Source organism: Marmota monax, unplaced genomic scaffold (assembly GCF_021218885.2).
Source record: "Marmota monax isolate L192 unplaced genomic scaffold, Marmota_monax_Labrador192_F-V1.1 WCK01_AAM20220418_F8-fsc00084, whole genome shotgun sequence".
Taxonomy (NCBI): Eukaryota; Metazoa; Chordata; class Mammalia; order Rodentia; family Sciuridae; genus Marmota; species Marmota monax.
In genome coordinates this window covers 7,023,944-7,092,669 of record NW_026694575.1, presented here as the reverse complement: position 1 = coordinate 7,092,669, position 68,726 = coordinate 7,023,944, and the positions used below count along the sequence as shown (strand labels likewise).

The window sequence follows — 68,726 nt, the reverse complement described above, 5'->3', positions numbered from 1 at the left end:
CGCCAAGGAGGGGCTCTGCTGCCCCCTGCCGTGCTCCTGGGGAAGGCACCACAGGCCCCTCCTGTGGGCTGGACATAAATGCCAGCAAGGACCGGATAGCAACAGCCGTGACCTATTCAATGGCGGCTAAATGTCAGAACGAGGCCTCTACAGACACGCTGCCTTCATCTCCAGCCACCCCAAAATGTGGCTGCCATGATGCTCACGCTTCTGGGTTGGTGGACAAGGAAGCCGAGGCTCAGAGAAAGAGTGGCGTGGCCCACGTCCCACGGCTAGGGGACTGCTAGGGGAGGCCAGGTCAGGATTCTAGCCAGTCTCTCTGGACCCAGGTGGGGCCGAGCAGTCTCCTGGGGGAAGAGAGAGGGAAGGGGAGGGTGGGAGGAGAGAGGGGAGGCCCCAGCAGACTCCAGGAAGGCCACCACAGCCACTCCAGGCGCCCCTGCGGTCCCCAGGCCTTGCCCTCCTTGGGACATCTTCTGGTCTCTCCAACACGCACACCCTCGGCCATGGTCCAAGCTGGGGAAGCTGGTCCAAGCTCCTAGCGGGGGGGACAACCTGGACCCGCCTTCCAGGGAGTGTGTGTGGAGGAGCCTAATCTAGACCTGGCTCCCAGGGGACACAGGGGACCCCTGAAGAAGGGAAGGTGGGCCTATGCCCAGGTTTCCACAGCCAGCGTCACCCTCTGCCTGAGGCAGGGGGCAGGGACCCTCTGTGGGACAGATCCCAGGAACATGCCCTGCAGTGATGGCCTGTCTAGGGCCGAGGCCCTGCCGCCAGGAGGAGCGTCCATGGAGGGCAGCCGTCAGCAGGACAGCGCTCTTGCTACTCGGCCACTCTCAGGCTCCATGGGCAACTCCTTGACCTCTGTAAACGGGACCAGTCACAGCCTGGACCTCTCCAGCTCAGCCGAGAATCCAGGGAGAGCATGGACGATGAGCCCAGAGCCCACGTGGCCCCCTGTGAAGGACCCCGCAGATAGCGGGCAGCCCCCCCCCCCCCCCCCCGCCTCCTCTAGGCCGCGAGGCAGGCGCCGCTCCGGCGCCTTGCAGAGTTGGGGAAACTGAGTCACGGGGCCAGGAAGTGCCTGGGCGCAGGCTTCAGCTGAGTCACAGCCCCTGTGCCAGGAACCTGCTCCCAGCCACCCCCAAAAAGGCTCCACACCTGTCTGCCCACCAGCCGGGGACAGGAGCCGGTCTCCCCAGGCAGGCATCAGGCGGAGGGCTTGCATCCTTCTGTCCGCGAGGAACAGCACACAGTAGGAGCTTCATGCACCTGGAGAAGGCCAGGGTTTCCTGCTCATTCCCTTTGCCACCTTAGGGACGAGGAAACTGAGGCTTGGAGGCCAGCTCTCTGCCCAGGCCACGGCTGTGCTGGAGGAGGACCTGAGCTCATCCCATGGCGTCCAGCAGGAAAGCTCGGGTTGCTGGACTGGGGGGCGCTAGCTCCCAGAACAGGCCTGGGATCAAAGGCTCAGCAGGAAGCCCCTCCCGTCCGACTTCCCCAGAACTAGGACACAGTGTGGCGTCAGCAGGCCGCATTCCGGCTCCAGCCCCAGGGCGAGGCCCGTTTCCTCCCTCCTGCCCTGGCATCCCAAACAGGAAGCTGGGTCACGTGAGCTGGCCTGGCAGAGGGCACAGGGATGGACGGGTGGACAGGCTCCCAGACGTCCTTCTCTGCAGGTGCCATGGGCAGCAGGGGAGAGGAGGGGAGGGGTCTGCTGCGCTTGCCCCTCCCCCCACACTGCTTTTGGTCTCCACAAGCCATTGCACTGCCCAGGTGGCGTGGCTCCGTTGACCACTCACTGATGGACCATCATGGCTACTGTGGACAGTCCCTCCAGCCGTGGGCTTCACTTGGATCCTCTTCGTCAACCCTCAGTAGCAATCCCCGCATCTTCCTTTGACAATGAGGACCCTGAGAGGCTGGCAGGCTGATACTAGGCTAAAGTGCCGCAGCCGTGGGTGTGGGTGTCACGGGCAGGGCAGCGGTTTGGACACAGGGAGCTTCACCAGGGGACGCAGTTCCTGTCAGCTCAGCCCCTCAGGCTCAGCATCGGAGAGGCCAAGCCTGATGGTCTCTATCCTGGGTAACCTCTTCCACGGCTGCCCTTTGCCCTAGGGACCAAGTCCACCCCCTGAGGATCCATGCCCTTGACCTGGGCTCCCCCACCTCTCCAGCCTGACTTCCCCTTTACTGTCCAGAGCCACTTCTGACTCCCAAGAGCACTCTCACTTTTCCCCTCAGTACTTCCTTCTGTTTGGGGGCAATCTCAGGGTCAAAGAGGGGACAGGTGTGTGACAAGTCACAGAATCACAAGAGGCAGGATATTTCCTGCTCAGGCCTGGCTGCTCTGAAGACTTGCATGCCCAGAGCTCTAGAGCAGAGGCCGCGGGTCTGTGCAGATGGTAGCTTCCAGGCCTATCCCTGGAGGTGTGGGGAGGGGCCTGGACATCTGCACTGTTGGTGGTCTCCCTGGGCAGGTATGAGCTCCCTCCAGGCCCCTGCTGCCTTGGGACTGTCCAACGGCTCCGAGTGGACACAGGGACTGCAAGACATCCATGGGTTTTTCTTACCCACGGGTCCCTGCCCACCAGGGATGCAGCCTCACCTCTCCCAGGGAGCAGCCTGATTTCTCATGCCGATCCCTGGGGTCTCCTACCAGCAGGTGGCTCCCTCCACCCCAGGAAAGGCTGGTACAGACTGGGGATCTCAGGCGGATTGTAACCTGAACGCCATGGAATACACTGAAAGAGGCAAATCTGGGGGCCCAGACTCGAATCTCTGAGCTGGAAGGTCTGGGTGGGACCCCAGAGCAGGCAAGCCAGAGGCCTGAGGAAGCCAGGAGCATGGGTGTCCAAGGGGGACCAGGGGGTGGAAAGGGGTCATCTAGCTCCTCTAGCTGCAGCTGCGCCGGTTCCCGTATCTGCAAACATGGAGAACAGCAGTGCCTACCCACCTCTCAGAATTTTAAGAGTTGAAGGGCAAAAGAGTGTAAGGGACCAGAATTTGTTTTTCTTTCTCATTCAGAAGTCCCTTTTCAGTCTGGCTCCTTCCACGAATGTTTATTGAACAAATAATCTGTTCCTTCCCTAGACTCTTGGGCTCCAGTTCCCATGGGGGCAGCATGGATTTTTGCCATCCCCCTGAGGGGCAAGGTGCATTGGTCATAGCTGGGAAGCCACAGGGGAGGGATCAAACCAGGGTTATGTCCCCGGCTGCCTGCAGTGTTCACTCCTGGCAGGAGAGCCCAGGCACCCAGCCCATCCCTCTATTTGGGAGCACCCCACCCCAGCTCCAGTAGTCTTATTTTCCATGATTACACTTACCCACAGTCAATCATGGTCAGAAAACATTACGTGGAAAATTCCAGAAATAAATAATTTATAAGTTTTAAATTGTGCACCCTTCTGAGTATGGCTGGGATATCATCATTTTGTCCAATGTATCCACTTTGTATATGTTACCCACCCGTTCTCCATTTAGTAGCCATTTTGATTATCAGGTCAACTATTGTGGTATCAGTGCTTGTGTTCAGTAACCCTTATCTGGCTTAATAATGGCCCCAGAGCACAAGAGCAGTGATGCTGGCAACTAGATATGCTAAAGAACAGCCATAAAGTGCTTCCTTTGGTGAAAAGTTGAATGTTCCTAATTTAATAATAAGAAAAAACCTGTATGCTGAGGTTGCTAAGATCTACAGTAATAAGATCTACCGGTGAAGTGGTGACGTTGTCCAATGGCTCCGAGTGGACACATGCTGGTTTTCCTGTTGCAACTCAGACTTTCAAAGTCATAGCCACTGTGTGCAGGGTTAAGTACTTAGTTAATATGCAAAAGGCACGACAAGTGGGGATATATGGATAGGAAAAAGGATAGTGTAGATAGGGCTTGGTGCTAGCCACATTTTCAGGCATTCGCTGGGGGGACTTAAAAGGTACCTATGCCTGGGAATGAGGGGTGGCTGCACTGAATCTGCCGCTGTCCCGGGAAATCAGTTGTGTGATTTCTCAGGTTACAGCGCCCTCTGGTGGTCAGCGCGCAAAGGTGAGGAGGGCCGGGAGCCCCATCTGTGGAAGGTAACCCTCTGTTGACCCAACCACCGGGTCCTTAAGTGCCTTCTGGGTGCCGACCTTCGGCATATGCCCTGGAGACACGTTGGGATCACGTAGGACATGCTTTGGCTACGCTTAGTCCTTTGGAGAGGGCTGAAGTTATTATTCTCAGTCTCAAGTGGATCAGAAGCTTGTGGAGGAATCTCTGGGGCAGGCCCGAGAAGACAGGCTCATTAGAAGCTACCCAGGAGAGAAGGTGCTCTGCCCAAACAACAGCTTGTCTTCACTTTTTAAGAATATTTTCACAGTGTATCAAATTCCACCTTAGGGATTTTTTTTTAATTTCACCTCTTTTAAGATCTTATTCCATCGTCTCCACCATTACCATGAGAAGTTAGCTGTAGACCTCATTGTCCTTTGAAAGTGGTAGTCTGCCCTGTCCCTGGGGCTCATACCCGATGCTCTTTGTCTTTAGTGTTCAGTTACTTTCCTGGTCTGTGCCTAGGTGAGTTTTTATTTGTCTTTATCTTGCTGGGCATTTCTTAAAACTCTAGCTTGAAGTCTTTTGTAAGGTTCATAAAATTTCATTTCATTTAATTCTCTTTAAATATTATTTCCAGTATTTTCTCTTTCTTCTTTCCTTTTTGAAACCATATCTGGTGCCTGTTTTATGGATTGAACTGTGTACACAGAAATGCACGTGCTGAAGCCCTGAGCCCCAGGACCTCGGACTGCAACTGTGTTTGGAGATGGGACTTTTAAAGGGGTGATTCAGCGAGGTCCCAGGCATGTTCCTAATCCATCACGACTGGTGTCTTTATAAGAGGAAATTTTCACACACAATGAGGGAGCCCACGGATGCACACGCATAGAAAACAGGTCACATGAGGACATAGCTAGAAGGGGGCCATTGGCAAGCCAAGCAGGGAGGTCACCAAAGAAACACACCTGCTCTCCTTGACCTTAGACTTCAGCCTCCAGAACCATGAGAAGTCAATCCCAGTTGCTTGAGCCCCAGCCTGGAGAATTTTTATGGCATCTGGAGCAATAGACCTTGGCAGGTGTCACCTGGTCGCTAACACTCCGTCCTGTGTTCACCAGCCTTCGGTCTCTCTGGGCTTTACTTTGGGGTTTTATTTTGGCTTATTTGGTAGCTTACAAATTCTCCCTTCAACTGTATTTAATCTCTTTTTAAACCCATCAGTTCTCAAGTTCACTTTTATTTTTCAGTTCTACTTTTCCGTTTAATAATAGCCTCCAAGTCCCACATGAAATTTTCTATCATAGCAATTAATTTCTTAAACATATTAATTACAGTTATCACGGTTCTATCCAGTCTGTCTTGGAATGCAATGCGGTGATCTCTTGCCAGTGTGTGTGCTAGTTTCTCTTCTTTTAATTGCTCAGTCTCGATTATTGTTTATTTGGTACCAGAGTTGGTCCCAGGGGCACTTAACCACTGAGCCATATCCTCAGTCCCTTTTTAAATTTTTTAAAATTTTGAGACAGGGTCTCATATTATTTTGCTTAAGCCCTCACTAAATTGCTGAGGCTGGCCTTGAACATCACCAAACTGCTGGGATTATAGGCAGCACCGCCACGCCTGACTCTGTGGCTATTGATTATTGAACGGTGGGCACTGAGACTCCAGTCCTATGCTTTTTCTTTTAGAGGATTTGCTTTGTTCCTGGGGGCAGACCACTTAATCTAAAGAGGACCGAGTGGTACCAGGCTGGACTTCTGGCTTCCCTTTTCTTTCAGGGAGTTGCCCTCTGGGGACTCTCAACTGAGAGTCCGGGGTATGTACAAGGTTCCTTTGGCTTCTCCTGCTTGGCAGGCCCTGAAATCCAAATTTGTTCCTCTCCATTGGTCTCTGCCTCACATTCGGGCCTCTGCTGTGGAACGGGCCCTGCCTCGCAGGGAAACCAGCGCTGAGGGTGGCCCTTTAGGTCCATGCTGCCCTGAGCTTCTTGGATGCCTGTAATCAGATCATAATGCATTTTGTCTAAGGTCACCAGTTCTTCAGGGAAGGAGGGCTGGTCTGACAGTTGGTGCACTGCCCACCGTGGCTCGAAGGGGACACATATAGATATATATTCAAGGACTTGCATAACAGTGCTGTTGATAATCGATTTTTTTTTCAGAGAACCACAATGTTTATTAATAGGGGAAAGATGGATAAATAAATTTTGGAGTATCCAATCAATGGGAACACTTGGCATGTTTTAAGACAAAAGATGAAGAAGTACAGTAGCAATCCAGAGGATGCCAGCCTACCTGAACATAAGCCCTGGTAACCAAGATGGCTTTTGAGTAACTAGAGGGTGCATAACATATACAGCATGGATACCTGGGTGAAGGGAAGAGTCACATTCAGGCAGATTCACTGTGCTAACTCAGAGGGTGCACAGCTTAAAACTTGTACATTATTATTCTGGTAATTTTCCATTTGCTGTTTTTGGATTGTAGTTGATTATGGACAACTGAATCTGGAAAGTGAAACTGTAGATGGGGGGACTACCATGTAAGTCACCTAGAGGTGATTTAGAAAATAAAGGAAGATGTGCATAGGATCCATGCAAACACTGCACTATTTGACACAGAGACTTGAGCATCCACAGGGTCCTGGATCCAATTTCCATGGATGCTGAGGCTGCCTTTATTATGCAGGTAAGTGCCTTCTGCATTGAGACATGGGGACTCAGTACTGCTCCTTGACTGAGTGCTGGCACAGGCATACCAATTAAAGGGCCGTGCATGCCAGGCAAAAGGGGCATCTCTTGCTTATCTGGATTCAGGAGGGGTGAGGAGAAAGAGGCAGGAAGTGTCTGTCATGGTTTCCTGAGGATGTGACCGTATGAAGCTGTGGTCCACATGGTCCAGTCTGAGAAAAGCCCTAGGAATCAGGAACAAGGCCAAGAACAAAATCTAGCAATGCAGCACAATGTGTCACCTGTGTTCAGTCGCCATGAAAGGATCTAACGTGCCGCCTCCCTCTCCCACCACGGAGCCGTCCAGATCCAGCAAAACCCTTCCCCTGCCCCAATCCACCTGCATCTGAGCATCGGCCCTCTGACTTTCTTCCCCAGAACCTGCCAAAGGGTGGAGAGAGAAGCAGAACGGACAAAGTCAGCGGGCAAAGAAATCAGACCGAGGCCAGAGGAGCTTGGAAAGCACTCAGGAATCACTGCTGCCCGGCCGGTGGCCGAAGCACCCTCCTCTTTGGACACCTTCCCAAGTCTCATCTTCCTCTCCCACAGAGTCCCTTGTTTAAGCCGGGGACCCTTGGTGGGTGTCTGCTAAGCGCAGGCACTTAGCTGTGAATGATGGTGTCCTTGCCCTTGAGGAGCTTACTGAAAAGGACAGTAGTTAAATGACCACAGATGAGCCCAGCCCCACAGTGGGGTGGCGCCTGCCAGGGGGTCTTTCCCAGCAACTTAATTTCAGTTTTGGGGACTCCATTCCGCTGGGTTCCCTCCCTTTCCGCCAAGGTCATGGCCAAGTTCCAGGGGCTAGTACAATACCCAGGTGTTGATGGGGAGTGGGTGTAGGACCAGGAGCCCACTCTCCATGCCCACTGCCTCCGGGGTAGTGCAGAGGGGTCCCAGAAATCAGTTCCACTAGTCCTTCCTTCCAGGGAGGGAGGGATTCCAGGTAAGGGAGGGCAATGCCAGGGGTCAAGGAGATTTAGTCAATACTTACCATACAGGAGCCTTCCACATTTGTGGAGGCAACTGCACAGGCTGCGGGGCGGGGCAGAGAGGGGCGTGGTGGTGAGGAGCAGGAGGAGAGGAGGCGGGGTGGTGAGGAGGTGGGGCAGAGAGGGGTGGGGCAGAGAGGGGTGGGGCGGTGAGGAGGCGGGGCAGAGGAGGCGGGGCAGAGGAGGCGGGGCAGAGGAGGCGGGGCAGAGGAGGCGGGGCAGAGGAGGCGGGGCAGAGGGGGCGGGGCAGAGGGGGCGGGGCAGAGGGGGCGGGGCAGAGGGGCGGGGCAGAGGGGCGGGGCAGAGGGGCGGGGCAGAGGGGCGGGGCAGAGGGGGCGGGGCAGAGGGGGCGGGGCAGGGGGCGGGGCAGGGGCGGGGCGGGGGCGGGGCGGGGGCGGGGCGGGGGGCGGGGCGGGGCAGAGAGGAGCAAGAGGTGAGGGGCGGGGGGCGTGAGGAGACATGGCGTGAGGAGACGCGGCGTGAGGTGATGGGCGGGGGTGGGAATCAAGGAGGACTAAGAGGAGAGGAGGGAGCTGGGGGAACTGAAGGATGAAGCTACAGAGTTTAAGGGTCCTGTGCTGGAGTCTGGCCTTGACCTTGACTCTCCAGGATGCTGTGACCACCAAGCAACATGTCCAAGGCATGCTGTTCTGCAGGGTAGGGGAAGGTCCCTTGCACCCTGTCCTCTTTTCACCCATGAAGTCGGGGTGGGTTGTTCTCTCCAGCAGAGGTGGGGTCTTCCCTGTAGCCAGAGCAGTCGGTGAGAGCGCTCAGGTTGGCTGTTGTTTGCTTGAGAATCCAAGGCGAGGCCTCTGGCTGCTGGGGTCAGGGAGCTCACAGAGCCTGCCTCTTATTCACAACCTCGGACAAGTTGGGGATGATGAATGGCCCTCGGAGACTCTCCCTTGTGGTTTAATTTGACCTAAATTCTCAGCATTAGCTGGTCAGTTTCACATTTTAAGAAGGCAAGCCACGGTTGTGGGGAGAGGCTTAGCAGGTGGATCAGGGCTGAAGTGTTTTCGACTGTACAGGTAAGAGGAAGGGAAGTTAAAAGGAACTACTTAAAAGAAATATTCATATTTAAGGTGAATTTCAACATCCTCTCCGAATTAGCCCCTTCTTAGACTTCTTTGGTATTGGTCTGATGGGTCAGCCAAGCTGGAGGACACTACCTCAGGGCCTTTGTATGTGCTGCTCCATCTCTCTTTCAAGCCCTTCTTCCTCACCCCTTCAAGATGTTCTTGAAGGCAGAGGCTGAATTGTGAAGATTGGGAATTTGCCAGTTCATTGAGCCAGCCCCCCCCCTCCACCCTGCCACTAGGGATAGATACCAAGGGCTTGTACACACTTAGCAAGGTGCTCCACCCCTGAGCCCTCTAAGACCACTCTTAATTCACTTCCACAATCCTCCATCGAGACCATCTTTGTCAACATTTGGATCTATTCCTTCAGCTTTTCCCCCTATGATTCACTATTCATGGATTTTTATGAGTATATTTATTCATTTCTTAGTGTGTTTTCCAAGGTGCTAGGGATCAGACCAGGGCCTGGAGCATGCTAGGTAGCCATTCTTTTTTTTTTTTTTTTTAGAGAGAACTTTTTAATATTTATTTTTTAGTTCTCGGCGGACACAACATCTTTGTTTGTATGTGGTGCTGAGGATCGAACCTGGGCCGCACGCATGCCAGGCGAACGTGCTACTGCTTGAGCCACATCCCCAGCCCTAGGTAGTCATTCTTTACGCCCTTAGCCCCACGTTTCTTCGTTATTTTGTCGTTTATGAGTTCAATGTTTGCTTGATGGAACAGCATGGGCAATCCGTCCTCTGTGTTCCCCTCAGGCTGACGTCAGTCCAGAGGGACTTCATCCCAGGTTGCTAAGGAGGGAAGGAAGAGCTCGGAGCTGGGGCTGGGAGGGTGCGACCCTGGCCACACCAGGCCACGTGTGCAGGGGCCCTGTCCTCCAGCCACACGCCAGCAGGGAGCACCCTCCACCGCGGCTGCAGAGCTTGTCCTACACCGGGGCGGGTGTCCCAAGCCAGCTGAGTCACGGATGCCTCAGGTATCGGGAGGCACTCTCTGTTTTGAAGGCCAGAGGTGCTGTTTGGCAGCAGGGTGCCACTTCTACCTGCATTTGAGGGTTTATCCTTTTTCAGTCATATTTCCCCTCTGGGCTTCTTCCTGATGTGCCTGACACCGGGTCAGATGTGTGGGTTCAACAGAACCACTGAGGTCAGCAGCAGAGGCAAGGACCCAACTTAGGGGCAGGCTGCACCTTAGTGTGCCCCTGCCCAGCGCTGCAGGGGCCGGGAAAGGGTCACCCACTTGGGCCCCAGCCAGCCCAGACAGTCCCCAACACAGGTGACCCACATTTCCCTCGAGCTCACTCACTTCACAGGGCCACATGCAGCACCCGGCTTCCCAGATTGTCTGGTGGCATCTGAAGGATGCACTGTGTGCACTGCACCCTGGACCTGGTGCTGGCTGGGTCCCATCGTTGGTCACTTTCCACCATGGCCACTAGAGGGCGATGATGCTCCACCTTCTAGGAAAAAACTCGGCAAACCTCCTCCGCCTGCAGAGGGTCTAGACAGCCTCCTCCCTGACCTGCAGGAGTCCAGCCTCCCTGCTCCATGGCTGCAGAGTGGGGTCCTTGCCCCCCGCCCAGTTACTCAGCCCTGCTGGGGAGGAAGCCCGTCAGTAGCTGCCAATCAGCAGTCCTGGGAGCCCCTTGGAGGAACTGGTTGTCCCCTGGAACCACTGTCCATGCTCCCCCAAGATTCTGCCCTTGAGCTTCATGGCCTGGGCAGCTACCCAGGCCTGGCTACTCGGCTGGCCAGCAGCTGTCCAGGCTGCAAGCCCATCTCCGTGTAGCCCCTGGAAGGCTCCCTTAGTTCCAGGACCCCTGCTAGTGCCCCCCAGTGCAGAAGGGCAGCAAGGGCAGGCTGGGAGGAGGGCCGGAGTCGGACGCCGACAGCCTGGGGACCCCCCATCAGAGACAGGCAGAGAGAGACTGGGGTCCGCAGCATTGTGGAGAGGACCCTCCTGTGGAGGGGAGGTGACACCAGGGGAAGAGAGGTGTCAACAGACACAGGTGGGGTCTGAGGCATCCCCTGGGGGTTCCTGGGGGTCCTGTCCTGCTGTCCCCTGGGCCTGTCTCCATCCCTCCGCAGTGGGGCGGGGTTCCTGGGGACAGCAGGCTGCAGTGGCGCCCTGTGGGCTGGGAGACCTGGCCCTTCCCACGCCACTCCTGGAATGCAGGCGGCTGTGGCGTGGAGGGAGCGAGGCTGTCCCTCTGGAGTGGGGGTCAGGCGGCCCCCCGGGCCCAGGGCCAAACAAACAAGGGGCCAGGGCAGGCCCTGCCCTGTGATGACGCTTCCGTGGGCTCTGTGGACAGCGGCACACTGACACAGGAATGCCACCTGGGGGTGTAGTGGGGGGCACGGGCGGGGGCAGGAGGCTCTCTAGACCCGCCATTTGGTAGGTCCTGCTGCTGGGGATGTCATGGGGCAGTCCTGAGGCAGGACAGATGCCCTCAGGGCTCAGATAAGGGAGGCACTGGGGGCTCTGGGAGGACAGGGGCAGCCCCTGGCTGAGCTGGGAGGGATGGGGTGGGAGAAGGAGAGGAGGGGGGGAGGTGGAGTTTCAGGGCCAAAATCATGGTGAAAGCAATAACTGCCACCTCAAAAGTCCCCTTTCCCTGTGGGGATGTGTTCCACAACCCTCTGAGCGAGGATAGCACTGGACTCATATGTTTTGTCTTTTCCTAATTGACCTGTGGTGTTGCCACAGGCACCAGGGTTAACCTGGCCCTCCGTGGCTTGTGCCCCATGCCATCACTAATCTTGCAATTTGGGGCCACTGTTAAATCAAACAAGGGCCCCCTGAACACAAGCCCTGTGATGCTGTGACAGTTGATCAGATAATTGAGATGGCTACTAAGTGACTTCCAGGCAGGTTACATATACAGTGTGGATACACTGGGCAAAGTCTGATCCACATTCCAAGTGGGCTGGACCAGGACATTGTGAGATTTTATCAGGCTGGGGCAGACGTGCAGTTTAAAACTTAGGAATTATTTATTTCTGGAATTTTCCACTTCATATTCAGATCAGTGTTGACCATGGATAACTAAAATAAATCACAGAAAGTGAAGCTGAGGGTAAGGAGAGACTGCTGTGCTCAGCTCCTACTGAATAACAGCAGTGTAATGACGGGGATCATCTCTATGAAATCCACAAGGGACTGACACTCCTCTTCCCTCACAGATGCAGAAACTGAGGTTCAGAGAAAGCAAACAAGTCGTCCGGGGTCACTCAGCAGAGGCGGCTTGGGCCTGGGTTGTCCGTCTCAGCTGGGGAGAAGTCTCATCAACTGCGTAGACTTGGTGCGGGACTTTGGAGGCAGCTTCTCCTGCTGAGAGGGCAATGCGGCCTGGGGAGGGGGTGGTCTTACAGGACCCCTGACAGGCCAGGCAGTGAGGATCAGAGCGGGTCCTCCCTGTGGCCACACAGCCCCAGGGGCCCAGGCACAGGGTTGGTGCCAGGCGCTCTGGGGGTCCTGGGGAGGCTGAGCATGCTTGCTGGGCCACGTGACCTGGGCACCTGACGCCCCATCCCTCCCGTCCCCAGGTCTTTCCAGGTGGCTGGGAGGGCAGGGGGCGTCTGGATCCGGAGTCTGGGGAGCAGGTTTTACACCTGGGTGGGCCTGGGGGGTGGGGGGGGCTGAGCTGAGGCCCCCAGGCACCTGGTGGTGACCAGTCTCCCACAGGCTTCTGGAGGCTTCTCCCTGGGCATGCCCCGGCCAAGGCCAGCTTCTGTTCCCACAGCAGATGCCGGGGACATCTGGTTTTCCATGTCTCTGTGCAGGAGCCAAAGCCGGCTTCCAGGGGTGGTAGCTGGACGGGCTGTCGCCAAGGCCAGGGCCCAGCGATGGCTCTTCTGGGCCCTTCTGGATGCTGGCTCTGCCCCGACTGCCTTCTGCCTTCTTTGGTTCCCCTCCCTGCCCTCCCCTGGACGCTGTGCTCAGAGGAGCCCGACCCCAGCCCTCAGCTCACCAGCAGAGTGGTGGGTCGGCTGCTGCCCTCCCGTCCCCTTCCCTCACCTGTGACGTAGGACGGCGACACCCACTGGGGGGTGACATGGGGTCAGTGAGATCACAGTTGTGAACATCCCCGGCCCATTCACCCTGGGGACCATGGGTCTGGACCCTGGGCGACGATGACAGACAGACGGTCTCTTCGGTGTCCGGGAGGCCCCACAGAGTGGGACGAAGCGGCTGATTTGTCCAAGTCCCTGCCTTGCCCACAAACGGCAGTGACAGTGGGACGTGCCTCACAGAGGCACGGAGCGGGCAGGAGGTGCTGTCCTTCATGGGCAGTAGGGCCACCTGCCCCTTGTCCTGTGGAGGAGAGCTGGTCCTGCGGGACCCTGACCAGGCAGCGGGAAGTCCCACAGCCAACTTCCCGGAGGCCGGGGCGCGAGGACCAATGCGCTGACTCTGTGCGCCCGACACTGGGGGAGAAGCAGGCCAGGTCAGGTGGCCAGCTGGGCCGTGGGGAGCACCTCCGGCCAGGAGAGAGATGGCTGCGGAGTCCCCCACTGAAGAGCCAGAGCTGCTGCCCGGAGTGGATGTGTCCCAGCAGCCCCCTGCTCTGGTCCCCCTCGTCTGTTTTGGGGTCAGCCTTCCCTTCTAGACGGTGTGGCTCCTGAGGGCAAGGGCCACTCCTACCCGTGTGGGCAGGTCAAAGAGACTGGTGCAGGGACTGGGTTTTGGATCCAGGAGGTCAAAGGAAAGACAGCCCGGGGACTTTCCCGGGACCTTGTTCTGGTTGGGGTGCGAGTTGTTCCCTGAAGTCCCTGTCACCACAGCAATGTTCAGAGGTGACACGCCTGGGTTCAGTCCAGCCCAGCTTGCATGGACTGACCAGTGGTCACTGTAGGCAGGTGGGGCGAGGCTGGAGGAGGGCCACTGGGGTCATTCCTTGGAAGGGGGATCTTCCCTGCCCCCCCCTGCCAGGCCCCACCATGAGCTAAGCACCCCCCCTCCACTGGGCCCTTCCACCATGACGGCAGCCTTATGCGGGGGCCCAGGGCAGTGGGACTGGCCACCTGCACCAGGACCTCTGTTTTGTAAGCCCCCAATAGACTTTTCCTCCTCTAAGCAGTTCTTGTCAAGTATTTGGTCACATGACACCGAAGTTGACTAAAACACTTTTTTTTAAAGGGTTGTAAAGCTGGCATGGTGTAAGTTCAGAGTCACTGGGGCCATCTGAGTCACCACAAAGGGAGAGCCTGCCTAAGAGCCATGTCAACCTAGAGGAAAGCAGAACTGAGAGACCAGGCAGATGCATGATGACCTCATGTGAACACCTGGATGCAGCCATTCCTGAAGCATCCAGGGTGTGTGAGTAAATTCTGCCCCCTCTTTTTTTCCCTCCTTAAGTTGGGCTTTTCTTGAGTCGTTTCAGTTGTTTATCAATCATAAGGCCTAGATTAATATGGCCATTTTTTTTTCTTTATTTAAAAAAAGCCCTGATTATTAAATGTCATCCATTACGCATGTCCCTTGGCCTAATTAAGAAGCAGGTGACAGGAGGGAAGAACACCTAGGATGGGAGAAAGGAGCCTGGCTTCGAGACAGACCCCGCCCTAGTGGAGGTCTTGTGGGGGAGGGCAAGCTTTTCCCCTGCGACTGGGCTTTGCCCTAGAGCAGCCCCCGGCCCAGGCCCAGTTCCACCTTGGAGGACCCTGATCCCTGAGCACCCCCAGAGTGTGGGGTCCCGGCTCCTTTCCCTTGTGCACTGTTCCTAACATTCGCTGTCACCAGGCTGGGCTCTCCTAGCAGGCCAGGAGGACAGGCCGGGGGCTCATTCACCTTCTCCCTCCCTCCCCACTCCTGATACGGCCATGAGCCTCCACGCAAAGCCCGCCCCCAAGCCCAGCTTGCTCCAGGCAGGGCCAAGCTGGTCAGCCCCGCCTGCCCCACGATGTCCCTGAGCAGGGCCCTTATCTCCCTCCGCCAGGCTAAATTTGGATCTGAACTCCCAGGCCACGGGGCCTGGGAAAGCTGACGGACTCCAGCCCCGGGCTCTTCCCTGTACTTTTTGTGGAGTGGGAGACCCCCCCCTCCCCGCCAGGAACAAGTGGAAAAGTCATTTGCAAAGCACAGGGACGTCACTCACCTGCCACCCTCAGGCGCAGCCCTGGGGACACCTGGCTGCTTTTCGGCTGGGCTTTCTAAAGCAGTCAGGTCTGGGGCTGCTGCTGGTTTCCACGGCGGTGAGATCAGACCTCCTGTGCAGCTTGCCTTCCGATTCCCCATGTGGACGTGCACACAAGCCCAAGGCAGACCCCAGCTGGCTGGTGCCCCGCCCAACAAGGCTCACGCCAACCGTGAGGCCAGGGTTCCCCTGCAGGTGAGGAACTGGGGCACAGCAGGTGGAGTGCCACTCAGGTCGCGCTCAGGCCACCCGAGCTAGGCAATGCTGCCTGGTGGCTGTGTTTTCCTCCGTCTTCTTGAGCACGTGCCGGCTGTGGTCACCTGCTGGGGGGTACCCTGTGTGGCTCCAGCTTTCCCTGGAGAAGGACTGTCCCCTTTCAGGTCTCAGAACTGGGACTGGGACAGCTATTGGATGTGGGTGAGTGAACGTCCTGATGCCTATATCCCTGGCATCAGGAATTGGTTCAGGAAGGGACCTGTGATCCCCATTGGTCTCTGGAGCAATGATCAATGGCAGGATGTGGGCTAGGCCTGCAGGCCACCATCTTGGGAACCTGTGGGAATGGGGCCAGAGCAGAGGGCAGAGAGCTGGTCCCGAGACAGCATTTCAAATGCTTGATCCACCTGCACCTGAAGTGGGATCCGCTGCTAGATTTTTAAGTTATGTCTGTTATCACCTTTATCCTTGCTGTTGGCTTTCTGTCACTGTGACCAAGAGTTTCAGGAGGGGTGGGGATTTGCCATGCTTTGTTGAACATGAGTTTCTTAGTTTTCTACGTTATAAATAATGCTGCAATGAACATCTTTACACATAGAACTTATCCCCGATTAGACTTATTTCCTTGCAGCACAAGTGATTTACTTGGCAAAGGGGTTAAAGGCTGCACAGTTTAAGGCTGGTGGTGATCTGGGTCCCCCCCGCAACACCACATGTGAGCGCAGTTTTTAGAATTGAGTTCTGAAGACCCTTCTTTTTTTCTTAAGCCAAAGTTGTATTTGTTTTTCAAACAAGAAAATTATGTTAATATAAAACATAAAAACACACAAAAATCAGAACACACAACACACAAAAACACAAAGACCAGTGCAAACCCTTCCCAACCCACTCCCCCAAGTTTTAAAACTTTATTTCAGTTCCCCAAAGTGTAGACCGTATGGAGAGGTCACAGTATTGAATCAGAAAGAGACAGAGACGCTTAAAAAGGTCTGTACACAGGTTGGGGAGTGGGCGGGTGGAGGCGCTCTCCCTCCGATATCAAAGACTACATAAACGGGTCTCGGTGACCAAACCCAGGTTTCTGGACCCTGTCATGTCTGCTGGGCCCCCGTCCACTGTTAAAAGTTGCTTTACAAAAGGATCAAAAGTGCACAGACGCTTTCATAAGGCACAGACAGATTGTTGCACGAGTCATGTTGTCAGGGACTTGGAGGAGACAGGGAGACAACTTCCAAGAAGTGCTGAGAGGTGGCGTGTTCCTGAGCCGGAAACCCCAGGCCAGAGCTGGAACAGGGCTGGGCAGTGGGGGGTCAGTGCCGCTCCCTCACCGCAGCCTCGCACAACCCCATTCTCGTCTGGAATGACCTACTCAGGGTTCTCCGGGGCCTTGGGACAGTTTCTGGGGCCAGAAAGCAGCAGTGAGCAGCTCCCAGGTCTCCCTGGCAGGACCTCAAGGTGGCCATTGGTGGGTGGGGCCTTTGGGGCTCTGCCTAAGGCCATTTTGGCAGCAGCTCAATGAACACAGGTGCCCCATGTTTCTAAAGACGCAGCTCTGGTCCAAGGGGATTGCTGGGGGTTCCCTTAAGTGGACCTGAGGCAGCAGGACAGCCAAGAAAGCCCAGGGGTTCCCTGATGCCTCATCGCCCTGGGCTCTACTCTGGTGTCAGGTGGGCATCTCCCCTGCCTGGTTCCCCCAGCACCCCGCATCCCACACCTGTGAGCACTCGGCAGACGTTTGCTGAGTGACTGTGTGAGCACAAGCTGAGGAACCATCATCACCAGGCTTCTGCCCGTTCTGCACCCTTCGGTGAGCACCTAGTACAGCCAGCAGAGGACCCAACACCAGAGCCACTGAACACAAGCTGGGCTCTGGCCCGTCCTCCTCCAGAGCTCCTTACAGGCTCTCTCTGGTCCCGTTCTCAGCCCCACGTCCACAACAGCCTGTGCTGGGGAGCAGGGTGGAATGCTGGGAACTGGGTGGTGGCTGGCGCAGGGAGCAGACACCCCTAGTGGCTGAGGCCCAGGAACCCCCTCCAGGATGCACTGGAGAATGGGGGGCTGCTTTGCTCAGGAGCAGCCCCACTGTGCAGGGGCTCCAAGCAGGCAGGGGCAAGGTCACAACAAACAGGCATCTGCTGGCCTCCCCCGCTGCCCCCAGAACCCTGGATGCTACAGTCCGGAAGGGTACACAGGGGGCGGTGAGCCTGGAGAACAGGAGGCTGGGGCGGCTGGGGTGGGGTCACACAGCCCAGGAAGCTGATGGGACAAGGCCCCGCCCTGGGCCTCTCCCAGAGTTGCCCCCTGGGGCACCTAGGTAACCCAAGACCTAGGGCTGGAGCCCCCGCCCGGGTAGCTCAGTCCCCCTGGGAGGGGGGCAGGCGGTGAGCACAGGAGCCTGAGGAGAGGACATGGGTCCCTTCTGAGCATGGGCACAGAGGGGCTGTGGATGTCCAGCCTCTGCAGACGGTGTCCAGGACACTCCTGGGCCAGAAGCCCAGCCCTGCCCCCTCTGTCATGTGGGCCCCTTTCCCCAGGATGCCAGTTCTCGCCTGCCAGGCAGGGACGCAGGACCATGGCCCCCCGCACGCTTCCCCCGGCCTGCTGGACGGGCAGGAGCGGGCTGTGCGCTCACAGCACCTTGCGTGAAGATTGGCAGTGTTTTCTTAGTGGCGTGCCCACCAGGGGCTCAGATGTGACACCACAGGGCTCATGTTTCCCAGGGTGACCACGTGCAGGTGCCTCTCTGGCCCAGTGCCAAGGCACATAGTGGGTGTGAATAAAGAAAAGTGGTTCTTCTTCCTCCCGCCCCCTTCCCAAGACACCCCGGCGGGGCCACGTGTGTCCCTTGGAAGCACCAGAGCCAGCCCTCTAGCGCACATCCGGAAGCGTCTGCCTCCCAGAGCATGAACACTCTCTGCTGCCCTTGGAAACCGAGGCTATTTATAGTGGCTGCAGAGCAGGTTCAGCAGGCCACTCTCACTTCCTCCCAGGTAACAGGTCACCAGGAGCACACCTGGCCCATCCTGGGGCCCAGGATCCCTGTCACTGGGTTCCTGGTGGCAGGTGTATGTGACCCCTGCTGGGACACCAGGGGGCAGCGGGGAAGGGCAAGGGCTGGTCCCCCAGCTTCTCAGACCACTGGGATATGTGACTGAGTCTCAAATCTGGTCAGGGGGACGATGCCTGCAGAGCACTGTCCCTGGTGACGAGACCACAGGGCCTGCACAAGGCTCGGCCCACTCCCAGCACAGGGGAAGCGCAAGGTGCCTGCCACGCCATGGGCCGGGCCCCAGGGCTGCCTGGATCCTCAAACTCTTACTGGGGCTCCCCTGGGCTTCCAGAGCTGTCAAAGATGCTGCTGCAGAATCCAGACGTGGGTGCTTCCCAGACTCACCAGGCAGAGCCAGCGCCCGGGGCCTGGCCGGGGAGGGGGGCGGGATCAGGTCAGAAACCCACGGCCACGCCCACTCGGAGGCAGCAGCTGACCCAGACCTCGAGCACCCAGGCCATGGACTGGTCTTGGGGAACCTGACCTCCCGCGCTGGCCGGCCCGGCTCCCGGGAACCGCGGCTTCGTGAGCTCGCAAGCTCCCTGCACGTTCTCTCTTCCCCTCTCGACAGGTCCAGAACAGATCAGGAGTTGAGAGGAAGACACACACTGCTCTTTGCAAGGGTCTCAGCTTTCTAGAACCTGTGCGAGCTTCCCTAGAGTGTCCAGTGCTGCACTTCCAGTTAGGGACACAGAAACGGGCCGAGCAGAGTGGCCCAGGGACAAGAAGACAGGGGTGGCCTGGGCCAGCCCTGAGCCCCAGTGAGGTCTGGGTGTCTGCAGAGCTGGGCCTGGGCGAGGGGTGGGCAGGGCCAGGCCCCAGGAACCGCCAGCAGGCTGGCCTGAGGGTGGAGGGTCCCAGAGCCTGGGATTCCAGCTGATATCTCCGTTATTAGTGGACACGGCCCGCGACACCTGGCAACCAGCAGGGGAAGATCAGCTGGGAATCGGGATAAGCACCGGCCACAAAGCCCCAGTTCCTCCTGCTCCTGCCCCCTGGGAATGCCCACGGCCCCGTAAACGTCAGCCCAGGGAATATGGAGGGTGACATTTCCAAGGCCAAGTGAGTGGCCCGCCTCAGAGGCCCTCCTCTCCCCTCCCCTCCCACACAGAGCCGCCCTGTCTCCCTGGAGAAGGGAGGGCCCTCGAAAGGCTGAAACATCTTGCCAGGGAGTCAGGTGCCAGCGTGAGAGGATGCCACAGCCCGAGCACCCTGCCGCAACCCCCCAGATGTGCCTCCAAGAGGAGCCCCGGGAACGCCACCCACCAGTGGAGAAGCTGCTTCGGCTTCTGCTGTAAACAATGAGTTATTTTTGCCTCCCAGGCAAACGGCTCTCTCCTCAGCCCGTCCTTGCAGTTCTCTGTTCAAGCCTCTTACATTCAAAGGTGGCTGCGTCACATCCCCAGAGAGCAGAAGGTGTCAGCCTTGCTAAAATCTGAGCTCCAGATTGCACATCCCTTAGCGTTAAATAAGCTCCCCAGCCGGCCCTGCCCGGGACACCGCCTGCTCCCATCCCCACCGCCATCTCCCTCCCTCCCTCCCCCTCGCACAGCCGTCCATCCACCCCCAGAAAGAAGCACTGCACAGTCAGAGGGCGCGTGTCCCAGCTGAAAGGTCCAGGGAACTGGGGACCTGCCAGGCAGTTCCTGAGCTTGCTCTTGGACAGCCTTTGGGGGCAAAGACCTTCTGAGCTAGAAGCTGGGCTCGGACCCCAGGACTCCGCATCCTGCCCACCACTGGAGAGTGCAGGTGAGGGAGGGCTGCTGCCCTCAGACTCCCCGGTGGCCCAGGTGGCTGCCCAGCCCAGTGGGGCTGCAGGATGGTGACTGCTCTGGCCAGGGCTCGCTGGCCACTACGGCCTGTAGATCTTGATGACGTCTTTGATGGGCCTCCGGCAGATGGGGCAGCAGGCCCGGGGCTGCCTCTTGAGCCGCAGGCCACAGCCATGGCACAGGCACATGTGTCCGCATGTGTAGATGACTGTGTCCACCTCGCCATCGAAGCACACGGTGCACTCGCCGTTCCTGCTGCCTGCCAGCTCGGGCGGGGAGAGCCCTGGGGACACTGGGGGACTCAGTGGGGAGCTGGGGGCGGTCACTGCCAAGGGGAGAAGAGGACTCGTCAGCCATATGGCTCTTAGGCCGGCTCTGCCAGGCAAGCCGCAGAGCCGCGGGAGCCCCTGGAAACCCACCTTGGTGGGCAGGGGGGTTGGGCACCTTTCCTCCCCTTCCACCCCCCAAGCCTCAAGAGGAGGTGCAGCCGGCAGCACCCTAGGGTGCTGCATCTGTGCAGCCTGACCCTCCCCGGGAAGCGTAGCCAGGGTGAGAGTGGGTGGGGGAGGCCCAGGGAGCCAGGCGGACCCCCGCCCAGCCCTGCTGGGGTCTGCACATCCTTACCCAGGGAGGACTCTGATGAGGATGACTGGTTGACACTGAAGGTCACGTCTGAATCACTGTCATCCTGGGAGCCGCTGAAGGACCCTGAGGGCGTCGTGGTGGCAGGGCTGGACTGCAGGGTACCTGAGACCCAAAGAGACTGCATGAGGGGCCCCAGGACACACCCGACACTTCTCCTCTGCCCCGTCTCACAGGATGAGGACTACTCCCAGGGCCCTGCTGAGGTCCAGGGGCCACAGGTGTGGGGGCACCTGACTCCCTGCCTTCTGTTTCAGAAACAGCCCTGGGTGTCCTCTGGGCACTGACACCCTGGCACACATCCAGGTCAGGGCAAAAGGAGCTTCTGCCCTTGATCCGAGTGGTGCTTCAGGGAAGGACTTGGAAATCAAGGCAGGCTCTGGGGCCCACCTGATAGGAAAGAAGAGCTTGTTCCATGGAGAGGTAAGTGGCAAGGACCGGACACTAGGAGGGGATTCTGCTGACATCGCTTCAACACCTAGATCCAGCTGTTCCTGAATCTACTTAACATACTCCCTGACTTCTGAGCTATGTGTGCCCACAAATTTCCCTTTTTGCTTAGGATACTTGTAATGGGGTTTGTCACTTGCAGTTACAAGATCCCTGACTGCTAGTGTGGTCAACATGGAAGCGTTTTCCCCCTATACCTGCTGCTGATTTAGATAATAGGCCATTTCTTAGGATGCAGAGAGCTGCCCCTTCCCTCTCTTGAAGAGGGGAGTTTAGATAATGCAGTGCTAGAGTTGCACTAAGGTAGGGATGAGGGACAAGTCCCTGGCTGCTAGGAGTCCCTTCCCTTCTATTCTCTCTGCCTGACCCTCAGGGCTCCTGCTGATTGCTTGGGAGGTCCTGGAGTGGGTGAAGGTTCAAGGCTCAGCTTTTGCAAGTCTAAGCAGGAACTTGGGCAACACATCTCAGCCTGGGACGATGTCTGATGCTCCTCAAACAATAAACAAAAGACCTAATAATCACCCGAACAAACAGCCTACCCCCACCCTCATCCCGATGCCAGCGTTACTACTGCAAGAGCTAAGGGTCTGTGTGGACCCCTGCTGGCACTGCCTCCCACCGCATGGCAACCTGCCACAGGCACAGCTCCCCACACAGAAGGAAAGGAGGCTCAGGAGAGTTGGAAATTGGCCCACCATCTTCATGGCTGACCAGCTCTGGGCCTGTCATTTAATTTCCCTGGGCTCCAACTCTCTTGTCTGTAGATGGGGACCGTGATACCAATTTCACAGGGTCACTGGGAGAATAGGGAGCTGTCCACTGCTTCTGCCAAGCTTGGACCTGAGAGTGGAGCTCTGCTCTCTGGGCAGCCTTCCCTGACTACCTCCTCACTCTGCCAAGCTGGCAGGTGCCCCCTGCTGCAGCACACTAATGTGGGTGGCTGTCTCCGTGTCTGGGAGCCCCTCCCGGGTGTGGTGTGCCTCCTGTGTTCTGTGGGTGCTGTTCTGCAGCCAGGGGCCTGCCCCGGCGTGATGGTTCTTCGTGTCTATGCACTGCATGAGCAATGCAAGACCCACCTGGAAACAAGGTCGGTCAAGCCTCCACCCACTCTCTGTGGACAGTGTCGTTCTTGTTCCCTTTTCCATGTCATTGAAATGACTTTTCCCCCTACACTTCATATGCTGCATGTAAGTCAGGCACGGAGGCACATGCCTGTCATCCCAGCAACTCAGGAAGCTGAGGCAGGAGGATCTCGAGTTCAAAGCCAGCCTCAGCAAAAGTGAGGAGCTAAGCAACTCAGTGAGACCCTGTCTCTAAATAAAATACAAAATAGGGTTGGGGATGTGGGTCAGTGGTCGAGTTCTCCTGAGTTCAATCCCTGGTTCCAAAAAACCAAAAACAAACAAACAAAAAAAGAATCCTTCATGTTCTTAAAAAATCCCCAAATAGTAAATCGACAGCCTCAATAAAAACCGTGCTGGCCATTTACTGACTGCATACAGCCTGCCCAGCGCGGGGCCGTCACCTGTCCAGCTGGCTGGTTCAGGACGTGCGGTCCGCGGGGACACTCACCGAGCAGGCGCAGCTGGCCGGCAGCGCCTCCACGCACGGCGAAGAAGGCCCAGAGCGGCTGCGTAGTGTCCACGCACAGCAGGCGGCCGCGCGGGCGCCCGTTGATGCCCAGCAGCACGTCGCCGCCGGGCCGCAGCGTGAAGCTGAGCACGTCGCCGCCGCTGGGCACGGGCCCGGCGCGCGCCACCACCCAGTACTCCTTGCGGTCCAGCAGCGCGTCCGGGTCGGCGGGCAGCTCGGCGGGCCGCAGCGCGCCCGGGTCGCACGAGGTGATGCCGAAGGCCAGCGCGCCGGGTGCCGCCAGCCCTGGCCGGCCCACCTCCACCAGCAGGCTCTCGCCCGGCCGCAGCGGGCGCTCCGAGAAGACCAGCGTGCGGCCGCCGTCGGGCCGCGGCGCGCAGGCCACCTTGCGGTCTGCCGAGAGGCTCACGTCGGGCCCGCGCGTCGCGTGGAAGCGCAGGTCCGCCTCCAGCAGCGCCGGCGACGACGAGGGCCGCGGGCGGTCGCGGGGCCCGCAGGGGATGGCGGCCACGGGGTCAGCGGGCGGGCCCGGGGCGCGGCCCAGGGCCAGGTGGCCCAGCTTGGCCACCACCTGGCTGTTCTCCAGCTCGTTGTTGTCGAAGTTGGCCGCGTCGTGGCTGCTGGGCGGCAGGCAGGCGCTGAAGCGGGCCTGGCCCAGGCGCGCCGGAGTCAGTGTGTCCGCGAAGGCGCTCTCTGCGGGGACACAGGAGGGTGGTGAGGACCCCGCGCCCGTGCTGCAGCCCGGGGGGGGGGGGGAGGAACTGCCACCTCTGCAGGGCATCCTGCCCTCTCCTCGCCCTGCCCCTTCCTTCCCTCCCATCTCTCCTTCCTCTTCCCCCTGCCCCCTTCTCTTTCCTCTGTCACCTCTCCTCATGTCCCCTCCTCTCGTCCCCCTTTCCTCTTCCTTTCCCTCCCTTCGCATCTCCCCTCTCCCCCCAGAGCTTTCCATACATCTGGGCGTTCAGAGGACTCTCAAAGTCCCCCATTGCCTGCCTCCACCAGAACACAGTCCCAATGAACAGAACAGCCCCCTTATTTGCAACCCTAGCATGCGACACGCGACAGGTGCTAGTCTGAGCCCCTTTCACTTGTTATCTCCTTGAGTCCTCACAGCCCTTCTGAGGCAGAGGGTTGGGCAGCCCAGGAGGGCGTCGGCCCCTCTCCTGCGCCTGGCTCCAGGGCTAGGCTCTGCCATGGGTGCTGCCTGAGTGAAGGTGCTGGGCCAGTCTCCCAAACTGGAATGAGTAAGGTCTTCCCAAGAGATGGACTCCTTCCATAAAAGGTTTTTAAACAAATATTTTTGAATAAATTTTTAATGGTGTGAAAAAATGTTCTGGACACGTTATGTTAAGTGAAAAAGCAAAATAAAAATATTACCATCTAGGTAATACAGGTCTCCACAGTTGGCTCAGCTGCGTCTGTATTTTCTGACTCCCTAATAGAATGGGTGTCCCTGGGCTAGGGTCTCTGCCAGTCTGTCCACCAGTTGTCAGGGCTGCTGCTGCCTGGGGAGAAGCTTCTGTAATAATAGTTTACTGGGTGAGGTCTGTAGAAGACACTGCCTGTCCCACAGAATGACATCGACATCCGGGAAAGAAATGGCACTCAATAAATTTTGAAAACCTTTTCATGACATTGCTAACCATGATAAATAAAAAGTGTTTTCTAATACTTTTGACACCCACCCCTCCAGCAGAGATTTTGTTCAATGTTCCCATTCTGCAGTTTGTATCATGGAAAAAGAATTTCTTCCTCTTCAGTTTTCCAACATACAACAAAACCTCAATAATGAACATGGTCTGACAAGCTCCGGACGCCCCAGGCCCTGGGGGGGGTCTGATGGTTGCCCCACATGCCTTCCACTTAACGGGGGTCCACAGTTTCTTTCAGAAAATCAGGAGGTGGCTAACCAGGCCCGGCTGGCATGGTGGCAGTGGGCTGGTGTGATCCCTGCCTGCTGCCCTGGGGCCCCAGGGTGGTCCTTTCCCCACTGTGGGCTCCTGCCTGGGCTCACTGTGCCCCCTGACTTAGAGGGTGCCAGAATCCTGGGGGAGGAAGTCCGTCTAGTTCTCTTGAAGTACGTCTGTGTCTATCGTGTCATTTTAACGAATGTGCATAGGAAGCCAAGTTCAGGGAAGAAGGGTAAGAGGAGGTCAGTGGCAATGGTGAGATTACGGAGGAGTTTTCTTTAGATTTTTCTATCTTAATAAACATGTCAGGCAGATTTTTATCAGAAAACACCAATATTTTGTTAAAGTTTTCAATTAACAAAGTAGGAAAATGCCTGTGACGTAACACAAAGTGACCAAAGGGGTCAAGACTGAATGCAAGGTCGGATTCAGATTCTGTGCAAGGGTGCACAGGGGAAGTCAGTACAGGAAGGAAACCCAACCCGGGTTGCCTCTTTGGGTGGAAATTTCCTTCTTTATGCTTTTCTGGTTTTCTCAGATAGATATTGATTTTTCTAATCAGGAAAAAAAAAGTACTAAAGAATAAAACAAGCACTCTTTTTGAAAAGCCATTTTAGACAGGAGCTGTTTCTGGGAGCCTCTTAGGGCCCTCTCCCGGGAACTCCCGCCCCCTCACATTGTCCCCTGCTCCGCCTGGGCCCTGCTCTTGCCACCTCTCTGCCTCTGCTCCCCCTCCACACCCCTTCTTGCATCCATGGCCCCGACAGGAGCCCCGGCTCCAGAGCAGCCTCCCTCAGCACGGCCCGTGTCTCCGGCAGACTCAGGTTCAAGTCCTGCCGTGGCCCTTCCTGTCTGTCAGTCCCCCTCAGCTTCCTTAGCTATAATGGAGTAGCAGTGGTCACCTCCCTGACCCCAATGTGATGGGACCACTCTCCTTAACACAGGGCGTTGTGCCGGGTGCTCTGGACACGGGAGTTCTGTCCGTCCTTCCTCCACTGGTTCAACAAACACTGAAGTACTGGCCATATGCCAGGTGCTGCTGGCCACTGGGTGCACAGAGGTGAGCCAGCAGATGGGCTCCTGTGTCCATGGAGGGCCCATGCAGCGGGAAAGGCAACCTCCAGTGAGGCCGTCTTGCAGAAAACTGATGCAGTGTCACCAAAAGCCACCATCCCACGTGGCTCTGTAAGTTGGGCACACTTCAAAGGGGAACAACTCTTGAGAAGTGCAGTGGGTCACTCAAGGCCACAGCCAGGGAGTGACAGGGCTGGGTTCTCTGAGGCTGTGCACGGGGGACTAGCTCAGGAGTGGGGCCTCTCTGACAGCTGGAAGGGCGGCCACCTGGAGCCCACAGGCAGAGGTGGTCAAGAGTGGCCAAGCATACCAGGTACAGCACAGGCAGAGCCTGAGGCCCCGGGAGCCTGGTGTTTGTGAGGCTGGGTCACCACCTATGTGACAGTGCCAAGGCGGGACCTGGTACACTGTGGCCCTTGGAGAAGGCTGCATCCCTCATTTCATGTCCACACACACAGCTCTGTGCCCATGGCCACTGTCCCTGTTGAGGTGGCCCAAGACACACAGTGCTGGCCGAGGACTGGCACATCAGATCTGCCTTTTGAAGGTTCATTATGGAGAACCCGCCAGCCCCGGGGATGTCCAGCGGCTATCCGGCCTACAACCTGAGGTCCCCTCCAGGCCCTCTGGAGCAGGTGGACATACACACACACATTTTCTCCAGCTCCTAAGACATGCAACCACACACTCGGATGACCCCCTCACCATCCTCACCTCCACTTCACAGAGAGGGACACTGAGGCTCTGAAAGATGGAGAGTTACTCAAGGTCTCACAGCCAAGGGGTGACAGAAATGGGACGCCACCCCAGGCTGCGGGACTCCAAAGCCAGGCCCCACACTACCACGTGGCTGGCTCCCCTCAGCTTAGAGCTGCCCAGAGCCTGGGCTCAGCCTCAGGCCAACCAGCCTCCTTGGGGTGGCCCCTGAGAGGGTCTCACAGGTGGCCCTCCCTCCCATGGGTGCCCATGAGCACCACACAGGGCCACCGTGCCCAGGCCAGGAGCTGGGAGGCCAGGGGGCTGGGACAGGCCCTCAGCGCTCTGCTGGGCATCCTCTGGGGCCTGGCCGAGGGCCTGGGATAAGCTGGCTCCTCTTCCTCCCCTCCCCCGTCTCTTAGTCAACTGTGTCTGGGCTGGAAGGACCGCAGAATTCACGTCCCCAGAGAATCCCCCTCTGTGAAGACGGAGAGGGAGGCCGAGATGCAGACCAGGGGACCCGGCCGTGCCTTCCCAGCCTCTCATTCAGGTCACGCCCTGGTGCAGAAAGGTGAGAATGGCTGGCAGAGTGGGCATGAGGTGCTGGGACTGGCCCATCAAGTGGGCAGTGCCACTGGCTGGTGACAGGGCAGGTGTGGGGTCCAGAGCTCCCTCAGGGCTGCTGGGACAGGCAGGGCAGGTGGAGGGTGGGCTGCGGCTCTGGCTGGGGTGTGCACTTGGAAGTGGCCATAGGCTGCACATGGTTTGTCCCCCAAGTATTCCTGTGTTGGATACTTGGTCTCTAAGTGGCAGTATTATGAGGCGGTGGGACTTCTGAGGGTGGGGATTAGTGGGAGATCACAGAGGGCGCTGCCCTTGATCTTGCAGAGGGATTCAGTTCCTGAGAGAGTGGGTTGTTTTAAAGAGCCAGCCTGACCCCCGAGGACCTCTGGCTTCCTGTCTCATCAGGTGATCTTTTCTGCACAGGCTCCCATCATTGTGGATGTCACCTGCCACAAGTCCCTTATCAGACCAAATCAAGGAGGCCACCCAATCTTGGATTTCAGCCTCCCAAACTATGAGACAAATAAGCCTCTTTTCATTACAAAGCACCCACCCTCAGGTGTTTGGGTGTGGCAATGAGAAACAGACTAAGGTGGAACTGACGGCTTCAGTGGCTTCAGTGGCTCTTAAGGCCAGCCGACAGTTCAGGTGGCCTAGAGAGAGGGCAGGCGAGGAAATACACCCCTGCCTCATGCCAGCTGCCTCAAGTCTATGTGCATGTTGTTTCCGTGTGCACGTGTGTTAGACGACTGAAGAAAGGAAAAGCAAGACAGTGGCCCTAGGCTAGAATCCTGGGGCTCTCCATGCACGGAGGACAGGCAGGGCGAGACTGCACGCAGGTGGGAGGAAACCAGAGGCCCAGGAGGCTCAGGAGCCCCCAAGAAGTGGGCATAGGTCACCTGTGCCCACGGTGATAGGATGGCTGAAGTGAGGTCCCACCCTTGCTGTTCAGCCAACCCTGTGCCCTTTGGGGGGAGTCTGCGGGGACACAGACTAGCAAACATGAGCAAACATGAGCCTCAGTTCCTTCTCTGCAAGTCGTTCTGAGATGAGCTAATTGATGGGAAGTGCCTGGCGCAGGGGCCACAGAAGCCACTGGATGATGGCCACGTGACTGTGTAATGGGGGAGATAGAAGGAGTCCCACATCTGGGCAATGGGATCGCCAGCTTGCAGGGTGCAATGACCATGCCGTGTCCTGGACGAGGAGTCCGAGGAACTCAGCTAGTGCTGAGGGGAGGGCGCACGGGCAAGGGGCTCCTTGGGGTCACCATCCTGGCCGTACCTCGGGGACCCTGAGGGGCCTCAGGAGATCCAGATGCCAGGGAGCCTCCCCCAGGGTTCTGACTTTCTTGGTTGGGTGCAGCCTAGGAAAGGGCACTCAGAGCTTCCCAGGGGCCCCAAGGTGCAGCGCAGGCTGAGATCACTGAACACAGGCACCCCTGGCTCCTACGGTGGCCCTGCCACGGGCAAGCGGGGTGCTTGTAGACTGCTCAGTTTCCTCTTCAGAACCCTGGGGCTTTCACCTCGACAGGGTGCCCAGGGCCGGGCCCAAAATGCAGCACTCTGCCACAGCTGGACCTGGGCAGGGGAGCCCCAAGCAGGGATCACGGGATTTCTGAGATTCGATTTGGTTCAATTCTGGGGCAATTTCAGTGCACCCCCACTCCATGAGAAGGGTTCCCAGAGAAGGGATGCCAGGTGGTGCCCGGAATGCTGGAATTTCAGATAAACACCCCCGCCCCCCGGGGCCTCGAGCATGTTCCAAGAACTGCACGGGACATACTTGTACTAAAAATTTTTCATTGTTTATCTTAAATTCAAATTTAACTGGGTGTTCCGTATTTTTATTTGCTAAATTTGACAACTGTACCCAGATGCCATTTTTGGGTCTTGGTTTTCAGGCTTTATCCAGCAGGGGCTGAGAAGGGGTGGGGAGCATCCAGGGTTTTCTGCTCCCGGTGTCTCAGGGAGACCCTCTAAAGGAACACACCACTCCTGGCTCCTTGTGACGCACAGGAGCCCATGGTACTCTGGACACTGCCTGCCCTGTGTGGGCCCATCTGATGCCCAGACACCACCCTGGGAAGCCAAGTTCCCCCAGGAAGCGGGCGATTTCTGAGATTCTCAGGTTGCTCCATCAAGTGCCTGATGGCACCTGCCAGCAGGGGGGACTTGGTGCCCGCCTAGCTTTCTTCTCATTTGTTATTTTTTTTGGTGGGGGAGGGTACCGGGGATTGAACTCAGGGGCACTGGACAACTCAGCCACGTCCCCAGCCCTATTTTGTATTATATTTATAGACAGGGTCTCACCGAGTTGCTTAGCTGAGGCTGGCTTTGAACTCGTGATCCTCCTGCCTCAGCCTCCCAAGCCACTGGGATCACAGGTGTGTGCCACTGCACCCGGCACTTCTGATTTTTATTATAACTTCCCCTGATTACAAATCACTGTAATGAGAAGGGTGGGCCTCATGCCTTCACCCAGGTGTGACCAATGGTGACCTGCTTTTCCCCTGGGAAGGAAACAACATTTATGAGCCTCAATCACATGCCAAAAGCTTTCCCTAAATCATCTTTTACAATCTTTGGAGAGGAAAATAATTTTATTGCCCTTTCTGATTGTAAAGCATTATGACCCCCCCTTTTTTTAAAGGTATCTGTTAAATGTAAGGAAGTGAAAGTCACCCATGATCCCCTGACCCAGAGACGGAATTCCTTCTGATTTCAACTCCCCTTATTACTTATTTTTGGGATCATTGTCCTGCAGCACCTGTGCCAGGTTTCTCCCATTAATTAGGGCAGCTCAGGGACAACCTGCAGATAAGGAAACCGAGGCCCATGCTTGCCACGCTACAGACATGTGGACTCTGCCCCCTCTCCTTCTTCTAAGGGACACAGGACACTGTGGGGTTCTACGAAGGTTTGCTGTGGGGGTGGGGATGCCGGGCTGCACCCGGGCCTTGAGCATGCTTGGCACGCACTTTTCCACTGAGCTACATCCCCAGGCTTTGGGGACAGTCCATGTGCTTCCCAGGTATAGTCAGTCTCATTAAGTCCTCAAAGGCTGCATCCAATTTGTTTTGGAGATGCTAAGCCATACAAGGGCTGTGAGTTCCAGGTGCTACCTGGAAACTTGGGCTGCGGATAAGGAGGCGGGTACAGCAGGACTGCTTCCCTGCTCTGCAGGAATGAGGAGCTCCGACTCTAGACGTGGGGTCTAGAAGGTTTCAGAGACCTGTGCTTTCTGAGTTGAAATACCAAAAGCTTCCATGGGAAGTGGGCATATGGGGGAAATGCCAGGTAAGGGGAGGGGGTGGCTCTTCGCAATCCGATCTGCAGAGCCTGGAATCTAGACCTGTGTTCTGGGCCACTTGCGACCAGGTAGCTATTCTTACTTAGCTGTTAATTCTTTTCTTTTTGGGATCAGGGATTGAACTCAAGGGCACTTAACCACTGAGCCACATTCCCAGGCCTTTTTGTATTTTTTTCTAGAGACAGGGCCTCGGTAAGTTGCTTAGGGGCTTGCTAAATTGCTAAGGCTGGCTTTGAAATTGCAATCCTCTTGCCTCAGCCTCCCCAGCTGCTGGACTATAGGCATGGCCACTGGGCCCGGCTTTTTTCTTTTTTTTTTTCTCCTTAGCTGTTATTTTTTGAGGGCTTCCCAGGTGCTAGATGTGGGGCTGTACCCCTTCATGTGTCATCTCATGTAATCCTGCCAACAATCCCCAAGGCAGTATCGTCATGAACCCATGTTAGAAGAAAAAAAATAAGGTACAGAGAGCTCCGGTCACTTGGCCAAGGTCACAAAGCTCCCAGGGGGGAGCCAGGACTAGAACAGAGGCCTCTGAGACTCCCCAGGCCCTGCCTGCTCTGAACCACTCCGAAGTTCTGTGGCCCTCTTCCTTTTAGGGGAAACAGGGGGTCTGAGGCTGGGTGCATGGGTCTTCCCTCTATGCCCAAGGGTGGGGATGGCGGGCAAGGAGGTTTTCCCTCAAGATACATGCTGGACAACCGGACACAGCCCCAGCGTTCAGATATGCAAGCTGCGTATTCTGCACTATGGGTTCTTCTCAGCCATGAAAAGGAACAAACAAACTGCAGATACACACAGCAACCGCAGGATGGATCTTAAAAACACTAGGCTGAGATAAGCGCCCCCCACAGACTGTGGGTTCCACTTACACTGAGTTCAGTAACAGGCCAGACTAATCCATGGTGACAGACAGGAACAGTTGCTGCCACCGGGGAGGAAGGGGCTCACTCAGGGCAGGTGGGGACTTCTGGGCTCAAGGACAATCGTCCAAACCCAGCCACCTTTAGGTGTGTCTCTGCACTGCGTCACAGGGAAGGGAAACAGAGGGCTGAGTCCAGACCCCCCATACCTGCTCTCTGGCACCTCCCCAGAGATCAAGGCTGCCAGGTTTCAGAGCAGCCTGCAGGTTCACGGGCCAAGGGGAGACTGTCAGGGGCTGCCAGAGGGATCAGGGAGTGGCTGCCTCCAGGTTATGGCTGTCTCTTTGGAATAATCAGATGTTTTGGAAGTAAAACAATGCTTGCTAATTGAAGGCCACTCAATTGGACACTTACAAATGGTTACTTTCCTGTTATGTGACCCGCAGGCCGGTAGTGTGACCCGTGGGCCTGGGTGCATCCGAGGACTCATGCCTGCCAGCGTGGATGGACCTAGAGCTCCTGGGGCGGAAGTGCGTCCGCTGGGTGCGTGAGGAATGCGCCAGGGAACAGGAACCAAGGGCTGAACGGATGGGAACCGATGGATGGGTATAGATGACGAGTGCGCAGCAGGTCACGGAAAGGAGGCAGGGGAGGGACCTGGCCAGGCGCGGGGCACGGACCCTGAACCCCCACCCAAGCGCCTGAGCTCTCCCCACCGCGGCTGGGGAGAATGAATGAGCTGAAAGGAGGCGCCCGTCCCGCCTGCGTGCCGCCGGTGTCCCCTTCCCGGGCGCCACCTACCGAGCAGCTGCACCTCGTCGGTGATGCCGTAGACGTCGATGAGCGCCCAGAGCGGGCCTCCCACTGCCACGCCGCAGTGGAACAGCACGGGCTCGCCGTCGTTGACGCTGTAGAAGACGCGGCCGTGGCGGTCGGCCCAGTAGGCCAGCACGGTGTCGCGCAGCGCCAGGTTCTCGGGCAGCGCCTTGGCCCAGTAGCCGGGCCGCGTGACCAGGTCGGGGCAGGCGTACTTGGGGATGTCCTGCACGCTCATGAGCGACGGGTCGTGCGCCGTGAAGCCGAAGCGCAGCGCGCCGCTCCAGCCTGGGCGCACGGCCACCAGGCGCAGCCGCACCTGCTCGTACAGCCGGATGGGCCGCTGCGTGAAGGTGACGCCGTTGCAGAAGCTGTTGCGCCGCGTAGCCCGTCGCGAGTGACCGTCCAGCCGCACGTTCTTGCCCTTGGCCTGCGCGTGGAAGCGCGGCGCCTCGCCCAGGACCGCGCGCCGCTCGGGGCCGGGGCCACAGCACGGCCGGGTGGCCAGCATGCGCGCTGGAGGGCTGGGGTCTGCAGAGAGACAGGACGGGACATTAGGCCCTGAGACCCTTCGTCTCCCAGGCAGTTTCCTTTAAAATTGTGTATTAGACGGTCGTTGATGAACTTTAGAGGGTGGCAGACTGGACCCAAGGGCCACCACCCTCCATCTCTGCCTCAGCAGTCACCTTGCGGTTTCACAAGGCGAGCAAACCTTCCTGTATGGTTCATACGCTACTGAAAGATGATGTGGATGAAGTCCCTAAATATGACTTGGCACGAATTACACACTTTGTGGACTAGGACTAATGACCTGACAGTGTCACAAGTTCCAAAGTAAATTTTTGCCAGGATTCTGGGACTTTCCCTCTCCTTACCCACAGAAAATGGAGGCATAGTGAGCAAGTTGGGTTTCTGGAACGTGTGCCTCTGGGACTCCTTTCTAAGGAACCCTGCTTTGAAGGGAGACCTGGGTGGCCTCCTTTCAAGAGATCTGGCCACTGATCAGGAAACCAGATGACCTGGACTGAGTGGGTGTGGTCATCCCCCTGCTCCTCCTCCCAGGGGCGGTTCCTGGGAGTGGCAGGTGGGCGGTCCATCTCTGCTGCCCTCTCCCTACAGCAGTCGCAGGGAGCCTGAAGCAGGCAATGGGAGAGTGGCAGCCCCCAAGAAGGAGAAGCCCCTGTGGACCGCTCCTCCCACCCCAAGCCATGGCCAGCACTGTGCTGAGGGAACCTCGGGTTCAGTTAGTCCTGAGGCTGGTGGGAGGGAGGGATGGGGACAATGGGCCCAGGGAGAAGGAAGCCACAGGTTGAGGTAGGAAGCTGGAGACCCTGTCCACACAGAGCCACTGCCCAGAGACAAGGAGGCCAAGGGCCAAAGCCAAGGACCCGCACTAGAAAGAGCTCCAGGGACGTCAGCCATTTAACAGACAGGAGCAAGGGCCAGTGCATGCTGGACACTGCAGCCCAAGTCTGGTCCCCACTCCAATGGGGCAGAGGGCCCTGCCCGGTGGATGCAGCACAGGGAGAGGCAGCCTGGGAGCGGGCGGGGTGGCGTTCCCCAGGGTCTCAGGAGGCCTCTCTTGGGGGCTTGTGAGCAGAGGCCCCAGGGAGACGAAGCAGCACTGCCAGGCAGGAGGCCCAGAGTCAGCCGCAGGCCACTTCCAGAGCTGCGGGAGAAGTGCAACGGCTGGCGGGAGATGCTGTCCAGGGTACAAAGCCCAGGCAAGCAGACCACATGCACCCGCAGGGGCAGTGCAGACCGCCAGGCCCGCGTCCTCCATGCCCATGGCCTTGCACGAGCCTCAGCTTCTGGGCTTGGCCTCCTCTGGTGCCAGTAGGCCAAGGTCCCCTCCGGCTGCCAAGTGCTCCAGGGACACCTCCATCACAAGCACAGATCAAAGCCCTCAGCCCCAGGGCAGCGGTGACCTGTGCCAGGGCCGTCTCCCTCCCTCCTCCGTCAGCTCTCCAGCTCGTCCTCCCCGCAGAGCTCTCTCCCCAGCAGCTGGAGGGGCCCTTGCAGAGTCCTCTCAGCAGACAGGCGGCCTCAGCCCCCGCGGGGTGGGATGCACCACCCACCTGGTCCTGGGGGGCCGTTCCCTGCAGCCCCGGCCATCTGTGGGGATGAGCCTTGCAGCATCCAGGGCCCGGCCTCGAGGGACGGGGAAGCACTCCATCCCCCACCCGGGGCTCTGCCCCCTAAGCCACAGGCCACCCCTGGGGGGCTCACCCACTCCCGCTCTAGGCTGGGTCCAGGGAAAGAGGTTCTTACAAGGAACAGAGAATCGTGGCGGTGGACTCAGGGCCAGTGGACCACCCAGGGACAGGGGTGTCCCCAGGAAGCCTGAACTTCATCACTTAAGTTGCCACAATCATCGGGACACCCCATGATAGGAAGTCAGGGGAGAGGACACCCTGCCGACCCATCTTCCCTCACCCACACACGACCAGGGCTGCACGGTTCGGCCGACTTCGTCCCGACCCCGGGAAAGTCGCGTCTTCTAAGCTTGAATGTCCAGAGCAAGTACACTGGTTTTAGTTTCTCTGGAAAAACTAACGAGAACCTCCAAGTCTCTGCTGCCTTCAAGACATGCTGCCCCTCTTGGCATGTCCACTAGCCCCCATCTGGCCACCCTCGTCCTGCCTTAGAGTAAGAGCCCCTCCTCCCCTCCTCCAGCCAGGAATCAGAAGTGGGGACTGCGAGAACAAGCCAGAGAAGGGTCCACTGGGGCAGGCCCAGCAGAGACCTCTGCAGCCACACTTTGGGTCAGCAGAGGGGACAGCCCCAGGTCAGCTCTCTGTTGCCTACGCTGCTGCAGCCCCACCCAGGTGGGTGCCTGCACTTAGTCAGAGGGACAGTCCCCTGGCTCCAGATGAGTGGCAGGGGTGGGGTGGTGGGACGTGGCTGTGGACGTCAGGGAGGAGGCTGCTGGGTCAGTCCTGGCAGATCCTTCTGAAGACTGGCCACCAGAACTGCTGGGGTTCTGGGCTGGGATGCTGAGTTGTCTGAGGGCCCCCGAGAAGCCACCTGCCCTCCCAAAGCTGCTGCTCTGTCGTCTGTGAGTGGAGTGTGACCTCAGATCCATCTCAGGCTGCTGGCAGGGGCGACAGAGCACAGGACCACCCCGGGAGGCCTGGCGCACAGTCAGCATCCGATGGCCAACGTCAAAGCGGTGGCTGAGCCCCTGCCCCCACCTCTCCTGGGTTTTGTTGCTGGATTTCAGCTGAAGAGGACTTGAAGTCAGACGGACCAGGCTGCGGTTTGGGTTGTTGTTTACCCACTGTGTGATCTCGAGGTTCATGCTTAAGTTCTCTGGGCCTCAAGTAGACCTAGAAAACTAGTGAAGGTCATCCCTACCCTGCAAGATCACTGGGAGGGTGACACGGGGCAAACCCGTCAGATACAAAGTGTGCCGCACATACTAGATGCTCATTAAATCTCGGGTCCCTTCCTCTAACCACCTCTGACTAGGAAAGGTTTGTTCCTGGGTCACAGACGCCTAGCTGTGGGCACTGGGGAGACACATTCTGAAAGGTTTCTCTAGTGGGGGCTTTTGACCTCGGCCAGGAGGCCCCTCCCAACCCTGGGCTGCTCCCCTGCTGTCCAAGGGCAAGGCCTATTTTAGGTCACCCGGGCGGCCTCTGAATGGCACTGTGGGCCGATTGCCACACTCGTTCCTCCAGCCTGCCCTTCCTTTGATCTAAAAAGAGCCCAGGGAGGTGGCATTTGCTGCCAGGACGGCAGAAGCAGCAGCCTTGGCTTCTCTGGCCACAACTGGGATGTGTCCCGTGAGCTGGCGCTAGGCAGCCGTGCTCCTGGCTGAGGCAGGATCCCCCGGAAGATCCCCCGGAAAGGGAACCGGCGCCTGGGAGAGGGTCCCTCTGTCCCTGCCGGGCTCTGCTGAGCTCCTGCTGTGTGTGGGAGGCCTCCCTCTGGGGGACTGTCCTGCAGGGGCTTCTCCCACCTTCGCTCTCCAAGGCCCTGCGGGCAGCACCGTCCCTGCTCCCACAGGGCAGCTGCGTGTGACCTCGGGGTTAAGGTGGCGCGGAGGCTGCTAGACCCGTCAGGAGCATGAAAGCCAGAAACGTGCCCACCCCAGGCAGCGACCACACACTTCAGGGGGCTTCCTGGAGCCCAGGGACTTCCATCCTTGGGCTGCCGACCTTGGATGACAGTCTCCGGCTCCGGGACACCTGTCCAAGCCCAAGTGCAAAGTGACACTGCACCGCAGGCAGCAGCTTGCGTGTGCATGGAGTGGGGCGCGTGGCCTCCTGGAGACTGGCCAGGCTTCCCGCCACCCCGGGGCCAGAAGGGGGAGCCTCGGGTAGCAGGAGGAGCTGCTCATTGGTGGGTTTGAAGCCGGCCAGCCCGCCCTCACCTCCGCCAGCGGGCACGGTGACAGGGACAGACAGCTCGCGGGGACTTTGTTCTCTGCCCCAGAGGCCAGATCACCAGCACCCTGGATGGACGAGGGCCAGCCCCACTGGAACCACCACCGTCCCTCCCCGGGCTTGGCAAACAAGGCCTGTCAACGGCTGTCACAGGAGGCCCGAGGAAGGTCAACGGAGGTCACACGTGCCGTGGCCGGCGGGAGGAGAGCCCTGAGGACCAGGCCTGAGAGGCAGCCTGGCAGGGCAGGGGCTGGGGTCCCCCGTCGCCCCTCCAAACTGCCCCCCAACGTGGCTCAGCCAGGGCCGGGATTCCCAGGCCAGCTGGGCCCTCTGTGGGGCCCTGGCTGAGGTCTCTTCTCAGTCAAGGAACCCAGGCTGGGCCCTGGTGCTGTGGGCATCGGTGGGAATGTCCCTTGTTTCTGCCTCTGACACTCATGGCGCCCTGTGCCGGGGCGTGCCTGCTGCAGGGGGCAGGTGCCAACGTGTTGCACAGGGTCCTCACCCCTAGAGCTGAGGGAGGGCATTGGGGACAGACACATACATGGACTGCACAGGGGCCAGAGGAGCCGCAGATTGAGGAAGAAGGGCCGGGCGGGGAACAGAGTGCACGTGGGGCAGGGCAAACGGCACCAGGCAGGCTGTGAGCGGGAGCCGGGTGCACAGAGGACAGAGCAGAGGGACCAGGGGACGGGGACCTGAATCAGGGGCGGCATCCCAAAGGGTCTTAGAGACCAGGTTGAGGAGGTTACAGTCCTCAAGAAGGCTCTGGGGACTCAGCTCTGAGGGCTTAGCGCTGGGAAGAAACCCTGTGGATCCAGCTCTCTGAAGGACGAGATTCAAACCCTGGGCGTTCCTCTCTTCCCGCTGTCAAGATGATCCAGCAGGACAGGGTGAGCGGGGCGTTCCAGATTTCAAACGTCACCTCCAACGGCTGGCATGGTCCTGCCCTGGTCCTGCCCTTGGCACCCGCTTCTCCCCCAGGGGACTCTGGCAGCTGCCTGCTGATGAGCTGCTGCACCAGGCCGGCCAGTCCCCTCTGTGCCTGGGGACCCCCCGCCTCGCAATGCCCAGGCCCCGATGCTCTGAGCCTGTGCCCAGGTGAGAGCCTGCAGCCCGGGCAGAGCCGCGGGTGGAACGTGGCGCTGGAGGGGGAGGGGGAGGGGGATGCCCTGCAACAGCCACGCCTTCTCCTGAAGCCAAGGAAAGTCACCGGAGCCCAGCAGCTGCAGAAGATGCTGGCGGGTCCCCGGGCTCCCTTTCACGTCCACCCACCCAGCCTGGTGGCCTTGGCCACCTTCTGTCCAGCAGGGCGGTGGGAAGGAAGCTGGTGGGGGCGGCGCAGGACGTCATCTATCAGCTTGTCTAGAGCGGCTCAAAGGCCACCGTTGGCGGAACTGGGGATGAACAATAAGCCAAGCGATCGTCTAAAAAAGGAAAGCAGGTGACTGATTATGGGGGATGGAGTCCCCGGTGCCCCGCGTCCCTGAAGCCTGAACAAGAAGTGGAGGGAGCGCGGGGGAGGCAGACCTCCGGGCGATGGCCCGCCCCCGCCCCTGTCCCCCGGCCTTGAGTTCTTCCAGCAGCTCGAGAACAGCAGTCAGCACTTTTGACTGCCACCCCACATGCTGCCCACGAATAAGCGAGGATCAGAGAGGCCTTGACAGCTGCCCGAGGCTGCACAGCAGGAAGCAGGGGAGCTGGCACTTGAGTTGTCCCCAGCCTGGCTCCAGGGGCTGGGATGGAGATGGCTACTTAGGGGAGAGCGTGAAAGGCCTCCTAGTGGGGATGGGACAGAATGAGGGCCAGGCACACAGTAGGTCAGCTAATGCGGTCTCCTCTGTGGCACGTGGCTCTGAGTCCCCTGGGAAGTGACTCGGATGACTCTCCTCTCCCCTCCCCCATGCTGGGCTTCCTCCAAATGCCACAAGGCCGTGAGCGGTGGGTGTGGATGGGGGCCGGTGGGCTGCCCACGGGACAACTGCCTGCCACCCAAGAGGTGAGCGACAGGATCTGGAGCCGCAGCCTGCGAGGGCCTGACCTCCCGGCCTGCTCAGGGCGGCCCTGGGGCCTGTGACCCGTTTTGCACAAGGGGACCTCAGGCCCGGAGAGTAGGAGGGCTGGCCCAGGGCCAAGGTGCAGGCAGACATTGGGGACCCCAAAGCCACGTGGCCTGGCAGCACCAGGACTGCCTCCCTGGTCGGCACGCGGCCCTGTGAGTGACCTACCTCAGGGGCTCGAGGGGCGGCCAGCAGGACTACTTGGTCCTAATGCCTGCCGCCAATCCCTGTCCCCATCAATCCTGGGAACACAGATTCCTTGCCTCTAAGGGGGAAGGGTGACAGCCACTCATACAGTCCCCACCTGTGCTGGACTCAGACTGCCCCGTGATGCAGGGAAGTCCACCATCCATCCTCAGGATGAGAGAACGGAGGCTCAGAGAGGGAGGGTGGCTGGCCCAGGGTCACACAGCCCGGAGATGGCGGGGCTGAGGTTTGAGCCCAGCACTGCCTCGCCGGCCACTGCTGTCCTCTGCCCCTCCTGGGACTCCCGCCAAAGGCTGGCCTGTGACTGCTCTGGGATCCCGGGCAAGGCCCTGGTCCCCTGGCCTCAGCGTTCTGACCCACCGGATGGAGGTGGGACAGGGTGAGCACTGTGGTGCTGAGCACAGAAGCCCGGTGCTCTGCCTCTGCGGCTGGACTGGGCACCACATCTGGACGCCTGGAAACTCACTGGGCGGCTCCTGCCCTTGACCGGCCGGAACCCTCAGGGCAGGAAGCTCTTCTGAGGACAGGAGGCCCCTGCTCTGCAGTGGGAAGTTCCCAACAGACCAGCTCTGGGGACAAGGGGTGCGCGGGTGCCCACTGTGGTGTCCACCCAGACCTGGGGCAGAGGGTCGCTGGGTCCAGACAAGTGCACAGCCAAGGGTGAGAGGAGGACCCACTGTGCGCGTCCCGCTGGGTGCTCCCCACCGTTCCACAGTGGCCCCCTCACTGGAGAGTCCCCCACCCCCAGGACCAGGCAGGAGTGGGCCCTGGGTCACCGACTGGGCCACCGAGGTCCAGGAACAGGAATTCGAGGAGGAGTGGGGTGGGCAGCGGTGGGCTGGGCTGCCCTCCCCATGGCCACTCCAAACCCCACTCAGTCACTGCTGCGGAGGCCAGGAGGTCGGGAGAAGCCAGAGCTGGTGGAGGCCAGTGGCCCACTGTTCTGTGCCCAGTGTCCCCATCCGAGGTGGACGTGACCCCTCACCAGGCGAGAGGCAGGAAGGCCACATAAGCCAGGAACAGAGGAGTCTTCCACAAGACCCCAGGGCGAGGGCTCCCCACACAGCTCACGGGAGGCACTGACCACTCCTGGGCCTCTGCATGGCTCCTGCAAGCCCAGTCCACTAGCCCGTCGCTCCCACCATTGCACGCCCCACTTTTCGCCCCAGAAGCCTCTACAGCTAGACGGTTCTTCTTTGGCTGAACTGGAGTCTGCCTCCACGCGAGGCCCACGCTGGTCCTGCCCACAGCCCGCGGCACCTGTCCCCAGTCTGCGAGCAACTCCCGGCCTCCAGCTGTCCCCAGGCTCCCTTCGGGGTGACGTTACAGCCCTCCCTCTACTGACCAGGAAGCCCTCGGGACATCACGTCCCCCTGGCCTGCCCGGGCAGGGGTTGGTGGTCTGGACGGCCACCTGGGGGAACCCCATAGCGAGCCCCTGGGCCACCTGAAGTGTCCCCATCATGCGTGTCCACCGGGGTCATGTGAGATACCAAGCACAGAACCAGGGAGCAAACTAAAAATCAACCCCTGAGGATTTGCGATGCCCACAGATTTTTACTCAACACCGCGAAGGCTTCAGGACGCGCCTCCCACAGGGCACACCAGCCCCCGCAGGCTCCCCTCCCTGTGCTGCTTGAGCTGTGTGCCCCTGGTTAAGTTCCTTTCCCTCTCTGTGCCTTGCTCTTTCACCAGTTAGATGGCCTGATGATAAGCAGCCACCTCAGAGAGCCTGTCCTGAGGGTGACATGTGTGTACCTGCCTAGAGCCGTGTCTGGCACGGAGGCCTGTACAAGTGTCTGTGTCCCCCAGGAGTGTCTGGTGCTGCGCTTGGGTGCAGGAGGGCACACTCGTCACAGGTGCCCCGTGAACACATGCTCTCTGCCAGACACTGAGCAGCAGAGAGGGGACCATCACTGTCCCCGTTCTGCAAAGCTGAGGTCAGACTACTAAGGGGCAGGGCTGAGAACAGGCCCAGGAAACCAGGGACCCCAGCCTGGGGGGGTGATGGTGCCCGAGAGGCAGGACACTGCCCACTGCAGGGCAGCCTTGGTGTAGAGGACCTGGCCCGGCCCCTGCCTGGCCAATGACAGGGGTCTGCCTGGAGCTGGGGACAGGACAACAGGTCCATGGTGACCTCTGCCAGGGGCTGGGTGGCCAGTTCCAAGAGGTGAGTCTCAGCCTGGCAGGAGGAAAGGGTAGAGAGCTCAGGTCCCCCCTTGTCCTCCGGGCAAGACTCACAGAGGCCACATCACTCTTCCTTACAGGACCTGCAGCCCCGGGTGGGAAGATGGGCTTCTCCCCGGGCAGCCGCACCTGCGCTGCAGTGGAAGGCAGGGATTCCCCAGCGCAGGGAAGGGGCTCCCTCCAGGCTGAGAAGGAGCAAGAGGAGCCCAGGGCCCCATGGGCAGAGTCCTGGTGACAGCAGGAGGTGGCTGGAGCCAGGAGGCTGGGATCCCATTCAGCTCTGCCCCTTCCTGGCCACCTGGCTACTCTGAGCCTCAGTCTCTTCATCTGTGACAGGGGGATCACCTCTGGAAGGCTCATCCTGATAACTAAATGGGGAACCCGAGGAAGGGCTGGGTGGGGCCCGTGGGCCTGCAGCCCAGGGGAGCAGCGCTCGTCACCTGCGGGCAAGGCCTGGCCCCGGCCTCCGCTCTGCCTTCAGCTCTGGCCACATGCTCCATTCTGGGCTTTGCTTTAAGCCCTCGGAGAGCACAGCCCCTACAGAAAGCCCTGTGGTCCAAAAGAGGGACAGCGCTGCCTCTGCCTGGCCACGGGCAGCAGCCCAGGTGGTGGAGCCGGGAGAAGAATCCTACGCCCACCAGCAAGCAGGTCACGTGGCTGGGCAGGAGCATGGCCCGGGAATCCACTGTGGCTGCAGGCTGGCCTCCCAATTCAGCCCCAGGTTCGAAATTTACAGTGGGGGGACAAGGCCAGAAGGACCCCTGCAGCCAGCCGTGCCCAGGGCCCCCGGGCAGGACTGAGGCCTCTCTTCCCCAGGGGTCACAAGGTGTGACAGCCCTGCCCTACCTGTCCCCTGAAGGCTCCAGCTCTGTGCTATTCAAGCTCACGGCCACCGACTGCAGGGACCACCCTCGCTTCCCGCTATATGGGGAGGAGCCGGGCACAGGGGGTCCCGCCAGGGCCGGGGCACAGCTGAGGTCTGAGCCCAGGCACAGCCTGGCCCAGCAGCTGCATTCAGGCCCGACCTGCTGTCTAGCCCCCGGTCCCCCACCTGGGCACCCGCCGGGCACCCAGAAGAGGCGGTCCACGCTGGTGCAGGGGAAAGGCCCGTGAGGCCCCAGCGCTTCTCTTCTGCGTCACGGGGGACACGTTTCTAAAGCTGGTCGCGACCGCAGTGGGAGGCGTGCTGGTGACCCAGCTGTGCCTGGGGCCCTGGGTGCCCTTGGACAGGGAGCAGGGCCTGTGTCCCCAGGGATGTGGCCCACGTGTGTGCCCCGTCCCAAGAGTGTATTGTCTTCTTCCAGGGGGTGGCCAGCAGCTGCCCATGCACTCCTGCCTCAGCCCCCAGCGCCTGGCACATGTGCCCAAGGGATCAGTGGCCACAGGAGGACAAACCACAGAGGACCCCAGAGCAGGCAGGAGAAGACCCGGCTGGGGCAGGTGGATACACAGCAGGACTTCCCTCCAGACATGCTCCCCAGGGAGCCTGCCCTGACCCCACACAGGGGTGGGCGGGGGGAAGGCTCCTTCCTGCGGCTCCAGGCCCCTCTGCAAGGCCGTCACACTGGACGGACCCCACCCCTTCCTCCTGCTCCCACTGACACCATGTCCCCCCCACACCCCCGGGGCCCAGGGCCACCAGGAGCCTTGATTGCTCAGGCCCCCAGCCAGGTAGGTTTCGGGCTGTTGGAGGGACCAGGTCACTGGGTCCCTCAGAGAGGCTGGCTCAGCTGTAACTGCTGAGGACCGGGGGAGGGAGCCGGTGGGCGTGAGGAGGCCAAGGACCTGCAGATGGGCCCTGGGAGAGAGAAGGGCAAAGAGGGACAGGGAGCCTCAGGCTGGTCGTCTGTGCAGCCCCCGCCTTGGCTATAAGGAGTGATCAAGGCCACTGCAAGAGGAAGGCCAGCCCCAGTGGACCAGTGGCTGCTAGGCCTTGGGAGTGTCTCCCCCGCTCAGATAGAAAGCCACATGGTTCCTGGCCCAGAGGAAGGGCTGGCGAGGGGCACTGGGTAGGTGCGTGTGCCCAGATGAGGGGCAGCGCGGCCCCTCTCCATCTGGACTAGAAGCCAGGGCCGCTTTGCTCTGTGAGGACCCCCGTCCCTGCAGAAGGGGGACAAATATAGCCCCTCCAAAGGGTTGCTGTGAGGGTGGCGTGGACAGTGGGCAGGGCCAGGCTGCGCAGGGCCAGCAGAGAGCAGAGCAACACCCTCACCCCGGGGGCGCCAGGGCGCCTGCCACCGAGCTGCCTCTGGGAGGGCCTGGCCTGGCCTCGAGGACACACTTAATGATTAAACCCAACTCGCAGTTTGAATCTAGATCTTCCCCAATCAGAAGGATCCGTGTACCCCAAGGCGCGGGAAAGGAGTGGGAAGGTGCCAGTGGGAGAGGAAGGGAAAGGCCTCCCCACCCCGCACCCCGCACTGGCTTACACCTCTGTTTCCCCTGGAGACCCCAGGTGGAGGCTACAGGGGCTGGAGGAGAGGCCCCGCATTCTGACCACAGAGCTCCGTCTTCTCAGTTCTAGCGTTGCCACTGCCTGTGTGACCTGGGGCCGTGGTCCTAGCTCCGTGCCTTGGACTCCTCATCCATGGACTGGGGGACAGTGGCACCTCACTTTGAAATAGTGGGAACTCTAAGAGCTCAGCAGATCCGGGGGCCCATGTGGACCCCTGCACACTCCTCAGGAATATGCAGATGCCCTTTGCATATCCATCACAAAGGGACTTCCCTTGCTTTGGCGTTTCCTTATTGTGCAGGCAGAGCACTGCGTGCATGGTGGGACACCCAATAAATGTTATCTAAACCACGGGTTGGGAAGAGACTGCGTGCTGGAGAAGAATGCAGGACTTTGGAGCTAAATAAACCTGGGTTTCAATTCTGGCTCTGCCAACTGGAGAGCTGTGTGGGCTTGGACAGGTGACTTTCAGCCTTGATTTCTCACCCATGAAATGGGGATGATAGACCCCACATTGCAGGGCGGTTGGGAGAATGAAAGTCATTTGTTCATTCAACATCTATTGACTGAACACCTACTAAGTCCTGGCCCTGACCTCAGCACACAGCAGTGGACAAAAACAGTCCAAAATCTACGTGGGGAGATGGACAATAAGCAGCCAGCCACCACACAGAGAGCTGTCACGTGGTGACACACACTAAGAAACTCAAAGCTGAGTAAAGGGGGTGGGGAGCGGCAGGCCAGCACGGTGGCAGGATGTGCATTGGTACAGAGACCTGCAGAGAGCAGTGGGAGCCGCATTCAGGTCTGGGGGGAGAATGTTCCAGAAGAGAGATGGGCGCCTGCAGGAGCCTTAAGGAGACGCGTGCTTGGCGTGCAAATGAATGAAGCCAAATACGCAGGAAGGCTGGCATGGAATCCAGGTGCTCAGCAATGCCAGCTCTCTATTTCAAGTCCCACAGAAGGAACCCCCGCATGTGTCCTTTTCCTGAGAACGAAGCACAGGCTTCTCCAGGGCAAGACTGAGCAAGCGTTCCCACAGCAGGAGACACTGGCAACGGCCGAGCGCCCCCGAGCCTCCAAGCCCTGCCAGGCTCCAGGCTCTGGGATGGGCAAGAGGGCCAGGAGGTGATCCAGGCAGGGGCTCTGTCCCTGGGGATCCAGGAGAGCATGGAGATAGTGCAGTGTGGTCACATGAACTGCAGAGACCTGAGGTGTTCCTGGAGGCAGAGCAATGGGTGGGGCCGCAGAAAGGTGACCACTCCCCCCACCCCAGCTGGATTGAGGACAAGGAAGGTGACAAGAAAGGCTATTCCAGGTGTGAGGGCTCACCAGCTGAGCACAGAGGCACCAAAATAGCATGGTGTGTGCAAGAGTTTAGCTATGGATCCCAAAACAAGAAAGAGCCCTTCATATTCTGGGCACCTGCAACCTTACGTGGCTCAGGAATTCTCGGTCTGTTCCCTTCTCAAACTTGGTGCAAGCCTAAGTCCCCCAGGAGCACAGAACTCTCCTACACTGGACACTGCTGGAGCACCCAACCCACACCCGCCCCATCTCGCACACCTGGCACAGTGCAGGCAGGAGGGACGGTGCTGACTTCACAGGGGACAGCTGTACATGCCCTCAGTGTGTCTGTCCACTGCTTGCTCCAGACTGACCCACTAGTGGCAAATGGCTTATTCTCTAGAACAGCATCAACATTTCTTAAGAAACTGCATGAAGGGGTGGAGCATCAGTGCCTCTGCCCAGGGCTGGTGGGTAGAACCTCCAGTGCCCCGCGAGCACCCCTCCTCTCTGCCGATGGGGTGTGGGAGGGGGCTCGCCCCTCCCAGGAGGAGCATGCGCAGAGGAAACAGGCCAGCAGCCAGCCAGCCGCCAGGGTTCCTTCCTGGGCCACTGACAAGCTGGTGCCTCCACTTCTCCAAGAACTGGAACATTCCAGTGCAGTTGCGCAAAATTTGCCCAAAGGCTTGCTCTGTTGGAGGAGTCAGCCCCTCCTGCATAAGTTGGCCTGGGACTGGGGGCTTAACTCCACTTCAGTCCCCTCCAAGGGACATACGATTATTTTTTGATAACGACACCTAACGCTAAATGAAGGACTACAGGGGGTGTCAGAGCAGAGTGAGCAAAGTCACACTAAATGTGACCTAGGGCTGACTTCTTCACTCAGCCAGCCTAGGCAATCCGCCCAACTGCGCCCTCCAGCGCCCACACAGGCCTCGCCTTTTACCCAAAGGATGCTATAAATGCCCAGCTTTCAGCCAAGACTTCTGAAGACAGAGGGGTGGGGGAGGGCCGACGGATAAACCGGACTCCATCCAGATTCTCCCACTCCTGTGTGACCGTGGTGGAGTCATTTCCCCTCCTCTGAGCTTCATTTTTTTTCCCATTTGTGAAATTAGAATACATCTCTCTTTAGTGAAGTTTATTTGCATACCGTGCTCAGGTAAGGTATGCAAAGTGCTGACACAGAGCCTCCGTGGGGCCACGGATCTGTTCCCCAGGATCTCACCAGGCTTTCTCCATTAAGGCCTCCTCTGATTCCACGCTCCCACCCCATTGCCCCCTCCCAATCCCCTTACTCTGGTCTGGGAAATTCTAGGGCTCTACAGCAGCGACTCCCATAGGGCTAAGGAGCCCCCAGTTGAGCCGACACCAGAGGGGGGCGCAGCCCGGTGCGCGTGGGAGCGCGGCCGAGGCGAGGCAGCATGTGCGCGGGGGCGCTGGCAGCCTGCAAACTGAGAGACCCTAGCGCACACCTCCCCCACTCCCGGCAGCTGCGGTCTCTGCACCACCGGCGGCTTCTGACCGTCGGAAGCCGGGGCGAGCCCGGCTCCAGATTCACCCCCCCCACCCCCGGTCGCCCCAGGCTCCTACATCCGCGCCTCCGGGCTGGAACAAAGGCGAGGGGGTGCGCGACATAGCCAGGGCGGCCCTTTCGCGCATCTGGCCAAAGCCGGAGAGAACGAGGACGGGGGTCCCCAAGGTAACCAGGACGCTGTACCCGCTCTCCCGGAGCGCGAAGCCCAGCCTCTGGGCGCGCGCGCAGAGCCGGGCTCGGGGAGGCGCTGGAGACCGCAGCCCGGTGCGCGCCGAGGGCTCCGAGGGGCGTGGGGTGGCTCCCCGAGAGTCACCCAGTGGGTGTCCAGGGGAGAGGAGAAGCCCGGCTCCCGCCTCCCGGGCCGGGTTCCCGGCGTACCTGGCAAGGTCCTGTGCACCGTGTTGCCCATCGCGGCTCCGGGGCGAGGTCGGCGGCTGCGCGCTCGCGCGAGGGCTACTCCCGCGGCGGGTCGGGGGCCGGGGCCGGGGCCGAGCTCCGGGGCATCGCGCTGCACCCGCGAGCCGGTGGCGGCAGCTGGGCGGGCGCCGGAGGGCGGCGGCGGCGGGAGGAGGAGGCGGAGCCACCGGCCCGGGCCCGCGGCCCCGCCCCCGCCACCCCCGCCGCCCTCGCGCAAGGCGGGGCCGCAGCCGCCGCGTTTTTTGAAAGTTTGCACCGGCGGCGGGAGAGGCGCGCGGAGCCGCCCGCCCTCGCTGCGCCCGCCCAGGCCGGGAAGGCGCGCGGGGCAGCTGGGCGCCTCGGGCGCCAGGCTCTAGGGCCTGCGGGCCCTTCCCCATGTTTTCCAGCGCCTGGAGGAGCCTACTGTGTGCCAAGGCCTTCTCTGCCCAGGCTCGGCTCCCGGGAGTAGGGTGCTGGAATTGGGTGGGTGGGGAGGGCGGGGACGTGCACGCAGGGAAGGTCGCCTGGGCTAGTGCAAAGGGCTTGAAGGCTGGCCAAGTGGGGTTGGGGACTTTCCTACTCGCTAGGCGGTGACCAACGATCGGGAGGAGGGAACCCCTGTTCATTAACTGACTAAGCCATTCGTTCATTAAAATATTTACTGAGCACGTCCTATGTGCCAGGCGCTAAGAGGGGCCCGTAGATACAGACAGTGGACAGGGCTCCCCGTGGTGAAGACGGGAATGACAAGAAATTAAGATGGCTTAATACAGTGGCCAAAGCGCGGAGGAATAGAAACCAAGAGGCAGCATGGGGCTGCGTTGTTTGGGGGGGTGGGGGGGGGACCTGGGGACTTGTAAGCTCCATCTAGTGAACACGAGGCGGGGATGCTCCTGCAGAGGGGGCGACAGGATTCCTCTTTCTCATCCACTCACCCCGCAGGCCTTGCGAGGCCCTCGGTGCTGCGCACCGGAGGGAAGGAGGCCTGGAAGCCCTGCCGCTGGGCTCCGCTTCCCAGAGGGAAACCCTGCGGCCTCGGAGGCCCCTGTCCAGGGTGACCCAATTACGGAACAATTTCCCCCCTCACTCTAGTTTGCACGCGCTCGTCCCTGAAGACCTTGGGAAGTGTTATTACCTCCACTACACGGAGTGCGAGACCGAGAGACTGTCCGGCAGGTAGGAGGTGCGGCCAGCCAGGGGCTGTGTGGATAAAGGGGCGGGGCAGGAGAGAGTCCCCTGCTTTGGCTTCTCTGGTGCCCTCTGCCTGTAGCACAGGACAGGTCGCAGAGCGCTCCCTTTTCCAGGTCGGCTGAGAGCTTCCACGTCCGGAAGCCACGCCCAGACGCATCGCAGGTCTGAACCGAAGGGCGCCTCATGTTTGAGTTACTCATTTCTTGCATGACAAGTGCTCTCTCTCCGTTACTTAATTTTTAACCCCAAATTTCTGGATGGGGAAGAGACACTAGCGGCCTGCACCTACAGAGGTGGCCGCTGTCAGACAGCAACTCAGGAGAACTTCCCTGAACTTGGTGATGGGAGGCGTGGGTGGCTGCTGTCATGGACCCTTTAAAGGTCACTTTCAGAGCACCCCAATAAGTGGCCATGCTGCGCAGGCCTCTGTTCTCACCCACAGCACAGGCCCCTGACCGTCCTCACGGGTGCAGACCCGGTGGCCAGAGGGTACCTGGTACTTGGATTGGAAAGGACAGTGTTTAGACTCTGGATCCCTCTGAGTAAGTTGAGCCCTAGAGAAAGCTGTCTCCATGATGGTGACACAGGCGTCAAAGCCACATAGAGAAGAACTTGAACCAAACTATTTCTCAAAGCTGGACAAAAGCCATGTTTCCAAGGTAGCATTTTATATCAAAGCCATTGAGTGTGGCTGTCTGGCTCAGGTCGTGAATTCCGCATGACAGGTCTGCTCTGGCCAGGCCTCCCCGGCTTCCAGTGGACATTATTCAGTTTGTTGTCTGCTTTCTCTGGGCCACTGGGACTGTCCTCCGCCTTTGGCTTGCCTCCTCTTGGGCATAGGCCTGGTGGTGGCTCACGTCACTTTGTCGCTCTCTAATCCCAGGTGCCACAGCTGTTTCCCTGCTCTGCTCCCCTTGCCAGAAAGGCAGTGCTGGGCACAGCTCACCCACCTGTGAGGTCCTGGGCCCACCCAGGCTGAACCCCCAGCATTCATTTGAACAGATGGTGGAGAGGTGCGTTGCTTTGAGCTGGGAGGAGACGAGAGAGAAGGGAGGAGAGAGAAGGAAGGAACGGAGAGAGAAGCAGGAAGGACGAGGACGAGGGTGACAGCGAGGGAGTGAGTATGAGCGGATGGCGGCCTGCCCGAGCCCTGCCTGCTCCCTGCACCCTTGCCTGCGTCCGGCCTGTGCCCTGGGGTGATCAAGAGCGATGCCCCAGTACAGTGACACATGAGCAAACCATAGTCTTTAGGACAGAGGAGGGCCTGGTGTCCCAGGGCAGGCCAACTGGACCATTCTAGAACTCACTCTGGCTCTGAGTTACGCACCTGAGAAGGAAGACAGCTGCTCACAAAGGTGGGGCAGGTGGCGTGGGAGACAGGGTTGTCCCCGTCACAGGAGGCAAGCAAACAGAAGCTGTGGGCTTCCAGGTGGCTGCCGTGGGGCCTTTCTGCATGTGCCTCCTGGAAACCCTCCTCCCAGTCCAATGATCCCCGGTGTCCTGGGTGCAGGAACGATGGAGTGGATTGTGGTTTAAGTTCAGAGTCCTGTGCGCCTCCTGGCCTGAAGGGCTGCAGAGGATCCCGCCCCCATGTCTTTGCACGCCAAACTGCTCTCCTAGGACATGGACCCTCCCTTACTGTGGCCCCCAGCCACCCAGCTCCTGAGCAAGTGGCCCAGTGGCTCAATGCTGTCTACACATGCCATGGGCCTGCCACCCAGGCCACGCCACCCCAGGTAGAAAGGGGAGCTTTGGAGGAAGCCCCTGTGTGCCTCCTCGCCCTGTGCACCTGCTCACCAAGCATTGGGTATGTCACCTGAATCTCTCTCCCCGGGTATTTCAGTCATGTCACACCAAAGGACACAGCTTTCCCCTTTCCCATCTTCCATCAGGACCCAGCCCAGGGTGGTGGGGTCCCTCACCTCAGGCAGGATTTGAACTCCGGGCCTGGTTTTCTGGGCAGCGTTTCTGGTGGGAGAATACAGGCTTTCCAGGGGTCAGTGCACTGGGGTTGGGCAGGAATGGGCCGTCGGATGGGGTCGCAGACCCGCAGCAGTGAAGGGTTCCTGGGCCTGGGGGTTAGGGCAGGGCACCAGCATCCTCAGGCCTGGGCAGCAGCCTGCAGTCCCACTGTGCCTGGGCTTGACTTCCACATGGTGCTCCCTATCCCCAGTCTAGCCCCACATAGACTAGGCCCCTCCATTGGCACCTGTGCCAGAGGGGGGTCACCTGGGCGCCCGGGAGGGGCTGCTGCTTTGGATTGTGTGGGGAGCCTCCCGGGCAGTGGGCAAAGGAGGGTCTGCCGGGTTCCCTGGTACGGTGCCTCAGGGCGGGTCCCACAGGTCCTGCAGCTGCAGGAGCATCCAGCAGCTGCACCCCATAAAATGCGTGCTCGCTGAGCTGGGGGCGCTGCAGATACCTGGGTGAAATGGTCCCTACCCCCAGGCTCCTCCAGGACTCTGGCCCTGACCTCCAGCTGGGGACAGCCTGGGAGGGCGCTGCTTTCCACACAACCTGCCTGTAAACCTTGGTTTCCAAACCCGCTAGGTCTTCTCCGGGCAAAGGCGTTCTTTTTCATGAGCTGGTCACGAGGGGCCAGACTCATTCAGAGCTCCTCAGCTGCAGAAGGAAGAGCCCCTCTGGCTCAGAGGAAGGAGCCCACAGAGCAGGCTGAGCCTCCCAGGAGCTAGCATTGTCCCCAGAATGCAAGAGCAGAGCCCCCAGAATGCCTGCTGGGCCCTGCTGGGAAGCTCGCTGAGCGTCCTGGCCAGGCCATGAAGCCATTCTGTGCTCGGGGTCTGTATCTGTAGGGACCAGCGGAGAGGCTGAGAGTCCCTAAGGGAACTAGCTGCCTGTCCACACTGGCACCTGGTGCTCGTGCTGGACAGCCGCATGGTCACCCTCAGGCCTCGAGATCCCAGGAATGCAGGGTCACAGGAGGAAGTCCTGCGTGGTAGCATCAGGTGAGAAAAGTTGAACGCAGAGCTCGACACTCAAATGATGTCAAGCTTGAAAACCAGAATAAGCCGGTACCAGACGCCCAGAAGAGAGATGGTGCTCAGCAAAACATGGCGGGGTTGATGGGGTGACAGGGTCACAGTGACCTTCCTCATCTCTCCCCACCTGTTGGCAGTTGATAAAGGTCATGGATGAGCGTAGGTGTGGCTTTTCGGGTGGGGACATCTCGACACACTACTCCTGAAGATGCAATCTCCCACGGCCAGGTGCGCCTGCAGGGTTGGGTGGTTTCTGAGCTGGGCACCGAGGGGTGAGCCTGAACTGCAGTGCCCGCTGCGTTACCACGTCCCAGGCCTGCACCCTGGGCCAACCTGAGTGGGCAGGGGAGTGGGCACCCGGGGAGGGACCCGACGGAGGGGTAGCTTGAGCTCCTTAGAGCCCAGGACAGCAGGGCCACCAAGGAAGACACCCGGAGAGCACTCTGGGAGGCCACCTGTATGAGCTTGCTGCATCCAAATGTCACCCCAAATCTCACTCAATAGTTTTTAAAAAGTTGGCTCACCCGAAAAATACTCAGAAAACTATAAAGCATTCTAGAAAAGGAACCCAAGAAGGATAGAACCCTAATAAAAATCCTCACAGGGGTGTGTGTGTGTGTGTGTGTGTGTGTGTAACTTGGAAAACAGCGTTAAGTTTTTCAAAAACTGGGTGTGGTAACACAAGGAGGCAGAAGGGCCAGTGTTTGAAGAAGAAGAATGAAGTGGAGAACTTGCTGTCCTCGTGTCACAGCTGTTACAATGCCAAGGGGACGAGTGTGGCATTGGCGTAAGGGTAGACTCCAGTAGACCAGTGGGGTCATAAGGGGACAGCAGGGCTCGTGTCTTTTGACAAGTGTGTCACTGCTGAGCAGTGGGAAAGGCAGCTTCTCAGTGATACACACCGGCAGGGGTGAAGTCCGACCCTCCCTCACCCCACTGGGAGCCCGTCCCTCCCTCACCCCACGGGCAACACTGATTTCAGAGGGATTCTCCATCCAAATGTTAAGGGGAAATGGGAAACTTCTAGAAAGTAACACAGGGGGACATCTCTAGGCCCTTGAACACCACATAGAAAGTGCTGCCCATAAAAAGAAATCAATCACATCAACTATAAAGTTTAAAATTCTTTTTGTCAAAAGACATCAATCAGAGAGTAAAACAGATTACCAAGTCGGGGAGGGCTGGCTGGGGCTCAGGGGGAGCACTTGCCTGGCACATGTGAGGCACTGGGTTCAATTCTCAGCACCACATATAAATAAAAAAAATAAAGATGCAAGAGTGAGCAATAAAAAGTGTTTTAAAAAAAGCAGGGCCGGGGGGGGGGGGCATTTCACACGTACAACCTTTATTCCAGAATAGGCACAACTACAAATCAATACAAAAAAGATCAACAGCTCAATATAAAAAATAGGCAAAAATCAGGCACTCCACACAAAGAATATTTCAGCAACCAATAAATAGGTGAAAAGGTGCTGAATCTCACCAATAATCACAGAAATGAAAATTAGTCCCAGTGAGACAACCAGGGCAGATTGGCTAAAATATAAAATCTTGACAATGCCAAGGGTTGACAGGACACAGAGCCACAGGGCCTCTACTGAACAGCCGTGGGGGTAAAGTGGTAGAGCTGCTTTGGGAAACGGTTTGGTAGCATCTTGGTGAGGTTATTAGGACTTCTGTGTCCTGCATCCCGAGATTGCCCCAGGTCAAGGCCCCACAGAACCACGTTCTTACGCGAACTCCGGCAGCTGTGGGTGAGTGCCCAGAGCAGTCAGTGACCCCAAATGGAGACAACCCAAGTGTCCACCAGCAGTAAAGTAGACCAAAAATTTGGGGGATCCTCACAGTGGGAAGCTATGTGAAGAAGAGCAAGAACCGAGTTTGGCTGCTCACAGCCACCTGGACGGAGGAGCCAGGCTGAGAGGGCCCAGGCTGCAGGGCGCCATTTACAGGATGCTCAAAGACAGGCCTGGGTGGTGACACCCAGGAAGAGAAGCATGAGGGGCATGGGGAGGGTGCCTTGGGGCGGTGCCTGGCTTTGCCCGGGAGGGCGTGCTGCTCTCCAACGAGTTACAAGCCACACATTTTGGTTTTCACGTGAGCTTCGGCCTCACACGGTGGCCTGTGTGCGGCCATCAGGTGGCTCCTGTGGATGGCTGCGGAGGGCCAGCTTTGCCCAGCCCCGTGCTGGACTTTTCATGAAGACACAGAGCCAAAGCCACAGCGTCGGGTTCCACGAGGTTCACTTCAAGCACAAGTTCAGTTGCCCGCGGGACCTGCACCCTGGCTGCCCTTCTCGTCTGTGCTGCAGCATTTAGGTGCCGACTAAAAAAGGTTCGCGCGTCGTGGGAAGTTTTCAAGATTCTCCTCGGGGCTGTGGGACCCCAAAGACCCTGACCAGTGAAGACAGCAAGAAGGACCCCAGGGAAGGACAGCGCCAGCCAAGGCCCACAAGCCAAGCTGTGTGTGGGAGGTCGTGGGGTGGGGGCAGTCGAGAAGGGCCTGCTCCCGGGCCACCACCCACCCCACCACTGCTGGGGTGTCCCCAGCACCACCGTCCTGTCTTCTCACAGGAACAGCGGACGGAGGTCAAAGGCTGCCTGCCACCTACCAGGGGACAGAGACCCATGGTGAGACCTCACGCAGCAGGCCCCAGACCACCCTACCCGTTATGTCTAGATTCAGAAACTGTCAATACAAACAGTGCTAACTGTATATCAGGGCAGGGTCCAGGACCCCACGCTCCTTCTGGCCAGCCCTGGCCATCCCGGCCACTGCGTCAGAGGATGGTCCAGCTGAGGGACAAACCCCCTGGCCTGGTCTCCCTGGCCCAGTTGGGGACTTGAACCAAGATCGTTGGCTGCACATTAGTGGAGAATGGACCCAGTGTGTGAAGGGTGCCCTGCAGCCGGGCAGCGGGGACAGGGCTGGCTGGCAGGAGGCAGGGAGGCCAGAAGGAGCACTCTGACCCTCATCCCCAAGCCTCTGAGCCATCTGCAAAATGGCCCACAGGGCCTCTGCCAGCAGGAGGCTCCTGTCCTCCTCCTGGCTCAACTGTGGCCACTGGCCAAAGGCAGCAGGCTGTGAGGGCCCTGGGCCACCTGAGCCAGTACAAGCAGGTCTGCTCAGGGTGCACCTCCCAGCCCGGGGCACCTGCATCTGCAGCCTCTCAAGGCCCCCAAGGTGGGCCTTCTGTCCTTGTCCTCAGAGCTCCAGCCCAAGGTCGCACAGGGGGCCAAGCTCCACCCAGGAGTCGGGCTCCTAAGCCCCAGGCCTGGCTGGCAGAGGGAGCTGGCCACAGGGTGCACTGGGCCTGGGCGGAGGAGTGGCTGCCGCGCCCCAGGCAGGACCCCGTGTCCGATGCTCTGGCCAAGCTTCTCGGCAGCCAGGTCCACCTCTACGCTGGCCCAAGGCAGGGTGGGAAGGTGGGGGCTGGAAGGGTGGGACGTGGTGCTTCGGCCCACTTCATGGAAACAGACCGAGGTTCCCCTTATTTTTAGCCACCGAGCTGCGCCTCCCGAGTCTCCCCCACCAGGAGCTGGAGGCTGATAAGCCTCCCTCACGCCAGCTCGGTAATTCTTTAAATAAAGCGCTTGCATTTGGCGTCCCCAGTGCTGGAAATACTCGCTCCCTGGATTTTTGACTTCACACCCGTGTGCGCGGTGCGAACCCAAGCGCATCAGCTGCCGGCTGGCTCATTAGGTGAGTCACTGTCTGGGGTGCCAGGATCAGGGGGAGAGATTGGCAGGCTTCCCAAGTGCGGGGCGGCCGGTGCTCAACCCTGGTGGTCCTGGTGAGAGATGGGGGTTCTCCTGACCACACCCTCCACCCAGGGAAGGGACCGGGATCCCAGTGAGGACTTCCAGCTACTGAGCTGGTTTCCTGCGTCCATTCCACTCACAGTGGCTGGGGTCCCCTCATGGCACGCCCTGGTCCATTCTCTCCATCTGCTTACACACAGGACAAAAGCCCACTCTGACCTGAGCCAGTGGCCTGGCTCCTGCAGACCCTTTCATACTGGCCTGTGCTCACTGTTGTCCAGCCACAGCAACCTCCTGCCCTTCATCATGCTGGGCTTCACCCAACCTCAAGGCCTTTGCACCTGCTGCCCCCCCTGTCTGGAGTGCCCTGCCTCCGGACCTCCCAAGGGACTTCATCTTATTGTTGGGGTCTCGGCTCAAGTGTCCTCCTCTGAGAGGACTCAACCCTGACCACCCTGATTGAATAGCCTCTGCCTCTCTGCCCCCTCTCCCTCAGGCACGGCGGTCTCAGGGTCTCTTGTTCATTGTCCCCCTTTTCCCTTGAAGGCCTCAGGGAGGCACATACCCCTCACCCACCAGCGTCAACCTCCAGAGCCCGCGTGGCAGAGTCGACTCTCAACAGCCTCCCGCGGAGTGAACCCAGGAGCGGTTCCCCCTGGGCAGATGACTACGTGCTCCAGCCAGGGGCTCCCTGACAGCTGCCCGCTGAATTTGTCCAAAGCCAGCTGTCATAGGGCATCATGTCACCGTGAGAGGCCTGGGGGTGAAGGTGAGTGGGGAGGGGCCCACCTAGAGGGTTTCCGGCCTCCGTGGGAAGGCAGCCCCGGGGCCTGGGCTCCTCTGCCACCCGAGGGCTTCTACCTCCTGGCAGGGAATCTATGTCACTGTCTGTTGTGAACATGCTCTGACCTGGGCACACTAGAGGCCAGGCAGGGGGCCTGGGAGGGTCCCTGAGACCTGGCGTCATCCTTGTCTTACAGAGATGCTCAGCCTCGGAGGCCTAGAGATGACCCCCGGCGGCCGTCCTCTGCCTGCTGGGCTCTGCTTCCAGCCTCTGCGCACACAGGCTGTTCCTTCTGCCCTTCCAGGTCACCCACCCCCACTTGTACCTGGAGAACTGAGCCCCCTCCCTCCCGGGGGGGTCTCCCACTTTGGCTGGAGTCTCCTACTCCGCCTGCCACGTGTCTGGGAAGGGAACTCATGAGATCATTGAGGGAGCGACTGAGCCTTGATCCTGGGTCTGTCAGCCGCACAGAGAGGCAGGCCCCCAAGGGGCTTCTTCTGTCCCTGACAGGGACTCTCAGACCTCAGCGTGTCAGACTCCGGCTGCCCTGGGAATCCCTGCTTCTGTCGTCTAGGGAAGACCCGGGGCGTCCATGCTGCGCCCGCCCTGTGGGCTGTGAGCCTGGGAACCTCAGGTCACCCTGGGCCGTGGAGTGGCCACAGGAGTCTCTGGCCTGGACATACCTGGGCAGGCAGCACCTCCCCCAGGGCCATCCACTCTGTGTCCCCGAGTCAGGCCCTGTCACTTCATAGACATCAGCTTTTAGTGGTGGGGACACTTACAATCTCCTCTGGGCCGTTTCCAAGCCACAGCAACAGTGGCCACGCTCCCCCACTCCTGCTGACGGGGACCCGAAGTCCTCTGCCCACAGCGCACACCCGCCCTGGCCTGGCGACCCTGTCTCCTCTCTGCCTCTAGACGGCTTCCTAAGGCACCAAGGGAGAGACCAGGCCAGCACGGGGCCCAGTCCCCGTTACCCACTGAACATGGTGGCCTCCAGGCTCACCCACGCTGTCACAAGTGACTGGCTTCCTTCCTGAACGCTGTGCGGGGCTCCACGGCGTGCACACCACTGTCTGTCCCCTCCTGAGCACGGGACGCCCGGGTCGACTTCGTGGTGGTCGTGAGCAGAGCCGCGGCGAGCTCGGGCATCTCCTCGGGACCCAAGCTCCCGCCCTGTGGTCACACCCAGAGGTGGCCACCATGTGGAGATTGGTTGTTGGTTTTCTGAGGAGCCCCAGGCTGTTTTCCAGATGGCCAATGGGGTGCAGAGGTCTCCTTTGTCCCCTTCCTCTTCCTGATGAGAGTCAGGTGGCGGGTGTGAGGTGGCATCTCATGGGGTCCCTTTCCTGTCCCCGTAGCCGCAGTCCCGCCTCCCTGCAGGAGGTGTGCGCTCTCCTTCCCGCCCACGCGGTGCTCATGCATGGGAAACCAGAAGCATGGTGACACCAAACCCAAGGACGGGGAGTGAAGGGGCCCGTAAGCTCCTCCCTGGGCTTGAGAGCCCTGGCCCCCGAGTCCCGCGTCCCGTCTTGTGCTGGAGCCGCAAGGGACATTCTAATGAAGGCAATTTTTAAAGGTTTCTGGAAAACGTGCCGCTCAGAACCAGTCCTAGGGGCAGGTTGGGCATCGGCCCGTCTCAGCCCTCCTGGAGGTGACCCAGCCACTCTTGCAGGCTTCTCGGAGAGACCTCCAGAGGGTCACGCTTACCTAGTGTGTGTGCCCATGCATGTGAGGGCACCTGCATGTGTGGGCTCAGAACGGACTGCCCTGTGCACGCGTCTCCCGCCCTCTGCCCACCCACACACTCCTCTCCGGGCTCAGTTCAGTGGCCACACGATGTCCTGTTGGATGGATGCCCTTTTGCTCACTGAGCTAACTTCCAACTGCTGGTCACTACGGTGGCCATGCGGTGGCCGTCCCTTGTTGAACTGGCAACTGTTCAGGACTGTGGTGCTGGGGAGCAGGGGGCGGGGCCTGATTTGCAGCCTTCCCCGATTTCCACAGTGTCAACATACCCATCCTGGCCTGTCCCAAGCTACTGGCATGACCACAGTGTCCAATCCTTCGCAGAAGCCCCTGCCAATCTGCAACTGCGCCTCTAATTCTGTCCCCTGCATAAACGCCCCAAGGGGAATTGGCTGTGTCACAGCAGATACAAATTCCCATGAACAATTCCAAATTGCTCTAGGGAAGATGTTATCTTCCAGTGTGGGAGGCCTGCTTACCTCACGCCCTCTGACAGTGGCCATTAGCATGCCTTTGAATCCTCCATCTGATACAGGGAAGAACAGTTGCTGCTGCTGTTGCCATTTGCATTGCTCTGGGTGTCTAACTTTTTAAATCAGGGCTATTTGGGCGACTGCAGGGTGTTTCACGAAGCCCCAGGGATTATGGGGTCCAGAAAGCGATTTGGAAATCCTGGCTTCGTGCCTTGCTTTGCCTGTTGGCAAGATCAAACTGCAGATGCAGTCACCAAACAGCATCAAAGCCTTCCCAGAGGACACTGGCGGAGTCGCTAGCCCTGTCGTGAGTACCTGCCCGCTCTACCCACCAGCACCCTCACCCTGCCTCCAACCCAGGCACAGACTGGAGGAGACACCGTGTTCATTGAGCACCCAAGACCTGCGCTTGGGAAAGGCCAACCCTGGTGGCTTGGACTCTCCGAGGTGCATTTTCAGTAAAGGAGAGATCTGGGAGAGCGGAAGACCCATCTGGCTGGTGTGACCTGGGGCAGGCTGTTGACCTCTCTGAGCTGCCTCCTGGACACTTGTGCCCTCCCCTGCATGATGGGGGGGGTGCTAGGGCCTGGCGCATAGTAGGCGTGTGAGACAGGCTTCCTCCTCCTCCTCCCAGTGTCAGTGTGCACTGTGAACCATGGTTAAATGACGCAGAGGAGTGGCACACGGTCCCTGGGCTCCCTCTGTCCCTACTCAGACCACTGTGATCGCCACACACCTCCCACGTCTAGCTCAGTCCAGTCTTCTCTGGGATGGGCTGGACCCCTGCTGGACTCTCGGACCCAGTGCCTTAATTTGGCCAAACACGACTTTTGTTAGAGCAGAGCTAAAAGCTTCTTCAAGGAGCTTCCTCCAACTGGTCCATTCTGATTTTGCATGATTAGGATCAAGCATTCTAATGGGGGTCTTGCCTCCTGTGCCCCCCAGTCAGCTTTCCTTCCCAAGGTGGCTTCCCAAGTCTTTCAGCATATAGCCCTCCATCCCTCCATCATTCATCCCTCCATCATCCATCCCTCCATCATCCCTCCATCATCCCTCCATCAATCATCCACCCATCATCCATCCATCTATCATCCATCATCCATCCATCATCCATCATCCATCCATCATCCATCCACCCACCCATCCTTCCACCCACCCATCTAGTCTGACTGTCCATCCATCCATCCATCCACCTATTCACCCACCCATCTAGTCTGACTGTCCATCCTTCCATCATCCATCCATCCATCCTTCCCTCCTTTAACAAATAGTGCCTTAGATCTGTTCTCAGCTGTACTCTACAGAATCCCCGACATGTGCACTTGTCAGGAAAAGTCTAACGTCAAGCAAATTCTAAAACAAACAAGACCAGCCTCTGTGCCTTCCTCCTCTGGGCTCTGGCCCCTGGTATCTTTTGGATGGGGTTGGCCTTCATTTGTCTTCCCTTCGTCTGGCTTTCCCAGCCACTGGAGCAGCCTTGAGACCCTTGTCCCCTCTCAGCTGTCCCCCCTCCCAGAGCCTTTCCCATGTCAGCCCGGGGCTTTGGTCCCCCTCTTTGCCTGATGCGGTCCATTTCCTCACTTGGTTTCTGGGTGAGGTGTTTCTCCCCCAGAGGGAACTGAAATCCTGGCTTCTGCGTCCCGTTCCCTGGTGGGTTCCACGGTGTTTGGTGTCTTTGTTTGATGCCTGTCTCTCCTGCACGATCATGAACGTCCTGAGGATGGGTCCCGTCCGCTGTGTTCATGGGGTGGGACCAGAGCTTGGGGCTGCCTGGTGGTGTGCATCTTCCAGATGAGTTTGTTGGGTGATGGAGGTGACATGCATCCAAAGCTCAGTGAGAGACAGTCAGGAGCCAGCAGCTGATGATGCGACTCCCCCACCCTCCAGCCTATCCGGGGCCACCAGAAGGGAGCCGGCCCGCGAAGGTGGAAGGAGTCGCCACTGGGATGTTGGCTGAGGATCTGAAATGTGCATTGGCGGGGACACAAGGTGTGGCAATTTGGGATGGAGCCTGCACCCCTCCAGGGCCTTTGGCAAGGCTGTTGGTGACCACCATGTCCACACTTGGGGCAGCTACGGGGGGGAGCTTTATCTTGGGTCTAGGAGGCGGGTTAGAGGCAGGGTCTGTATTCTAACTCCTGTCCCACCAGCCATGTGACTGTGGGCAGGCTGGGCTTCTCCTTCCCAGGGGCTGGTAATGGAGTCTCCCTCGGGTAGCTGTATGGGGTAGTTAGCGCCCGGAGGTGCTGGTTCCCGTTGCCATCCTCGTGGCCACAGGCTGCTCAGGGCCACGTTTCCCTCTCCACCTGGCTGTGAAGCCCTGTGTCGGTCCCAGGGCCTGACCACAGCCAACGTTCAGGACGTCAATTGTGGCCAATGGACTTGATTTGCGGCTCACTGACGGCCACCTTGTCTGGCCTCTTCTCTCATCCCAGTGTCTGCATACGTGGCTACTCTGGTCGCGTGGCTTGCTCTGGGCGCGTGGATTACTCTGGGCATGTGGCTTGCTCTAATCCATGTTCTTGGAAACCACCCTTGATCTTCTCCATCAGTGGTCTGGTGTCTTGCCTGAGTCGTTTGCGTGTGGCTGATTTTGCCTCTTTAATGGAACTGAAGGACCCTAAGGGTAGGGGCACCTCTGAGCCCCCCAGGTAGGTAGCACATGCTGAGCTGAGCAGACGGGCGGATGGGGTGGCCAAGGGGATAGAGCAAGGCTCCCTGCTCAACCACGGCGAGGATGTAGCTGGCCCAGGAATGCTGTGCTTTCTCAAGTGTCCATGACATTAAAAACCACAGCATGCGGGAAAGGTCAGTGACCAGCGGTCAAATTCTCTCTGCTTCCAGACCACAGACAGCACAGGATGTGTGAGGAGCAGATGGCCGGGGGACACGCCGCGGGTCCCCGAGCTGCCTCGCTGCAGCCAACGGGAAGAACCAAGTTCCACTTGATTGCTGGTGTGGCAGAGGCTCCAGAGCTCACAGGCTCTCTCAAAAAGTGTGGCTTCCTTTTTTCCCCAACACGTGGGGCACAGACAATGTTTGCCCACCTCCGTTTCTGTGAAATGGATTATGGGTGAAAATTATGCAGGCCACTTCCAAGCCCGGCCCACTGACACTTCTCGCACGTCTTCCTCCATCCCCAGGACTGGAGAGGACTTGGAAGTCCCTGGGAATGGCAGAACCACAGTGGAAGGAGCCTGGGTCCCTGAGTGGCCGTGTGGAACAGAGCCTGCCTCTGTGCCCACCCTGCCCTCTGCACCCTGCCAAGCTGACGAGGGTGCTGGGAGCCACATGAAAAGGTGTTGTTCTGTTAAAGCAAGTAGGAAAAACTCATCTGACCCTCCACCACCACTTTCTTCAAAAAATGGCTTTTTCCAAGGTTGCTGATGAATGCGACGAGACCCACTGTGTTCCAGAAACCATGACAGGCAGTCGGTACTCCTCACTCCATTTGAGTTTCTGTCAACCCTCAAAGGCAGGCCTGGTGTTTGGTCTGTTTTGCAGCTGAGAAGACTGCAGTTCAGAGGCACAGAGTGACATCCACAGGTCAGTGGGGACTGCATGCTCGAATCCCATTCCCATGGGGCTTTGATGGATCTATTTTTGGTATCGTGTCATCAGCCCACATAGAAGGACATTAAAGAAACAGATGTAGGAAATAAAAACTTTCTCACCAGCACCTCGAGTTGTTGTTTACTACATCATTAAAAGAATCCTCCAGGGAGGACCATGAGGAATTTCATCTCAGCCCACGACCGGAAACGGCTGCTCTGGTCAACTGGTGCCTTTTTACTCTCTAAGGTCAGCAAAAGGCAGCACAAGCATGTCTGCTTTGCTTCTTTGCTTTGGCTGCTAGGAAGCCAGGCGACATTGGGGTCCTGCTCCAACGACGGTACAGAGTCATTGGAACCTGCGTTTGTGGTTTAAGACGAACCTTTACTTCTCAGTCCAATTACCAGCCGCTCCTGGTTTTCCATGGGGCCTGAACTCCTGTTTGATTTGATTTATTTACACAGTGTTTTGCCTTTCTGCATGCATTCATGGAAGGACCTCAAATACTCTTTGGAATCAGGCAAAGGACAAAGGAATATGTGACCAGCTCCGTGTTCCCCAGCTCTTGGGCAGCAGGGTTAGGATTCAAGCCCACGGCGGGCTGCAGCAGGCCAGGCCTCTCTGCTCTGCCAGGCACTGCAGCCTGCTCTGTGGCCCTCTGGGCGCCAGGCCCTGTGCCAGGCCTCAGGATTAGACTCGCTTCTCCTAGACCCCGGTTTGGGGGGGGGGGGTCCCATGTGGCCTGGTATTCTGGGATAAGCTGGAGATGAGTGACTAATAGCCACGGCCCCCCGTGGCCCCACAGTGTGCTTCCTTTGGCCCACCAACTTCTTCAAAAATCGACTTTTTCAAATTGCCACCACCATTTGAAATTAAGATTGTATAGTTTTGAATTGTCCTTGTTTCTTATTTTCTCATGAAAAATTGGACAATCAAGCAACTCTGGGCCTCCAGTCCGACATGGCAACCATTGCTAGCCCTCTGGTGGACACAAATCCTGGTGTGTCGTGCTGTCCCCTGCCTGGCCTGGTCTCTTACCAATGACCTCTGGCTTCCCCTGGTGGCTCAGCCCTGGGTGGTGGTGACTTCTTGGGCACCCTCACTTTCCCAGGAGCCAGCTGTAGTCCTGGGTGGGAGCTCAGCTCCCCTGGCCGCCCCAGCCCCACTCATTCCCCAGAGTGTTTCCTGCTCCTCTTCAGACCTGAGCCATCTCCTGCCCCCGAGGGTCAGCTGGGACCTGCATCCTCTGATCCCCTCCCCGGGGTCCTGCTGCACACTCAGGCCTGGCCCCAGTCCCTTGTGCTTGTTGAGTGAATGAGGGACGGAGGCAGGGAAGGAGTCAGCAGGTGGCCGAGCTCTCAGGGGGTCCTGGCTCAGGTGGACGTGAGGGCAGAACAGCAACTTGGAGGCAGGAGGCAGAATTCTGTGCTGGCCCACCGCCCGGGTCCCCAGGCCTCCTGTGTCCCTTCGAGGGCCTCTCCCATGCCAGGCTATGCCAACGGAGCCCCTGCAGACTTGGCGGAGTTTCCCACGCTGACGACCAGGGGAGAAAGATGTCACAGCCCCGGACAGTCACCCAAACCTCCTGGTTGCCCCTGGTTCCCTCTCCTGGGAAGAACAGCCTGGGGAGGCTCGGTCTCTCTCCTTCTCCCAGAGCCTCCGCCTCCCCCAGGTCCGTCTTTAATTGCGCTGAGCAGTGGGAAGAACCTCGTGGCTCTTACATCTGTTTTCTGGAAGATTGTGAAGGCACATTAAAGTGTGTGCTCGTGGGCGTCTGGTAGCGGGGCCTCTCTCGCTGCGTGAAATAATGGGGAAGGATCTGGGGAAGGAGGAGAGCGAGGGAGAGCAGACAGACAGACAGACAGGGAGACAGAGACAGCGTAAGAAATGGGGTGGGGGGCCGCTGTGGCCTCGGTGGCCATTGCCGCGTTCTGATTTGGGGCATGTTTTCTTGCAGGCCCTGGACGGAGATTTGGGGGAGTCACCCTGAAGCCTGCAGTGTGAGCCCTGCAGACACAGGCAGCAGTGTCCTGCCATGGGAGCTGTTTGGAGCTGTGGGGCTGCCTGTGTCCCTCGCTGTCCCCTCTTGAGCCAGGTCCCATGTCTCCTCCCAAGAGCAGGCAGGAGGCAGGGCTGGCTCCTTCCAAAGCCCACCAGTGGCCTGGGATGGAAGAGGCCCGCCCCAGCCCAGGAGGACGCTGGGCACACCCAGGGTGGCCAGGATGCTGGACGTCCTGGGAGCCTAGAGGGAGAGGGTGGAGGGAGTAGGCGGAAGGTGGCTGCTGAGCCGGCGGCTCTGGCACTGCCCGGGCAGGGAGAGGAGGGTTTGGCGAGCACAGCCCTCGCCCTCCAGCCCCCGGGAGGGAGTCGGCAGCCCCTCTTCCACAGCTGGGCATGGAGGCTCAGCAAGAGAGGGGCTGCCCCAGGGGACACACCAGGGGCCTGGGGCCCTCCTGACCTCTCCTGGTCCCTCTCTCAGCAGCTTCTGTTTCTGAGCAGGGCTCTGAGGGAGTGGGGGGTGGGCTCCGCTCAGGACCCAAGATGTGCCCTGGCAGGGACCAGGCAGGGCACCTGTTCCTCCCTGCGGTGGCAGACACAGGGCCCAGGGTGGGGATGGCTGGCCCAAGGGCCTGGACTTGGCACCACGGAAGGACCTTTCCTGGAAGCCACAGAGGCTCAGGGACACAGAGGCAGTTCTGGAAGCCAGGGCATCTCCAAACAGCCATGGTGCCAGCTGCCCCTGATGGGTGGAGAGGAGGTGGTATGTAGGGATCCTCCAGGGCCCGGCCTCCTCTGGCCCATTATGTCGGGGAGCCAGGAGGTGATCTCATCCAGAGCAGTGGGCTCGGAGTTGTGTTGATTCCAAAGAAGATCATAGTGGGACTTTTTCCGGTGCTGCTGGGGGTGGAACCCAGGGCCTCCTGCATGCCAGGCCAGTGTGGTGCCACTGAGCTGTGCTGGGCCCTGCTGGGCATCCTGGTGACATCTGCCTGCCGTTCCCATAGCTCTTCCCTCCTGGTTCTCATTCAACAACCTGCTCAGTGTTTAGAGTTCCCCACACCCACAGAGGGCCAGCGTCCACCAGCTCTGGGCTGGACACCGCCTTAAGGCCTGTGCCCCAACTGGCCGAAACCCACCCAGTCTCAACAGCTCTCGGGCGTCTTGCTCAGAATGCTGGGCAGTCAGGCTTGCTGTCTCTGGGCGTGTGTAGGACACACAAGGATCCCCCCCGACAGATGTTGGAACCATCTGGCCGTCACGGGAGAGTGGGCAGAAGGACGAAGCTCATAGCAACGCTGGGCGGAGCCGGGAGGACTGCTGGAAACGCAGCTGGAGCCTGATCCAGCCTCACCTGCTGCCCGCATCCTTGACGTTGCCAGGGAATCAACCTCGCTATTCTGTTGACGGCCAGCTTGAGTCGGGGTGTGCGGCGCTTGGCTTTGAAGGACACTAGTGGTTGGCGTAGACATGAGTCTGAGAGCCAGCTCCAGGTCTGGAATCCACCCCCATCTCTGAACCTCGTTTCCCATCTGGAGACAACGACCAACCTCCGTGCTCCACAGGGCTGTCCAGAGACTGGTGACATGAGTGGCACCACTAACACAGAGCTTGGCACCTAGTGCTGTCCCAAGAACTGCATGCTCCATGACTCTCGCCCCTGGGGTTCAGGCCATCCTGCTTCTGGGCTTCCAAGGGGAGCCCCCGAAACCTTGCCCTGGGCCGGTTATCATGGCCACTGGGACTGGGGGAGGGAGGCTCTCTGATTATGGTCATTAGGGCCACCACCCTGGGAGTCTGGTCACGGCACCTGGGCCAACCTTTAGACCTGCCTTGGGTCGGCCAAGCAGCCCCAAATAGTTGCTTTGCCAAGTTTTTGACAAGAAGTCTATTTCAGGCCCAGGGAGGAGGACGGTGTGACCTGCCCTGTGGACAGACACGCCCACGAGCTCTGGCCCCACAGCCATGGCTGCTGCTCAAGGAGGCCCGGCCAGTCCCCATGGGGCTACTACTCTGAACCTTCTCTCTCCGTCATAAAACCAGCACCGTCCTCGGCAAAGCCCGACCCACTGCACCTTATGGTGAGGAGAGGGCTCCCCTCACCTTCCAGGGCCCCTCAGCCGACCCTGCAGGTGCCCTCTTCCAGGGGCATTTGATGTCCCCCCGTGCACACACTTCCTTACCAGGTGGCCCCTCCCACGTGGACCCTCCTGCAGTCTGACTTTTAAACGGCTTTACTAGCCTGTATTTTGTACCAGGAGACTCACCCTTCATAGGGTGGGGTCCACGAGCTCTCAGTGTGATGGAGTTTTGTGGCCATCGCTGCCGGGGTCTGGCTGGGGGAGCCCCCGGGGGCCTGGGGTGTCCAGGCTGGAGTGCTTGGAGATGATGAGGGCCTCCTGAGAGCCGCGGCCGCCTCGCCGTCCGGGGGTGAAGGCACCAGGTGCTACCGTGGGTCAGTGGAGGTGGCCACAGGGCCCTGCCCACAGCCACTTCCCCTCTCCCTCTGCTCCCTGGCTGTGCCCTGGGAAGGGCTTCCTCCACCATCCTCCATGATTCTGGGCCTCACCTTGGCCAGAGCGTGAGACTGGTTGACCTGGGAGGGACAGAACCTCTGAAACCAGGAGCCCAGACACTTCTTCGAGATGCTCCCGACAGGCGTCGTGGTCCCCGTGGTGAGAAGCCAAAGGGCACCCCAGCCTCACATGTTACACTTGCGTGCCCAGCCCCTCCACCCACCCCAGGCAGCCGCTCACTTGCTTCCTGTCCCCACAGACCTCCCTTGGGACCTTGCATGTAGGTGGCTCACAGGTACGTGACCCCTGGTGACTGGCTTCCTTGACTCAGCATGACGGGTTCCAGGCCCCACCTGCTGCCACGCATGTCGATGCTTTCTCTTCATGACCAAGTAATATTCCCGTGTGTGGAGACCACGTTTTGTTATCATCCTCAGCTGGTGGACACTTGGGTCTTGCTCTGTGGCTGTGATGAATAAAGCTGCTCTGAGCCCTTGTGTCCCTGTCCTCCTGTAGGTGCTCGTTTTTACTTCTCTCGGGTGTAGACCTACGAGGGAGCTTGCGGGGCCCCATGGCGTCTCTTTGTCTCACTCTGAGGGGCTGCCGTGCTGTGTTCCACGGCAGAACTCCATCGGACTTCCCCACCAGCAGTGTCCAGGGCTCAGCTTCCGCCTCCAACGCTTGCTGCTCTTGGTGACAGCCATCCTGTCACTAAGAGGAGGCCTGAAGCGGAGTCTCACGGTGGTCGTGACCACAGCCTGGCTCTCCCACCTGCCCTAGGACCTCCCTGTGGTGGCCCCACCTTGACCTGACCATGCTGCTCTGCGGTGGCCCCACAGAGACCTGCCCACGCCTCCCTTTGGTGGCCCCATGGGGACCTGCCCACACCTCTCTGTGGTGGCCCCACTGTGACCTGGCCACAGGCACCCTGTGTTCCACTCTCAGCCTGGGTCCTGCTGATCTCCCTGTTGATGGACACGTGGACTTTCCCTGAATTGGGATATGATGAACACTCCAGGGCGGGGAGGGGTCTTGAGTGTGGCTCAAGCCACAGGGGTCTTGCCTGTGGCTCCCGGGGGGACACTGGAGGGGACCACCAGGCCTGGCTGGGGCCTCTCAGGATCACAGAGGGGTTTCCTCCCAGGCTCTGCCCCTGACGGCTATGTGACCTCGGGGCAGGTCACAGAAGTCTGGGCCTGTGAAAAGCAAGACCAGACCAGGTCCCCAGCCCCTGCCTTCCCATCCACTCCCTGGTCATTCTGGTCACTTCCTTGCCACCATCACAGCTCCTCTGCTGTGGCTTCTGGACCTCACTGGCCTCTCCCAGGTACCCTGAAGAGAGGCGCGGCTGGAGTTCTGGCTACCCACCTGTTCAGAGAAGGCAAGCGTCAGCTCACAGACTCTCAGCAAGTAGACAGACGCCATCAGCCTGGGCCAGGCTTCAACCCGGGTTCTGTGGCCTCTCCACAGGTGACCGGGGCTCAGCATCATGGCTCAACCTCAGGGACCCCTCCAGAGACACAGGCTGCTATCTTTGGGGAAGCTGCTGGCCCTCCCGGGCCCTCTCTCTGCCCCTCCCCACCATTCTGAGCACCTGGGACATGTGGCAATAGGAGGTGCCCGTGGTGCTTGGGAAGGAGGGAGAGACAAGGGCTGCCCTCTTACTCCACGGGCCCCTTCAGTGGAGGAGGCCACATCCTGCTGGATTCTGGCACCGCCGCTGCACCCCGCCTAGCCAGTCCCAGGGAGGGACCAGCTGGCTCCTCCCGACCTCCCCTGGTGTCCTCTGGGGTCCCTGACTGGTGTGGGGAGCTTCCCCACAGTGGTGAAGGGGATTGCCTTAGTCCGTTGTCTGAGTCTGTAACAGAATGACTGAAGCTGGGTAAATCGTAAAGAAGTTTGTTTCTTGCCGTTCTGGAGGCTGGGAAACCCAGGGCGGAGGGGCTGTGTGTGGTGAGGGCCTCCGACGCATCGTAACCTGGAGGAGGCAGCAGACGGCGAGAGTGGAGGAGGGCACACAAGGGGGCCAGAGGCCGAGGGGCACCAGAACTCACCCTCTTACCCAGCACCCACCCCAGGTGACGGCACTGATCCTCTCCTGAGGCTGAGCTCTCGGGACCTGATCGCTTCCCGCAAGGCCACCTCCCCACCCCAGCACTGCTGCACGGGCGGTGAAGCCCCTGTGTGAGGACCGAGGGAGCGCAGAATGAGAAGGGCAGTGAGGTGGCCCAGCCTCCCCGGCCAAGGAGCCCGGCCACTCCACCCCTCTCCCGGGCAGCGAGGGTAGCCCTGGGTCTCGGCCTCTTCCTTTGCCCTGAAGGACCTGGCTGCAGAGAGCCCTGGATCCGGAGGTCATGGCAGCCTCGAGCTGGCATCTCAGCCAACGGAAAACAGGTCCGAGGGGCAGCGGCTCCATCCCTGGGTGAGAAGCTGCTCCAGGCCTGGGCAGGCTCAGTGTCCCCCACAGGCCACATGCAGCTGGGAGCCACCAGTGTGCACTCAGCGCATGGCGAAGGACACAAACCGAGCACAGCACACCCACACATGAGAAAGCACCCCGCACAGGCTCCCGGCAGGGCACGCCCTTCACCACACGCCACCTGGCCAGCTCCCACCCCCGCGGGCACACGTCCAGCAAGGGCTGAGCGTGGGCTGGGAAGTCGGGTCTGGAGAGCCAGGCAGAGGGAGCCCCGGCCACAGGGCTGGGGTGTGCGTGCAAAAGTGTGGGGGCCGTGGCTAGTGTGCGTTTCTAGGGCGTGCCCACCAGCTGTATGTGAGTCTGTCACAGAGCCCGGGTTAGGGTGGTCAGACACAGGCTGAGGCTGCCCAGGGCTAGGGACCGAGCAGCCTGACCTTCACGTCGGAAGCCGCCTGCACCCAGCCGCCTCTCCATTCAAGTCAGATGCCAGGAAGGGAGGTGGCAGGACCAGCCAGCTGCCTGCCAGGCCCCTGCCAGCCCCTGGACGCCGCCTGCCACTCTCTGAGGACCTACAGAAAGGTATGTCACTCCCGTTTTACAGACAAGGACGGTGGAGCCTCAGAGACGGCTGGACGCTCCCTGGCAGCCAAGCTCATGTTGTCAGGCTGAGATTGTGACCCGGTGGCCCAACCACGGGCTTCTGATGCTCCGGCACCTGCAGCCTGGCTGACCCTGGAGGAGAGGCGCTTTGGTCTGGGTGTGGCTCATCCCCAAAACTCATGTTGGGGTTTTATTAGAGGATGGAGGTTCAATCGGCCATCGTGGGGCCTTCGGGAGGGAAGGG

The 68,726-nt window shown here is 59.2% G+C and overlaps 1 protein-coding gene and 2 long non-coding RNA genes across 3 annotated transcripts in view; 1 reads left to right on the top strand and 2 right to left on the bottom strand.

The window, feature by feature from the left end:
- The window catches only part of LOC131423285 (uncharacterized), a 7,122-nt gene extending 6,143 nt beyond the window's left edge, over positions 1 to 979 (bottom strand). The window contains exon 1 of the long non-coding RNA XR_009224633.1: positions 1 to 979. This exon is cut by the window's left edge and continues 447 nt beyond it. This is a non-coding gene — a long non-coding RNA (uncharacterized LOC131423285).
- Positions 980 to 19,777: 18,798 nt separating this feature from the next.
- On the bottom strand, positions 19,778 to 46,566 carry Neurl1b (neuralized E3 ubiquitin protein ligase 1B). Its single transcript, XM_046421388.2, has 5 exons — positions 46,426 to 46,566; positions 31,913 to 32,458; positions 22,675 to 23,388; positions 20,635 to 20,757; positions 19,778 to 20,335 (listed from the first exon to the last, which is right to left on the bottom strand). Exons 1-5 carry the CDS (start codon positions 46,454 to 46,456, stop codon positions 20,091 to 20,093), a joined length of 1,659 nt encoding a protein of 552 aa, XP_046277344.1. The 5' UTR covers positions 46,457 to 46,566; the 3' UTR covers positions 19,778 to 20,090.
- A 6,477-nt stretch (positions 46,567 to 53,043) lies between these two features.
- On the top strand, positions 53,044 to 65,949 carry LOC131423282 (uncharacterized). Its single transcript, XR_009224629.1, has 4 exons — positions 53,044 to 53,260; positions 54,243 to 54,332; positions 54,938 to 55,160; positions 62,907 to 65,949. It is a non-coding gene; the product is annotated as an uncharacterized LOC131423282 (long non-coding RNA).
- The last annotated feature ends 2,777 nt before the right edge of the window (positions 65,950 to 68,726 follow it).

Excerpts from the sequence above, each read along its gene's own strand:
- Neurl1b (XM_046421388.2), bottom strand. The coding sequence starts at position 46,456 with ATGGGCAACACGGTGCACAGGACCTTGCCAG. Across the intron at positions 23,389-31,912 it reads CGACGAGGTGCAGCTGCTCG|AGAGCGCCTTCGCGGACACA; the intron begins GTAGGTGGCGCC and ends GTGTCCCCGCAG. Across the intron at positions 20,758-22,674 it reads CGGCCAGCTGCGCCTGCTCG|GTACCCTGCAGTCCAGCCCT; the intron begins GTGAGTGTCCCC and ends TTTGGGTCTCAG.